Consider the following 72,089-nt stretch of genomic DNA (forward strand, 5'->3'; position numbering starts at 1 on the left):
GGCGTTCATTTCATGAAGACGATCTGATAATATTACATTTATAATGGTGACCGCATGTCCTGTTCCACGCTAAAACATCAGTAGTTATAGTAATTTATTTCATATTGACTTACACGACAAAGTAAAATGGTAGTGTGGCAGATCTTTTTACTTGAAACATTTTTGGCGGAAAAAATAGAAAGAAAAAAGGACTAATATGTTTTGCTTTTATATATATTTAAAGAAGAAATGCAAAAATTCCTGATTCGTTTGTTGAAAAACAAAAACATATGCATTTTAATAAGCTTAAACATTTGCAATACCAGTCGTTGTCATTGTAGTATTCTTAATTAACATCATGTATGCTTTTCATATAAAGTACAAGGTATTTAGGTTGTGACCGCTTAGTGGCCTGGTTTTGAGGTCTTCTGATTTTGCAAACAAATACGTTTTTTTTAGAGTATGTTTGACCATTGTAAACGATGCTGTGATAACCACGTGTATTGTATATTGTAATGCCATGTATTTTCAATTTCAGATCTTGAAAGTACCGATGCCTGTTTTGTTATGTTTTTTAGAAGGCACAGTCTCTTTGTTTGTTTAATATATTTTATAAGATATTCGAAGGATTTTCCCTTCACCTTTTTATTTACAAACGATGCGGCATTTATAGCCATGTTTACATAGTACGGTTTTTCGTTATCGTGTGTTAATTGTCTTATACATACCTTTTACATGAAATGCATGATTACATTTAATTTACGATTAAATATGTTTACAAAGATTCCGTTTTCATTTTCCTTTTACATGCTTATACTGAAGCTGGTCACTAGTGTAGAAGAAATTCACTGCTAGTTCGGTCCGTATAATACCGTCTTTTCCTTTTTCGTTTTTTGCATTTGACATATAGAAAAACAAGAATCAACGTATATTAGTTTATATTCCGATTTTCTTATAACCGGAAAAAAAGGCAAAATTAAGTTCCTTCGTTTTTCGGTGAACTTTCAACAAAACAAAACACAAAACTTATTTCCCTCTTCATAGATCTATTGTGTTTCAATTTTAATAATACAAAAATCAATAAATGAAAATGGAAGCACAGTGCCTGCTTTCAATTACCGTTCTTGAATTGAAAACGGAAAACGAGGGGCGCTCCGCTGTTGTTTTGGGGAGATAAATCGTGATTGATCTATTGCGCAGTGTCCTCCTTTAGTTCTTATTATTTTTTTATTCATAAATAAAGAAAATTATAGGAGAATAATAGTTGAGTCTTGGGACAGCTATTGCTGAATGCTCTAATGGGAAAATGAATAGATTTAGTAACATTTAATTATGATAAAAATGTTTATGTCTGCTTTTGTTTGAAATCATTGGATTTTAGTACATGTATAATATGCATTTCGATAATCAAGGCACAATAATATATATTTTTTAAGCTTAGCTTTTCTCTTAAAGTAATTAAAACAAATGAATTATTTGCTACATTCCTTTCATATCTGTTTAACAAATGGAAAAGCCCCACATTATTGCTAAATAAATCTCGTCTTGTTCGTCGTTATTTATGGCGGCTCCCAAGAATCTTGATGGTCCAATGCTGTTGTCTGACACTCAATTCGTATTTAACACGTTCATTTCTATTGCACCACTATAAATTGTGTAAAGCCGTGTAACGTACACGTATTTCGTTGTGTATTAAATTGATTTGTCGCGCTCTGGTAAAACGAGGTTTAATGCATGTGCGTAAAGTATCATCCCAGATTAGCCTGTGCAGTCCACACAGGCTAATCGATGAAGAAACTTTCCGCTTTTATGGTATTTTTCTTTTCTTAACGAAAATGTAGTTCAGACGGAAAGTGTCGTCCCGGATAAGCCTGTAAGATGACACTTTATGCACATGCATTAAGCCGCGTTTAATAACCTAACATCGTCAATCAAAGGGAAACAAACGCTCATAAACATAACAGGTTTTTAGTTCGAAGTTGTTCTCCATTCTTAACAAAGGACGGGTTGTTTTCCCGGAGAACTCGGTATATGTAATTATCTATGTTAAATTTTAACGCACTTGTAAAAATGTATAAGCACAGGCCATTCAGCATTTGAAGAACCATTACAATCACACGTATTGTGATTATCTTCGGTTTAAATTTGGAAAAAAAAATCACGAAATAAAAGTTAGTTGTCTTTGATTTATGGTTTGCATTCATATATAGAATATCGTGAATGGTGCTGTAAAAGTCATGAGTATTACGAATAATTTATAAAAAATTTGCTTTTAATTATATGGTTTCCAATATGTGCGATGCACGTTTTCATGAATATTATGGTTTAATATGGTTTCTATGTCTTGACATGTGCATTTAGATTGCTAAAATACTTATAACTTATGGTAACGAGTGTATTGAAGCAATTGGCACGTTTTTATATAAAATAGGTTATATCTTAAATATGTTTGATAATGTATAGATGTAAAAATAATGTGAATCGGTTTCCCCAAGTTCTATCTCTACATACGAAATTGCCAAATATATCATATAAATTTATGAATTGTTGTTTTATTTGAAAATTATTGTATTTCAATCTGGTAAAAACGGTTTTTCACTAAATTACAGTCATCAGGTATACATGTATAAATAAATTACTTATAAACAGATTTTCGTATTAAAAATATCTAACAATTGATTTTCTAACAAAACTGTGATATATGGAATATTTATGAATAATTTCATTAAGCATAAAAAAAGAAAAACAAAATAATGTGCTTGACTTGGGGATCGAACCTCGTACTTATGGAAGCAAACATTGACTTGCTACAATTACAGCACGATGCTTTTGAATCAAACCTTTAATTTAAACCATATGTCGGTTATACATCTTTTCGCTATATTATTTACGAAAAGCGTTACAAAAGCTGTGTAGGCTTCACGATTTTGATTGATAATTATCGATAAACGAACAAATATTTAGAACAATTTTCTTAGTCAGGGGTTTTATTTTGCTTGTTTAATTATAATTCATACAATCGTTTTCTGATTGACATTTTATTAAATAGTCATTTAGCCAAACTGTGGAGAAGTCCCTTTAACTTGATGCAACAAATCATTTTTATTCTGCCGCTATAACATGCGTTTACCTTTTAACAAATGTAACTGTGTACTAACTCAATGTACCACTAACGTGCGGGAAAAAAAAACAATTCATTGCGGGAGGTGTTTCTGTGCAATTGTTTTGATGTAAATAAATTAGGCTTAATAAATCTAAATTTAAGTATTTTTATACTGTAGGGCTTCCCAACCTCATGTGAAACATGGAAACGCGTTCATGTTAATTATGTCTGGACATAAATACCTTCCGATTCTGCTAATACAGAGGATTATACCAGTTTAAATTACACGCATTTAATTGTTAAGTAATCAACATTCTAAACCTATAAATGCGTGTGAAGTGGTACCCGCTATTTTCTAATTTAAGACACATATGAGATTTTGGAACAATTGTTATTAATGACCGCCACCGATTGTCGTCCAAATGGGGGTGGGGTAAATCACCGGGTGGGTCATGGGACCCGCAGTAATAACAATTTCACATACCTCCATTGTGTCCTGTCGACACTCATAGTTCGCAAGTGCTAAAGTGTTCAATGTATGTAGAATTTCAGTAATGGTGTCAGACCTCCTTGTAAATTGTTTTGATAAATATTTTATAATTCAATTTCTAAATAGGACATAAACACAGAGAAATTGAGCGATGTAAAGCTACATACACAAGGATCGTGAACTCGTTAATATCTAGGGGAAAACACATCAATCTTGGTAATGGTATCGAAATGTAGCGTTGATACATTAACATGTTTATTTGCCTTGGCGACACATTTTATTTTAACATAGTTTGAAGTTGAACACATACCTTAGTAGGATGGAAAATAGTTCAGTAACTGAACTTCAGTTAGTAAGCGGGTGTATTTCTTATACCTAAATGTACGGCATTTTTATTCATCAGGCATGAGTTAGAACCACTGATTGATATATGTATATGTTTTGCCTCCTACATATATCCTTTTTGTGTTATACTTTTTATTATTTTGTTTTTTTTTATCTTTGAATAATTTTCCTTCTCGTATTGATTATTTTGTAGTTGTATATCTAAACATATGATGAGATTGCGTTGCATTCCAAACACACCAAAATTCACCAGAACGAAATAAAAGTAATAAAAGTAATTAAATCATGCTCTTATGTCTGAAAAAACAACAACATGAGTTGTCCCGATATTTACCATTTTAATACAAATAGAAGTTTAGTACCGGAGAATAGCAGTATAATTTTATATCAAATAGTTTTGGTTAATAAAATATAATGGTGAAATTTATGTTTGTTAAAATGACTTTTAAACATAATTTGGGTTTTAAACGTTAACTGCTCACTACGCAAACGTTTGTGACGTACGTTTTCGTTTCCTGAAATTAATGGATATCATCACGAAACAGACACGCATCCCAATTACTTATCCGAAGACAAAACTACATAAACACTACAGGTTTTTCGTTTTAATACCGTAACTTATATAATATACGTGTGTGTACTGATCGACCGAAAACGAAGAATACATAGTGTTGACCTATGTGTATTTTGGTTTCTTGTCATTGGATCCCAAAGTGCATGAAATCCTATTTATATATAGATAATGAATTTCCTGTAAAAAATCGGATTGCATACGATTGCGGTGAAGTTTTAAAAGTCTCTTAAATAAAAACTTGACTATTTTCGTTTAGTACAATAACCATTTATACATCTGCCACACGAACATATTGAAAGCAAACGGTTCATTCATTCGATTTTTATATTAAATATTCAATATTCTTGGAATACAAATTCCAGTGTAATGTATGTATTGTTGAGGACTTAAGCATGTACTTTTACAGATAAATTTCAACTTTTAAATATTTTTTTTTCCATATATATTTATATACTTACAGTTAATAGTTGCTTCCTTTAATATTCACATGTAAGTTAGTGTTTTCCCATTTATGTATTTTATTGTTTCTAACAATAATTATAAATATTATGGTTAATTAGATCGAGAAATTAGGATATTATTATATAAATTTGCTATAATTGGTTTTTTCATGTTCCAAAGTACTAGTTAAAAGTTTGATTCTTAAAATACAATGACTTTAAGCGTGTGTGAAAATACCCACATCGGACAAAATAACCCCGGTTGTTAGCCCAGTAAATGGCATCATCAATCGCCTGGCGGAAGGGCAAAGGGTGCATCCCAAAGAGAGTATGCGCCATGAATCGCTACGTCTATGTACCAACCGTACTTACCCAACTAATGGGAAACCCTCATGTATAAAACTTGCCGAGGCTGGATTTTATTATGCCAGTCAAGGCGATGAAGTCATATGCTATTGCTGCGCCAAACGCATCAGTAACTGGAACGAAAAGGACGATCCTATGCGCGCACACAGACTGGTATCACCTAGCTGTCCTTTCTTGATACGAAATTCTGAGGTCAACGAACCAGTTACAAACGATAGCATCGATAGTTCTAATCCACGACTGAACCGGATACTGCACTCACTGAATGGTTAAGAGTGCGTAGAGAAATAGCGGTCGACTGGCAATTGAGGAAAATTCTCCTTCATTAACAACTAGTTTAAATTACAATTCAGCACAGTGCTAGGGAACACACTAGCAAATATACATCATGTCAATCGACGCAACAGTTATCTCTTATTACTAAACCGACCGCTGGTAAAACACCATACGCAAACTTCTTTCCTGTTAAAATACTCAGTTGTTCGATCCCGTAGGACAATTGTGAGGATAGCAGCTCGACCGATGAACCAGTTTTTGCATCAAATGCTTGGCGTAAAAAGGCTACACCTGTTAAGGGGACAGAATTACATCCACAAGATGCTAGCGGTAAGAGCTGTTTTTTTTTCTTTAATTTCCATAAACAATACTTGTTCACGTGTTTTTGTTTGGTAAAAAGCCATACACATTCATACTATAAAAAATACAAACATCTCAGGTATGCATATACCTTGTATATTTTTGTGTTTCGATCATAAGACGACCACAAACTTTGTCTCGAAAGCGGCTTGAACCTCCGAACCGGTACGTTACGGTACCGATACGGTAGCTTAACAGTAAAATGAACAAATGCCATTATTTCTCACTTCGGACATTTTCTACATATTCATATTAGAATTGAAATACACTTTTGTTTTTAATAAATACAGTAATTAATGTTCGTCTTTCTATGTAGGCATGCAAACAGTGTAAAAGAAAAGCTCCTCAGCAAAAACCGCGCCTTAAAAAATCAGTCAAAATGTCTGCGGTGCCGTATACATGACGTGAAATTTGATCGCGTGTGCCGTATAAATGACGTGGAATTTGATCGCGTGTGCTGTATATATATATATATATATATATATATATATATATATATATATATATATATATATATATATATATATATATATACAGCACACGCGATCAAATTTCAACGAAATCAACAGTTCGCACGGATCTGAAAACAAAGACAAAGCATCTTATCTTATTAACATTAATATGAAGCAAAGAACAATAACTTCATAAAAACAAATAATAATCATACGACCGGAAAGAAAGGTAATCCAAGCCCAGGCTTTTGCAGGAATATTGAACTATTCAAAGGAAGTTGGCAAAATTCTAATTAAATTCAAATATAAACAATCGAAGCAAAGCGAGGTAGGCAATATTTATCTCCACAAACATTGGTCCACAATATCGTTTTGTTATAAAATGTTATAAATGAAAGGTACGCATTATGAAGGACAAGAGTCTAAGGGAGACGACAAACATAATGTGTGCGCTTTAGAGAAATGTATAATGATCTCCCCGAAAGTAGTCACATGATTATAGGACCTACATGCTTAGTGCATGGTCATTGTGTGTTATATGTAAATGCTTAGCATTAACCGTTCCGATGTGGTACTTTGAATAGAGATAACTTAATAACACTACCCCAAAGTACGAACTTGAAGAATCACTTATCCTAGGGAGTCCATCTAGTTTTTTCAAGTCCATGTCGGTTATCTGACTGCGTCATTGGTTCCTGACGAATACCTAACAATAAATCTAGGAAGTCGCAATTATAATGCAGCGTATTTCTGATTCAACGAGGCGAATCAACTGACCTCTAAACAACGTGCCTGACCAGTAACTTGCATAATGCATTGATTCTGTGCGAGCCTCAAAATGAAATATCTAAGGACATATGTATTATTGTACTGACCAAATCGATCACAAACTAGAAATCAAAGAACCATTCAATCAACAATAGTTTATTAGAGACTACATTTTACTCACAATCTACACGTCGATAAGCGTTATACAATAAACGTTTTTGCATGGAATGAGTTTATTTCTATTTATTATTTTAACAGCCCATTAACACTAAAAAAAATCAACGAATATTTTGTAAATCATCGTAACGAATATTTTAGAATCGTCTCATTACACAAACACTAAAATAGCACGGCTGTAAAGATTGTGCAAACTGAAATCAGTGAGTTCACGCAAAACAATTATACTAGCTTAACAATAATGTGTTTAGCCATTCAGCAGTTACATTGTTTAAAATAGGTTTACATGAAAGAAAACAATAAAAGTACAAAATGTGTTCTTAAAGCAGCCTCCTTGATATTGACGCCATCTTTTGATTACACGTACAATAATTTATGACACATACAATCAGCAAATGCTTTTGAAAATGTAAGACCCTACATATTATTAAAAGAAATTGTGTATTATATTATAAATATTTTGGTATTAATTTTCGATTTCTCATGCACAATTGTCGATTAGCTGTCTCAAAATTAACCAAGTTACCATTACCAAAGACTCTTACGTTCCGATAAGAGTATATTTCTATTACTTGTTTAAATATAAATCCTCTTTGAATCGTACTTAATCACCCGAATTCAATAGACATGCAAAATATGTCTTTAAAAGCTTATGCAATCTATTGAAACGTATGTATGTAATGAGCTGGTTTAAGCTGCATTATTATGTTCCTGAATTAAGAAAATGTGCATTTATGATATAATTATCCCCACGCTTTTCGGAGAAAAAGTTGGGATATTGTGGTTATCTCCTCCGTCCGTCCGTCCGTCTGTCCGTCCGTCCTGTCCACTATCTCCTCATACAATATAAGCACCAGAACCTTGAAACTTACACACATGGTAGCTATGAGCATATGTGCGACCCTGCACTATTTGGAATTTTGATCTGACCACAGGGTCAAAAGTTATGGGGGTTGGGGTGGGGCCGGGTAAGAGATTTTCACTCATTTTTTTATTTTATGTACTTAAACATTGGCATTAACGTTTGCAATATTGAAGATAGCAACTTGATATTTGGCATGCATATTTATCTCATGGAGCTGCACATTTTGAGTGGTGAAAGGTCAAGGTCAAGGTCATCCTTCAAGGTCAAAGGTCAAATAAACAAATCCAAGGGAAGTAATAAGATTATCTGTTCACCCCCTACGTATACAGACTGGTAGATAGTGGAAACAATATTGCTAGACAAGAAATATATTGTCTTTGTTGTAATGCCACGGATATTGAGGACGAATTTTATTGTGTATGTATTTGTTCAACATTTGTTGATATAAGAAAGAAATACATTAAAAAATATATTACTATAATAATCCATCTGTTATTAAGTATTTTCAATTGCTTCAATCAACCAATAGGTCTGAAATAATAAAACTTTGTTTATTTGTAAAGGAATCGTTGAGTATTAGATTGAATTTGTTAAATCGTATAACGTAATTTTCAAATTGTTCATCCTCTGTACTTCTGTATATATGTGTTTTGTAAATATTCATGTTTGTTGATACTTGTTTTCTGCGCATATACATGTTGACGTATATCAATACCAACCACATGTGATGTTGACGATGTACATTGTGCAAGTCAAATAAAATGTCTGTCTGTCTGTCTGTCTGTCTGTCTGTCATCTGGGTCTACGCTGTTTGCCAATGTCTTTGTCTAGGCGCTAGGCATACATGGGGAGAAGTAGCCCGGGCAAGAATGGCACTATATGTACAGTTTATAGAAAATTTCAAAGGGCCATAACTCTGTGAAAAATCATCCGACCATAACCGGCTGAAAATATGCACATCTCCTGTTGGTAGTGAAGTTTCCCTTAAAGTTTCATTGAATTCCCATAATAAGTTGCTGAGATATAGCTCGGACAAGAATTGCACTATTTGTACAATGGAAAATTTCAAAGGGCCATAACACTGTGAAAAATCATCCGACGAGAACAGGCTGATAATATGCACATCTCCTCTTGGTAGTGAAGCTTCCCATAAAGTTCAATTGAATTCCCGTAATAAGTTGCTGAGAAATAGCTCGGACAAGAATTGCACTATATGTACAATGGGAAATTTCAAAGGGCCATAACTCTGTGAAAAATCATCCGACGAGAAACGGCTGATAATTTGCACATCTCTTGGTAGTGAAGCTTCCCATAAAGTTTCATTGAATTCCGGTCATTAGTTGCTGAGAAATAGCCCGGACAAGAATTGCACTATATGTATAATGGAAATTTTCAAAGGGCCATAACTCTGTGAAAAATCATCCGACCAGAACCCGCTGATAATATGCACATCTCCTTTTGGTAGTAAAGCTTCACATAAAGTTTCATTGAATTCCGGTCATTAGTTGCTGAGAAATAGCCCGGACAAAAATTGTGCACAGACGGACACACGGACGGACAGACTAAGCGGCGACTAAATGCTCCCCCCAAAAATATTTTGGGGAGCATAAAAAACAAATTGCATACATAAAAGCATCATTTAAATTAAATTAACTGCACATTTTGATTGTTTATCGATTTTTTTTTAAATGGACGCAGTTTAAAAATACAGTAAAATGATGTAAATACTATCAGTTACTGAAAAATTCATGGAAAACTGCTTGTTAAGCTTGTAGCTACTGTAAAAAACAAAAATAAATTCAGATCATGAAATGAATAGTTTTGCTTGAGAAAATCACAATAATGATGTCCATTACCAGTTTGATGTCTTATTCCAAATTCACATAATACAGTGTTTTGTTGACTTTTATTTTCTGAAATGACGTCACTTTTACGATATGACCCATTTCTACTTGGCACGGCTCATGATGAAACACCCTGTACATACAATTCTTATCAAAGTTGTAGGTACTTTGACTAGTTGATAGAAATAAATAATTTACCCATGCTTGAGCTGTGCTGTCTCTGTCAGTTTTTAATCACATGTAATGCACCAGGGATCACAATGAAAAAGTCCCGTCAGAAATGAGGAATAATTCACTAAATTATCCATATACTAATAATAACTTTGGCTATATGCAGTTTCTCACTATTTGGTGGTAACAATTTGGTGGCTGTGTTTGAAAATAAAAATTAATGTTCTATATAGCACTGGGTCGCATCACCAGTATCCAATCAGAACATAGCTAGATGCCAAGGAGTTTTCCAGCCTGACCCCCAGCGGAAGGTGAGAAATGAATGTCAGGTATTGTCAATTGTCCAATATACAGGTCTGGGGGAGAGGGGTGCTTCATGACACTTCCAGGGTGATATACATACATCCCTTGTGCCAATAGTACCAGATACAATTAGACATAGGTGTGAAAGAAGGTGGGATCTAGCAATTCACTGGGACAGGGTAATCGAATTACAATTAATTGGAATGTTGTCATGGCACTTTCAGAAGGTATACTAAACCAGCCAGCAACACCCTCCTGCCCCTTCACCTACCTCTAAAAATGGTCAAAGGGTTTAAAAAATCCTCACACTCCATAGAAAATTGTATTAGAAATAACCTGTTTTGAGATCATTTAAAATACTTATATCAGTGATTATTTTCTAACTTTGAAAAATGGGCTTCTTCTACCTAAACTTCATACTCAATGAGCTTTTCTTCGGAAAAAATAGCTAGGCTTTTTGAAAATTTTATGAGCTTTTTGTGGCCAAAATTTATCAAGCTTAAATGTGTTAAGTATATTTTATCAAATTTATTTAAGACACACTTTGTAAGAAAATAAAACACCACAAAATAATGATTTTTTATATAATGTAAAAATTTCATATTTTAGTTGAAGTTCTAATTCAATTATTAATTTTATAAAATGAAAACAATTTTCAGATGTTGTGAATAAGGGTTTTAAAAAGGGATCGGTGTTTGTACTATATACATTATATTAACATAAATAAAATGAAAGTTCTTGTTACTTAAGGCAATATCTTCCTTTGCTTATTTACTGAGAATGGTACTCTCAAATTTTGTCTACATGAACTTTAACACATTTGAAAGCACCAACAATAAAAATATTTCCAATGTGGATCTTTCAGAAATGCCCGTTTTGGGGCAAAACATCTATGTTTTGACAAATCAAGAATTTTTTAATCATATGCTGAAATCGGATAAGAGACATTAGCCCTCTAAGGTGTAAGGCCCTAGGACGTAAGCCACTAGGACCTTTGCCTCTAGGACATTAACCTGTTCAAAAAATTGCATGCTAGGACATTAGCTCCTTGTGATTTTAACAAGTTCATATCTCTTTTTAAAGTAAAGATTTTTGTTCCATGTTTCAATTTACATGTCAAAGCATACAACTTTTGTGCTTCATAATATAGGAAGATAAATTCTCCCTTTTCAAACACTTGTTGTTATAAATTGCATTTTTGTGATAAACTGCATTAAAGTATGTTAAACTGTAATATCTATTTTATTTATTATTGCAAATAAAAATGGTTTCTCACACTGTATATTTTTATTTATTTCTTCCATTCTTTAAGCCTTTCAGTAGTGGTAATTATAAATGGATTATCATCTCAATGGCTTTGAGTAATCAGGTGGTGATAATTGGACATGTGATTATCTGCTCAATCAAGTAATGTAATAGAACAATGGACAGTTCAGATTTATGTAAAATGCAAAATAACTGAAAATAGGAGGATTCTTATTTTTAGTTTTAAGTTTTTTTTATCATTACTAGTTATTACTTTCCTTTGCTTAAATCATCATTTTAAAAGAGAAAAAAAAACTAATTCCAAATAATGCGTCTCAGGAACCATTACTAAGTAATGATTTTCTTTAAACTATAATTTCTTATCTATAAGTCATTCATTTTGTTTGCTTATATTATGCTTATATCATCATTACATATAAATGAAAAATTAATAAATTAATATTTATTCCAAACTGAATTGTGTGACTGGAACCATTTATGTAGATCTAATGATAAATCTTTAAACTAAAAGTAAGATTCCTTCTATTTTCAATTTTAACACAAAATAGAAATCTCAATATCCATGGAAAAACAGAATTGTCAATTATAGAAATCTGAAAAACATGTCCACCCCCTTCCCCACACATATCCCCACCCCATATGACACAATACTGAAACAAATACAGAGCTATACTCATGGAAACAACATATGATATAAGCACTGGGGGGGAACACTGTCCACTTCTAAAATAAGCACTGGGGGCAAATGTCCAAATGCAAAATAGGCACTGGGTGGCTTATGTTCTCCCTGTCATTTCTACTGGAGGGCAATTGTCCTAATGTTCTTTTTTTTTTGGGGGGGGGGGGGGGGGGGGGGCTTGTGTGCTCGGGGGCTTATCCTATTTTTAATACTTGAGGTCTATTACAATTCTTTTCAATACATGTACATCGCTTGTACCAGGCTTTTAAATTGAACGTATTTTACTTCTTTTTTTTTTCTTTAATCATTAATTATTTTGCACTTTTACAACTTACACAATATATGGCCTTACAAGATATTTACAATGTGTAGACCCAGATCAAAACCATAACCCATTCTATGCAGAGAAATATCGGGGCCTGATCAGGAGCCAAACTTATTGCCTGGAGATACACCTAAGAATATATACAGCATAGAATGGGTTAACAGAGTTTCACTTTTAAAAGTCTCTATAATGCTCAAAATGAACGAAAATTTCGTTAAGTATTTCGTAAAATAAAGTTAACACCTTAACAATCAGTGTTCTTTATAGCAATAGCCAAAATTTCAACGCTAGATGTAGTATGATTACATAGATTTTTTGTAGATACAAAATGCTCGTTTTTATTTATTTGTGGACACAATTAATTCCCGCAAATATATCAATTCATACGACTCACGAACACCATTTTAGTGTTCATGTGTCGTATGAATAGATATGCAAAACAATAATAAAAACAAGCATTTTGTATTTACAAACATCTATTTAACCAGACCACATCTGACCTTGAAATTTCGGCAATTGCCATAAGGAACACTGATTTTTAATTGGTTAAGTTTATTTTACGAACAATTGTACGAAATTTTCGTTGATTTTGTATAGTAATGTTACTTAAAGTCTACACTGGTTACAGGAAAATATACATTTAATTTACAAATATTGATATTGCATATAAAAAGTTATTTTTCCATTTAATTTTTCATAACTTTACCAATTTTTGTCCTAAAGAGACATTTTTTATGTAATATTTATAGACTCATATAATATTTTAAACTTTTTACATCTTTTTCTTTGCCAAAAATGTGGGTTTTTTTGCTAAAAATGATAATTAATAACTATAAAAAAAGAATGTTTTAGATAACCATTTATCAAATGGAATTGTATTCTTAGGTATTTGCAATTGCATTTGAGCATATTTTAGCAGATTTAATGCATACTTTCTTGGCATTCTGAGAATTACTTTAAGTGATTTTTGAATATTGAGGTTAAAAATTATGCTATTAACAGAAGAAATATACATTTAAACTTAAAGGAATTAATCTGTGCTTTGACATTCTATACGCTAATAACAGAAATATGCTAGTTTCAGGTATGCTAATAAGTGAAATCCACTGTATTAAGTATTCATAATATACATACTAAATATAACAATAATACGACACATTTCAATTTAGATTTTTGTAGACTTTACAAGCTCAGGTATAGTCTTAACAAGAGATGTGATTGACAGAAACACAATGCCCCCTACTGCGCCGTTTTGAAGCCATGTATTTGACATTTGACATTAAAGGATTATCTTAACCTTTCACCACTCAAAATATGCAGCTCCATTTGATACACATAATGTGACATGCATGCCAAATATCAAAATGCTATCTTCAATATTTCAAAAGTTATGGCCGATGTTTTTAGACGGACGGACTGACTGACAGGCAGGCGGACTGCTATTTGCCACCCTACAGGGAGGGCATTAAAACATAAATATAGCTTTATACCATAACTTTAAGATTCACTTCAGTAAATATTACTTTTAAGATTCTAACATCTAGAAGCAATTTATTTAAATTATTTTCTTGCTTAGTTTGTTTTAGCGAAATAAATCCCATCCACGTTTCATAAAATAAGGAGTACGGTTGCATCGGGTTTTGCATGGGCATAAAATAAATCATTTTGTACAGATATTGCCGAAGAGTTATCAAAAATATGTTGGGTAACACAGAATCTGTGAAACAATTTGATTATTTCATCTCCTTTAATTTTTTACAAACATTCATATTGACACAGAGCTTTCAATCCTTAAGCGTTTAAACGCCACTTAAAACAGCTCTATTTTAAATTGTGTTGATCAAAAATATAAGTGGAAATGGTTTATGATAAGCATAAACCATAATTTTTCAGACCATGTATGTTCAAAATGTCATAGTTAAATTTAAATTTAATTAAAGCGAACACAATGTAACTTCCCCAGAAGCAGCCTAAAATAGGTGCCAAAAACAGCACTTTTTTCAGCCAGTGTATCAAACCATACCTTGTTCCTGGCGCTGTAACTCAACCTCTATATTAAACAGCAAATGCTATACTTTTTAGGAGTGTTTAGGCAAAAAGTCAAATTGTCAGAAAATATGAATACCAATTATAATATTTACATGTATTGCTGAAATTTATTGACCCTTGAATGACATTGCTTATTTGCATAACTACATGAAACAGCGCACCCGCCGGTAGGTGACTCAGGTAAACTGTAACGGTAAACTTATCACTGCTGCACGTGTTTCATAAGCTAACCAGGTGTATCTGTCCAGCTTGTAATTGCCGCACTTAACCTTAATCCCATATCTCTAAATGAACTCTCCCTTGTAGATATGAAAATTAGTTATATCATTCTACAGTCAATATAATTACGCTTTATCATTCTCAATTCAGACAAAACAATTGACCTAATGACCCAAATTTTTTCTGTCGTGTTCTCGGAAAACACTTTTTTATGTGTTTTTTGGTTTAATAAAACAGAAAAAAGGGCAACTCATTTAACTCAACAGACATAAAAGCTTACCAGACTCCTTGCAAGATCATTTCTCCTTGGTGCTCAAGAATATGGTGCATTATCCTTCACCTCACTATTGTACCACTCATTTTAATTGCAGCCAATGCATAGAATCAAAACTTGAAATAGTAATGTAGGGAGACAATCATATCTGTAAAAAAAAATTTTTTTTCCAAATCATTAATGAAGCATAAGAATAGCAGTAGAATGATAGATCAAGATGTACCTTTAAAGATGGCGCATTTTATTTTTGTGCATTATAATAGCTCTTTGTGGCGCCAGACCAATTTGTCTCCAAATTCAGACCAATAGGAGGTAATTTAAACCATTTAAGGCCTCTTATTTAATTTAGTTCAAGTCATAATTCAATGGATTTCAGATGGAAATATGCTTTTAATACCAATGCTTCCTATAAAAATTGTTTTATTGGATTATTTCAGGATAAAAAAAAAAGTTAAGTACATAATTTTTTGGAGTCTTTTAAAGATTTAATAATTAAATTGCGTAACCCAAAAACAAATTTTAAACCATTGGAATAATGTTTCTAATGAATAAGTAGGCATTTTAAAACCTAAACTAGATTATTTATGTCATTTAAATAGTACATGTATTTGAGAGATTGCGATTTCAAACTTGTACGGGTACTGGTGTATTCTAACAGAAATAGAGAGTGCTGGATCATGTTATGGGGTAGAGAATGTTTGGCATCATCAATCTGTTTTGTATAGTTTAAAGTACACAAACATGTATTCTAAAAGAAAAAGAGATCATTCTGTTGGATCATGTTACGGGGTTAAGAATCTTTTGCATCATCAATCTGGTTCACACATGTTTGTAATGTGCAAAAATTGAATAAACAATGACTTAGCTGTGTTATTTGAAAATGACAATTGGTTCTCACAAGTTCCAAAACCTAACCCCAACCCATTCAAATAGATGGCATTAAACAGCCTCAAAAGCGAATGGACACAAGTTCAGGCTTCCATTTGGAGTATCATTGTCAGTAAATTATTGTTTATAAAATAATATTAAGCTTTAAAATCATTAAATCATGTAGAAAGATGCAAATTTGGTTGATCAATTGCCCCAACATTACATGATTTATACCTTTGTGCAATCAGGCCTGTACAAGTTCTAAATATGTAAAAATATCAATAGTAGACAGAAAGGGGCAACATAGTCATCACAATTTTACTCCTGTTTCACCGCTACAAGTACACATACAAGTACAAGTTCGCAACCTACTTTCCAAAAAGTGTTTAACTTTTATCAATTTTCCCCATATATTTATATAGATAAACCCATTGATTTTGATGTTTTGGTCCAGGAAACTAATTGTCTCAATTTCAATAATGATCACCAATTTTTCAAAAATCCTTTGACATCTCTACTTGGAAGCTTGGTATGAAAACACAAGATAAAAAATTATGCTATTTATTTCACTTGACAGGCATTACAAAATGTGTCAGTTCCAAGACATTGTCTGACAGTTTTTGATTTGGTCTAGCAAATTTTCCATGACTGACAGTTTTCAACACATAAAGGGCACATTTAGTGTATTTTTCAAATTTCTTAATGATTTAAAGCAAATTTAGTAATAAAAACCTGACATGATAATAATAAAACAATCTGTATATGAAAAATGCCTATTTTAAAAGAATTTACCATAAAAGCAAAGCATATACATTTTTTTCGGTCTGACAGTTTATCCTTCAGTCTGACAGAATTTGCAAGCCTGTCAGACCAAACATCTGACAGATTATTTTACATTTCGCGGTGTCTGACTTGGCTTCTCACTTTTGAGTCCATGATGCTAAATTTTTTAGATTCAACACTAGTTTTCCTCAACCTCACCAGAGCTTCTGTGATGCAAATATACTTAAGTGGTATAAAGGGATATATTTTTCTCCTCCTTTTTTCCCTGCAAATTTCGTATAGTTCCTCACATCTGGTTAAAAACACAGTCACACCTCTTCCCCTCTATTGACTGTCAATTTAAACAGCAAACTCAGATATATTCCTGTTTGTATTCTTGTATGAAAATGTCCACAACATATGGGCGTAGTTATATGGGGACTGAATATTCAAATACATGTAGGTTAAGAAGTACAGTAAATAAATTGACACATGCTGTTAAGACATATCATCATCATCCTTAATTCTAAACCAGTTATATATGACATTATTCTTAATAGGGACATTTTAAAATAAAGATAAAAAGATACAAACTGTTTGCATTGGAAAAATTATTTCCTGCAAATATTTTTATCGAAATTATTGCCGACGAGACATGTTGTACAATCGCATGCCATGGTTAAAATGAGTCTGTAATACAATGCCTAAACTCTTTCTGCAACGTTTAGGGGAGTCTGCTTTAGGGACATTTGAATGAAACGACAGATATGAAAGGTAACTCTTTTTAGTGCCACCAGTGTAATAATTACGCATCTTTTTCGCAGTTCAGAGCTGAAAACAAGGGACAAAATTGTCACAAAACCAGGTTTTCATTGTGAAAAAAAATCTGATAAAGGGAGAAAACTCAAACTGAACTTTTGAAATGAACAAACAAAATTAACCCCCTTTGTAAGTTTGTTTAAAAAAAAAATCTATTTTTAGTCGTGGCGACCTTGATATTGGAGATATTGACGTGATTCTTTCGTGCGACACACCGTCCCATGATGGTGAACAAATGTGCCAAATGATTTTAAAATCTCACAATGAATGACATAGTTATGGCCAGGACAAGCTCATTTATGGCCATTTTTGACCTTTGAACTCAAAGTGTGACCTTGACCTTGGAGATATCGACGTAATTATTTCGCGCGACACACCGTCAAATGATGGTGAACAAATGTGCCAAATGATTTTAAAATCTGACAATGAACGACATAGTTATGGCCCGGACAAGCTTGTTCCGCCCGCCCGCCAGCCCGCCAGCCAGCCCGCCAGCCAGCCCAGCCCGCCAGCCCGCCCGCATTCGCCAATCTAATAACCAGTTTTCCTTCGGAAAACCTGGTTAATAACATCCCAGAACTTCATTATGCACTGCCAAGATATTCAATAAACGGTAAATTGTAAACATTTCAATTATGAAAAAAATGAAACAACTTGTAATTCAGACACAACTCACATTTTACCTGTTGTTTGCTTTGAACAAGCTGATTAACTCGGTGAAAAATAATTTACATTGAAATTGAGAAAAGTCCTTCAGAACTGGTAAACAGACATGATAATTTGGATAATTGTCAAAGTTAGGACCGCAGATATACATGTACGGAGAAAACGAGATTGGCAAACAATGGTAATCAGGATGGCACAATCACAGGCAATCGGCACCTGTGTCGGAAGCAATTATTAAGAATCATTAAGTAAGTAAATTGATAGAAACAGAGAACTTAAACTCCCATTGAGCCATTCTTATCAGTCATCGTCGTAATTTCCGCAAAAGTTTTAACAGCCGTTAGACATTTATGATCGATTTTCTTATTTAGCGAATGGCAACAATTTTTTGATTGACTAGTTTGCAGCCAAAATATAAAGCACTTACCGCGTGTCAATGTTAAACTTTAAACAGATCGTCACATAAACTTGCAGAAGATGTGAAAAAGGCACCATCACGGCGGCAGCCATGTTTTCCAAACAAACCGGTTTAAATGCTGCTCGAGCAGCATTTTTTCCTGCTCGAGCAGAAGTTAAAGTTTCGACCCCTTTGGTATCCCATAACAATATTCTTGGTTCTGAGCATAACTATCTCCCATTACTGCGATCATTGCACACGACCTGAAGATGGTCGATTCAAAGTATTATTGTTTTTTTATATTTTAGATTGTTAACTGTTCACCATATATACATATTTTATTTGTGTTCACAAAAACAGGTTTTAGCATTCATTAATAAAAAGTAAAAACCTGGAAAAACTTACAGGTAAACGTGTATTTATTGACCTATTTAATGCTATAATTTCTCCCCAAAATCATCTTTATTTACTAGAAGACATGATTTCCATAACGGACAGTTGCTATTATATGAGCCTTGATCTGATAAAACTGGGCATAATTCATGTGCGTAAAGTGTCGTTCCAGATTAACATGTGCAGTCCGCACAGGCTAATCAGGGACGAAACTTTCCGCTTTTATGGTATGTTTAGTTTCAAGGAAGTCCCTCCTTACCGAAAATCAAGTTTAGGCGGAAAGTGTCGTCCCTTATTAGCCTGTGCGGACTGCACAGGCTAATCTGGGACGACACTTTACGCACATGCATTAAGAGCCCAGTTTTCTCAGAACAAGGCTCATATTTAAAACATGTGTGCGGGGAAAGCAATTGAGTTAAATTGTGTAACATAACGCACACAAAACGCACATTTTGGGTATTGTTGGATTATTATGATAGTCGAAATTTGTACATGATTTCATGCGGTCTTGAATGGGCGGCCAACTGGGTCCGGTTTAATGAAACACTACAAAACCCGACTGTAGTCTGTTGACTGTGTGGTCGACCGACGCTCGTCGGCTGCCAACTGACCACTTGCCGCGTTCAAGGAGCAAGTTGCCGCGACTGTGGTCGCACGACGGTGTGGTCAGTCGACTGCGGTCGTGGAAGTCGCTATTTTTAGGAAAATTACCACTTCCGCCATCAACATCCGACGGCGTAATTACTCGCAAAAAATGGAAGACGAAGACAGCAATGTTTTGAGTCAGTGCCATTTGTGGTCCAAAAAAGAGATATATATCATTGTAGAGCTTGTTATCGAGACCAAGAACCTGCTGGAGGAAAACCACGGGCCATTGATGACCGAGGAAAATTAGCGGAAAAAGTGGCAGGAGACTGTGGCAGCCATCAACGCGTGTTGATGGCGTTGAGGACAGCAGACACATGTAAAAACAGCTACGGGAAATAAAGAGGAATGCATTAGACTGACCACTGATTGCCTTCAAGGTACCAGCAGGAGACTCCCAGACAGTCTGAGACGGTGTCAATAACGCATTGACACATGCAGGAGACTCCCATACAGTCTGCGACGGTGCCAGACAGTCTCCCAGACAGGCGGGGCACATACAGGAGACTCCCAGACAGTCTGCGACGGTGCCTAGACAGTCCCCCAGACCGGCTAGGCACCTACAAGAGACTGCTAGACAGTCTGCGACGGTGCCAAGTCTATCTGGGCTCCTGCAGGAGACCCCGACACAGTCTTCGACGGTGCAAGGACCATCTGGGCAGCTGCATGAGACTCCCAGACGGTGCCAGAAGTCTCCAAGACCATCAAGGCACCTTCGGGAGAATCCCTGACAGTCTGCGACGGTGCGAAGACAGTCTGGGCACCAGATGGATACTTAAAGATGATTTGCGACGGTGCCAATACCGTCTCGGCACCTGCAGGAGACTTTCAGTCTTTGGCGGTGCCAGACAGTCTCTCAGACACGTGGGGAACTTTAAGCAGATACCAAGACAGTCTTCGACGTTGCCAGAAGTCTCTCAGACCGGAGGGGCACCTGCAGGAGACTTCCAGAGAGTTTGCGACGGTGTCAAGACAATCATAACACAAACAGGAGACTTCCAGACTGTCTGCGATGGTGCCAGACAGTCTCCCAGACCGGCGGGGCACATGCAAGAGAATCACATACATTCTGCGACGTTCCAAGACTGTCTGGGCAACTTCTGGAGACTCCCAGACAGTCTGTAACAGTGCCCGACAGTCTCTCACTCCGTCGACTGTTTGGGAATCTCCTGCAGGTGCCCAGACGGTCTTTGCACCGTCGACGACTGTCTGGGAGTCTCCTGCAGGTGCCTCGACGGTCTGAGAAACTGTCTTACACCGTCTGTAAGTCTCCTGCAGGTGCCCAGACGGTCTTGGCACCGTCGCAGACTGTCTGAGATTCTCCTGCTTGTGCCCCGACGGTCTTCTATATTGTCTGGCACCGTGTGCGAGTCTTCTGCCGGCGCCCAGATGGTCTTTCTAACGTCATAGACTGTCTGGGAGTCTCCTGCCGGTGACCCGACGGTCTGGACGACCGTCTGACACCGTCTGTGAGTCTTCTGCAGGTACCAAAACGGTCTTGGCATCTTGGCCGACTTCTTAGAGTCTCTTGCAGATGCCCCGGAGGTCTGGGAGACTGTCTGGCACAGTCTGTGATTCTCTTGCAGGTGCCCAGACGGTCTTGGCCCCATCGAATATTGTCTGGGTGTGTCCTGCAGGTGCGCCGCCGTTCTTGGAGACTGGCACCGTCGCACACTGTCTGGAAGTCTCCTGCAGGTGCCTCGTCGGTCCTTAAGACTCTCTGTCACCGTCGCAGACTGTCTGGTTGTCTTCTGCAGGTGCGATGATCTTGGTACCGTCGCAGTCTGTCTTGAAATCTCCTGCAGGTGCCCAGTTGGTCAGGGAGACCTTCTGAAACCGTCGAAAACTGTCTGGGATTGTTCTACAGGTGCCCAGACGATCTTAGTAACGTCGCAAATTTTCTGGTAGTGTCCTGGCACGTGTTTTAGATGCCGACAAAGCGTCACGCGACGAGCAGTCGTGGTGTGAGGGGTGGACTGCGGTCGCTCGACAGTATGTCGAACAACGCGCGGTCGACTGACGATATTCGCTCTCTATTAAACCCGGTTATCGTCACACGACGATTATTCGCTGGTACAACCATAATCGCCCGACCATGGTCGCTCTCATTAAACCGGACCCTGGATCAATATTTCAGTAGTTCAGTAGCCTCGGGTTAGCAAACATCAATAATTACCGAATAGTTGCTTACCTCTTGTGTCAATCTTCGGTCGATTCCGTATGTATTCGGTATATGACCGTTGCATATGTCATATTAATGTGCAGACACATGACTTTACATGACCAATCAGAATTGTATACGTAACAATTATGAATGCTTTCGTTGTTTATATCTATATTAATAAGACAGCCTTACTTGGGAAGTCGAAGATAGCAGACGTATTATTGCTTGCTGTCGCGGGCGTGGCCCGTTACGGGCTTAGTATGTATCTTGTGTTTGACAAACATTTTAAAAACGTTGTGTTGTGTTAATAAGCTGAAACAAAACGTAAAGAAAACAGAATTGGACTTTGTCAACGTTTATTGTCAACGTTTATTGTTCACGTTTATCGTGTATTGTGTCTCGACGAACTATGCGTCAAGTTTTACTAATTGAGGCTACTGAGGTACACTTGCGCGAAGTCGTGATACAGTCTACAATTAAAATGTCGCAGGAAGTCGTGATACAGTCTACAATTAAAATGTCGCAGGAAGTCGTGATACAGTCTACAATTAAAATGTCGCAGGAAGTCGTGATACAGTCTACAATTAAAATGTCGCAGGAAGTCGTGATACAGTCTACAATTAAAATGTCGCAGGAAGTCGTGATACAGTCTACAATTAAAATGTCGCAGGAAGTCGTGATACAGTCTACAATTAAAATGTCGCAGGAAGTCGTGATACAGTCTACAATTAAAATGTCGCAGGAAAAAACAATGGTAAAATAATTTATCTGCGCGTCGAGTTCGTTCACACGTATAAATTTGCTAACCTTTTTAAAAAAGAAAAGAAATCAGCTTAAATAGCTCAGTTAGAAATGGTATGATTTCGGGAACCAAAAATGTTGGCTTTATGTTTTTACCAAAATTAAATGAGTAACATTTAATTATATAAGGAATTGAAATGTCAATTGTAAATCTGGAAGAACTTTACGTGTTAATGCAGTGCCTACCCTGACAGTACAGAACAATACTGCGGAAGTTAGTAGATGGGCTTGACTACGAATTCGATTGAATGAAATGTTGTTTTTCTTTTTGACAATATTTTTGACACTGAATAACATTGGAATTTTGGATGTTGAAAGCAAGGAAAGATAAATCTGCTGGGATAATGATATTTACGTTAATATTTATGGGAGTTTTAAAAACATAACACATACCGTCCGTTGCTTCTAAAACGGTGAAGAGCAAATTATTTACACAGAAATAAAAGAAATCGTCATATCTGTATTTGGCAAAACCAAAAACTTCATCCCAATTGAAAAAAATGTATTTATTTCAATGAAGTTTTTTTGCGTTATAATCTGTTTAGGGGTTTCTGCGTAAAACGCAAGCGAATGTTTGGAACTTTTTCACATACAATGAAAGAACCGAACCTTAAACACGTATGATTTAAAAATAATATCTCAAGCAAGGAAACCACGAATGACCGTTGGCTTATCGTGTAATGACTTTATCTTACAAGTATTTACCTCATCATCGGTCGTTGGGCCTCATTCAATGAGTAAAGACTACTTGAATTTTTGGCAATACTTCAGTTTGTATTTATACCTACAACTAAACATATTGTAATTAAAATGTTATGTCCATGTAGTCGTATATTCATTATATTCTTCCATATTGTTATTCAATGCGATTACATATTGAAATAATGTTTTTTACAAACACACACACAGGTGCATTTTATGTAAAGTTAAAGGCGCATATTACCTTTATCAGCGTATATTAGCGTATGTTCGGTTCGTACAGATTGTTTTTCAAAGCTGACTTAAAAAATAATAATTTCTAACATCACTGCAATAAATCTCGGTAAAAAAGATATTAAAACGTAAACTGGTCAACGACTTTAATTTGACATATTAGCGTCAAATTTACCATATTCTTGTTTGAATAGAAAATATTTAAATTTTCATTTTCTTATTTGACCGTATTCTCACAAGATATGCATGCCCGACGTGTTTTATTGGACAGCAGAGAAAAAGCAGTAATGCTCCTTTTTGGTTGAAATAATGAAAACAGGCCTGACCCAGAATAAAGTTTTTTTAGCTTAGCATATATGAATACCCATATTGAATTTACCGTTAATAATATTTAGGTGAATGCACAAACATTCATTCGGTTTTCATATATTATTATACAAAGATTCATTGTTATATACACATTTTAACTGCTAATTAATAGCAATCAAGTTAATTTCAAATCATATCATAATTACTGGACATATGTAAGTTTTTCGTTTTATCCTATATTTATTCTATATAAAACGCCAGATTTATTATATATTTTTGCTTTCGTAGTTGAATAATTTACAGTCATGGAATTGTTCATATGCAAAGTTTTGCAATCAGAAATCCAATTAAAAGCTAATTATAGACAACTCTTCACTCAAGTTAACTGGTTTCAAATAATAATAAGAAATGTGAACATTAGTCAATAATAGTCATTTATCTGAATACTTCAGTACGGATTGTCAGAAGTCTTTATTCAATTATTGTCCTCATGTTTTTAAACAAAGAATGCATCATATGGACTGACAAAATCAATATATTTATGGCTAATGTATATGCCATGGCATTGAATACAACGCTACCTTTATACAAAAAATGCTATATGCGCCAATTTTAAATGACCAAGGCTTCAAGACAAGTGTTGGGCGTTGGATGAATGGTCGGTTAGCAGAACATTTGACAAACACAATAATTTACGAATTGTTGACATCGATTGAGTATAACTTTATGTATATAACATCAGTTAAGTAATGCCTTATTATCAAAATGTATAATCGTATGAACACGGCCAATCTATATTGTAGCAAAACAAATAGAACCAGCCATTACGCGTTAACACGGTCAAATTAAAGTTCACTTATGTTTAATTATATATTTTTTTATGGCTACCACTTTATTTGAAAATATATTTTCTTGCAAATACATCCAAATTTAAGAAATACACATAAAATAAGTTATAAGCTTTTTATATTTTCACATTACCATTTGCGTATCAGACAATATTATATAATATATATTTTATGTTTCTTTAAATGGTTTTTATAACACGTGTCACATTAATGACGTGCAACATTTGTACGAATATACATGTTTTAAAACGATATATTACAACTCCAAAGGTGTTTCTTTACAAAGATGAGCCTTTTCGAGCCACGTAGTACTATCAGCACACACGTAGTTTTATGATTATACACAATTTAATAAGAACAATCAAATTATACGACTTTAAAAATGCGTAGTTACTGTAAGAACCCCTTCACAGAATCGAAATCATGCACATGGAATGTTTTTATTGATACATTATTAGTATATCAGTATATTAGAGCACACCCTACAATCAACAAAAGCCACTGCATATAAACGGGGGCATCAGTCACAATTACGTAAGATGTATAAATTACTTATTTTGGGGATAGGCTTATACCCTATCGTGAATCCCGGACCATGTTTATCACAACCATGCAATATAAACCAGTTTATATTACCCGCTACTGATATATAAGCAGTTTTTACGGAATACCGTTAGTGCCATCGTGGTTACAAATTAAAATCCAGAGGGTGACAATGCGATGGTGCGATAGTACGATGGCGACAATGCGATAGTACGATGGCGACAATGCGATAGTACGATGGCGACAACGCGACAACGCGACAACGCGATAGTACGATGGCGACAATGCGAAAGTACGATGGCGACAATGCGACAACGCGACAGTATGATGGCGTCAATGCGATAGTTATATCGTACTGTGTTCTACGTATTATCGCATTGTCGTCATCGTACTATCGCACTGTCGCCATCGCATTGTCGCACTGTCGTCATCGTATTATCGCACTATCGCATTGTCGCATTGTCGCATTGTCGCCATCGTACTATCGCACTGTCGCCATCGTATTGTCGCACTGTCACCATCGTATTGTAGCACTGTCGTCATCGTATTATCGCAATATCACATTGTCGCACTGTCGCCATTTTATTGTTTCAATGTCGCCATCGTACTATCGCATTGTCGCCATCGTACTATCGCATTCTCACCATCGTACACTCGCATTGTCGCCATCGTACTATCACACTATCGCATTGTCGCCCTCTGGATTTTAATGTGTAACCACGATGGCACTAACGGTATTCCGTAGTTTTTACATGAACATAATATATAACTTTACAAAATGCCTAAAACATGACAAGTAGGACCGTAACCGTTTTTTTACTTCATTAATGAACTCCCATAAAAGTAATGCGTGGGATCCCATTCATGCGTCACCGGTATTTTTAACTAAACTAGATCAAGGTGTAGCATGAATTATATATTTCGAAATGAATGTCATGCTATTGAGATCATATTTCAATACAGTATATCAGATCGATAATGAGTACAAATACCAATTAAATATCGTGGGAAGTTTTATCATATAAGTATAATGGTTCATGTTGTCTATTCATATTCTACAAGTGTAAAACAACGTAATCGTATCTGCAGGTAAATAAGCAAATAGACGAACCGATGATTGGTTTACACTACCTGAGGATTAACGTGAATAAAGCCTACGGAAGAGAAGTAAGTTTTGATACTTATTGTTATTTTCTTGAAACCATCTTAGTAAATCTCCTGAGAAAACAAAATAACACAATTCCAATATAATATAGATGTTTATTGTTATACACGCGATGATCATCAGAGAGATAGTATACAAATACGAACATTTAAACAAAAAACAAATAAACATGTCGATTTTTTTTATATAACAAAGCTAATCTATAGCTTTGCTATGGAGGGAATTTCCTGTCAAAAATGCATCACGCTTGATCAAATCCTAACTGTCAGAGTTCACATTCGTTTGTTTCAGCACTCTCCATTTCAGAAGCACATTACATATTCCATTCTATTTGCCTTTTGTTGAAATGTAAATGCCCTTTCATCTTTTACAAAACGTCTTTCTGTACATTGAAACAAAATAAGTGTTAACACTTGCATATTTTTACTACCTGCTTTATTATAAATATGTATGTTATTGTAAGTTTTATACTACCCGGCCATGTGCATTGCTTACAAATGACTTAGTAGACATGATAAAGTGAAGGAATTTCACGTGATCAATGGTTGGCTTGTTTCGTTTTTTTTCCAAGCAGTCTAAATTTTTCTCGTAAAATTTATATTATTAGCACACAATGTAAGTCACTGTGCACTATATGTGATCTATAGAAAATCATTTCTACAAAGTGCCGTTTGTTTTTAATGAAATAAGCAAAATTATTCTAGTTGTATGGCTTTAACAACGAGTTATTAAATACTCCACTCCAAAGATGCGACCATGATAGATATTTCAATTGTTACACGTATAAATATGAGCACAAAAACATCAGTGAAATATCTTGAAACTTCTTCAATCACAAATTATTAGCTTATTTTCTGAACCGTCAATGGGGAAACGTAAAAAAAGTAGTAACAACTTCAGTAGTATCAGAACAATGGACAGAAAAAAGCTGCAATAAACAAGTGTAGTGTGTCTGTCTGTCTGTCTGTCTGTCTGTCTGTCTGTCTGTCTGTCTGTCTGTCTGTCTGTCTGTCTGTCTGTCTGTCTGTCTGTCTGTCTGTCTGTCTGTCTGTCTGTCTATCTATCTGTCTGTCTGTCTGTCTGTATGTCTGTTTGCCTGTATGTCTGTCTGTCTATCAACAATTATTGGCCAGTGCTAGTACACTTATATTGATAATAAGTGAATTTATAGTAATACCTCTGCTAATACAGCACTCTGATAGAGGATACAGTAATACCCTGAAAGTATTATATACTAAGTTATGTACAAATCAAAATGGAATGTAAATTTCATGTTTGAAATCAATACATCAACATTAAGCAAGTTATATATGAACTATTCCGTTTGCATTTCCTGTTACACAATAAAAAAGGACGTAACTAATCTCATCAGTCAAAATTACATATAATACGTGCGAGCATTCCATCCTCACACGTTAATACACAGTTGATGAGCAGTGAACATATGCATTCCGTTACTGTTTTTTTATAATTATTTTTGTTGTTGCTTTCAGAGGTTTGCAACATTTATATTTGGATTAATAATCTTACACGACTCTTGTGATCCACACGTGACGATCGCCTGGATAGCAAGTTATACATATTCACAAGATGATTTTGAACGCGAAGAAGTAAGAACGATTTTGTATTAAGATTACAAAAATGTTAATTTCACAGAGCGATTGTACGATTTTGTAAGTCTATAATAATGTAAGACAATATTCTTATATTGTCAGAATATATCATTATATTGTCATAATATTAATTGTAAACGTAAGGTATGTTCAAACATATTATTCACGTTTCATGTATATCCATGAACCGCTTTGCAATATATACTGTTTTATGCAATCAGTGTAATTGTAATAACTAAATCAGAATAATTATGATTTTATATTACACAGGTCATAAGTGTGTCATAAAAAAATGACCTGTATTTCAAAACTGAATGGTAAACATTGTAATTAAAACCATACATTTTAATTTCTATTTATTGTTAGTTTCAGAAAACTACCTACGATGCCTCGAGTACGGAACATGTTTCTCAGAAACATTTACCGAGAATACCTGATGATATGTTTGATAGCCACCGGAGTTTTGTCGATTTTGCATTACATAACGTAACAAAATTGCCATCGCGTTCAATAGATCTTGTCAGCTTTATTCAACAAGCAAATGAAACAAGAAGCAAAAACCAATCCACAGTCTTCGCAGATACAGTCTTATGCATGTCTGCATGTCTTCAACGGACATACAAGTCTTTAATTGATTCAAGAGCTAACAGCTACAAAAAGCTATTGCAAGTTATACACGGATATGTATCACCCATATGTATTGTATCCGTCCCTTTTAAAAGCCTTTCTTGTGAGGATTGTGCTATTTATGTGCTCATGACAAACGTCATGACTACAGAACGGAACCCAGTAGAAATCTACGTTTCCATATGACGATTCTTTTTTCAAATGTAACCCATGTTATAACGACATTATCGTGCGTTACAAGTGAGTGGAGAACTATGTTCATGCAAAAACTGCATGAATATACAGTGCGAAACGCCAGTCGAGCACTTACATCAACACTTTGTCATAGAGATAAAGTAAAAGTGTTTAACCGAACAAAAACATCACACAGACATTTAAAGACAAACAATGCAATATGTTCACATACTTTTTATAATTCCTTGACTCGAATGTTGCAGTGTGCTTGTTGCGCTTACGATCGTCACGCCGTGCCAGACCTAACAGCTGATGATATTGATATTTATCATATACCTTTTAGCATACTTGTGTATGTAATATATCTACGTTGTATGGGTTTATGTGTACAGATTTTAGCTTTGTTACAATTAATTATCCACCGAGTGTCACAACCTAAGCAAACAAAGAATGCAATTACTGTTTGCATAGGCGATGCGGACATCCCAATTAAGATTGAGTCTTCTAGTCCGACTAAAATTCAACAATTGTATGCATGGAACAAACAAGGCTCCTTAATCAAAGCAACTTCATTTAAAACATTCTCCTTAAAAGATGACAATAAAGATTCCTGCAAAGAAGATGTTGATTTTTGCTTTGAAGGAAGTTATGGACATACTGAACACGATTTTCTCGCAACTAGGTTACGTAGAAATACCTGGCTACTAAGCAATGAAATCATGTATGGATTGCCAACCCCAATCTGGGTATTTCCAGTGATAAGCCCAGTGATAACGATCATCAACCGACTTGCTGAGGAAAGAAGCGTGCATCCCAAGGAGAGTATGCGTCATGAACTTTTGCTCCTGTGTACATTTAGAACTTACCCAACGCACGGGAAACCATCGTGTTTAAGGCTTGCCAAGGCCGGTTTCTATTACGTTAGTCAAGGCGATGAGGTCATCTGCTATTGCTGCGCCAAACGCATAAGTAACTGGAACGAAAGGGACGACCCTTTGCACGCTCACAGACTTGTGTCCCCGAGCTGCCCTTTCTTGTTACGCAACTCTGAAGTAAACGAACCAGTCACAGACGACAGCAGCGAGTGTTCAAACCCTCGTCTCAATCGGATTTTGCAATCACTGGATGATTCAGATGAGCCAACCGACAGACGGGAAACAGAGAATGTTTCTGCAGCAAGACCGGACGTTTCATCTTTATCTGCTACAACAAGTTCTCGCACTACAGAGCCTGCTACTAATATACAGAATGGTGTAAGAGGATACTCGGGCGAATGTACATCAGGTCCTTTCACACATGCGTTGACTGCCACTACTAATCGGACTGTTGGTGAATCTCAATTAACAAGTGCACCTGTCCTTCCAGCCAGAAGTTCCATCCCTGCGGGAAGTTTTGCATGTAGCAGTATGGCAGAGGCACCTATCGCTACGCCGAACGCTAGACGTGGAATGGCGATGACTATGAAAGCAGAAGAGCGACAACTACAGGGAGCGTCAAGTAAGTGCTTTAATAAATGATTTACTTAAATTGAATGGACTTTCTTTCGAAATAATGTGTATAAGTAGTTGATAAATAACGTATCTTAAAATGATGTGCTTTTAAAATATATGTTACAAAGAACAAATGTGTTACTGCATATTAAAGCAAATTGCATACATTGGTTGGTACAGCGAAGCAAACCTACACGAATTTCCATTTCACAATATGGTTATATATCGCGGTACATATAAAAAAAATGCGATGTATCGGTATGTGAATAAGTGAAATTGTTACTCTCGCAATAGTCTTCATGTAAGTCGATTGTTGTATAAAGCATAGTTACGTGTTATTAAAAATATATTAATTGTTTAAACAACTCCTTAATCTATGATTTTACGCTAAAATCTGGTACGTTTACGGCTTGTTACTAGTATAAAAAATAGGACACGTATAAAGTATTTCCCAATTCTCTATTTCAGTTGTAATGATATTTTAATATGTATACATGTAGAACTTACAACATATTACACCACACGACATTATAGATAAGAAATAAGCACATGTAAATTGGTGTGTGTGCTACTACTACTTCATTCATATTGAATGATCGGGACACGTAAGCAAAGATCTAATTATTGACCTCAATGTGTGTATGTCATTGTTAGTTGAAATAACTATATTGCTTCTTATACATAAATGATGTCGCTTAGGAAGAAAACTGTTTAAAACAAATGTCAGTATGTTGTGTAATATTCAGTTTTATAGAATATAAAAATACTCTATTTCTTGAATGATATCATTAATTTTCCTCTTTTTGGTAATATAGTTGTTGGTTTAAAAAAATGTGTTTGTATTATTTGTAAATTATGAAAAATATTTGACGTCATGAACTGCAAAGAAAAGATAATGATATTATTTTAATGGTGTATAAGTGGCTTATAACGTACGATTAAGTAAAAGAACAGAATCGAGATTAAATATTGTCCACTTTTACCCTATAACTACTCAGATACGTGCTTGTTTTTCCTTAGAAAATCAAATCCAAGACCTTTCTTGCTAGGTATACGTTTTAAAGCATTTATTTAAAACCCTAAGTACTGATGAGCAGCAAAGGACATAAAACCTAACCAGACTGCTATTAACACGCAGGCTATTGTGGTTGTTGGCTCATTGCATATAGCCATTTTCATTTGGCTTCTGAGCGAGAAGGTTGAAAATAGAAGTATTAGTATAGATTGTATGTAGAAAGATGTAAGAATATTTTCCCTTATATCACAATCTTTTTCTTTTCTATTATGTAGACAATCGTTCGTTTGAAACACGCGAGAAACTCCTCAATGAAAACCGAGCACTTAAAGCGCAGTCGAAATGTCTTCGCTGCCGTAGGAACGACGTATGTGTCGCATTCCTGCCGTTGCGGACACCTGGTTTCCTGTGAGGCGTGCAGCACCGACCCCAGTGCCCGGAAGTGCTTCTCGTGCGACGCAGTGGTGAAAGCCAGGATCAAGGCGTTCATTGCTTGATTTGTTCACATATTTTAATATCAAGACAAGAGGTAGACAAATCTCACGCGATACCATTCACCATTTAAGATAAAGTATTAAACAGTATATTTTGATATCTATGTTAGTAAAAAATTCAATTTCCGAACGTCTGATAAACCTCAAACGCTTACTTATTAATCTCTGTCTTAAACGTAATCCAAAACAATGTCATTAGCTATTTTAATTCACATGATCTATTTCGCTTTCCAAATATATAATAAGTTTTGACATGTGTAATATACATGCGTAAACCCGTTGGTCCAAATATTCCGAACAAGATACCCTAATCTTAAATCAGAACTGAACTTAATACACAAAGTGTGCTTGCTTTAATACTTTTGTTTGTTTTTTACAGCTTAAACATTCAGGCACTAATATCTGTCAGATAGCACATTGTACAAGTACATTTCAATTAACTCTGCGGGAAAATACATAACAGTTTGGTATTTCAAAAATAAAACGTATTCTTATTTTTCAGAATCTATGATTGAATAAATAGTATAGAGATAAAAGTATGTACAGTTGAACTTTCTTTCGAAATAATGTGTATAAGTAGTTGATAAATAACGTATCTTAAAACGATGTGCTTTTAAAATCTATGTTACAAAGACCAAATGTTTTACTGCAAATTTAAAGCAAATGGCATACATTTGTTGGTACAGCGAAGCAAACCTTACACGAATTACCATTTGACAGTATGGATATATATCGCGGTACATATAAAAACTGTTGCGATGTATCGGTATGCGAATCAGTGAAATTGTTACTCTCGAAATAGTCTTCATTTAAGTCGAGTGTTGTATAAAGCACAGTTGCGTGTTATTATAAATAAATGACTAGTATTAACTACTCCTCAATCTATGTGTGTACGCTAAAATTGTGTACGGTCACGGCTCGTAACTTATGACACGTATAAAGTATTTCAAAATTCTCTATCTCGGTTGTAATGATATTTAATTAGGTATACATGTAGGACTTAAAAACCAGTACAGCGCGTGATATTATTTGATAAGAAATAAACACATATAATCGGTGCGTATGATTCTACTACTTCATTCATAATTACTGATTGGGACACGTAACCAAAGATCTAAGTATTGATTTTAAATGTTCGTATGTCATTGTTAGCTTCAATAAATTCATTGCTTCTAATACATAAATACTGTCGCTTGGGATGAAAACTGGTTCAAACAAATGTCAGTAGGTTGTGATATATTCAGTTGATTTATATATTATGAAAATACTGTGTATCTTTAAAGGCATCATCAATGTCATACTAGCGTGTTCAATGCAAGGTCATCAGGGCCTTGCAGCAAAGCAGGTCTTCTTTTCTAATTGGAATCAACTGTTGACGAAAATACAAATCTAGAAAAAACGTTCGATTTGTTGTTATCACAAATGTTTTATATTACAGCCTAATTATTTTACTTATGGACTTCTTGTTTTGATTGCTGTATCGAATTTTTTTTTGCTGATTCTTTATAAAATCGTGTCTTAAAATCGTTTGGTAACTCATTCGTATGCGAATATTGTTCTAATGTTTTGCAATACATGAGTCCTTCATTTTTGAAGGTTTACTAAAATGGTTGTATGTTACATCAATTGCTTTATACGTTTAAATATTGTTTATGCACTTTACTATTTTCTTGTATTATTGGGTTGTTGTAATTTATTAAAGAAATATAATTGCAATACGATGTTATTTATACACAGTTCCTTTTTTTACTTTTATGACATAGAATATGATATGTACACATAATCTTATAAGTTTGACGATGTTAAAATTACATCGAAAAGTGCGCCAGTTTCAGCAATATGCGTTTATTAATATATACTTATGAAAATATTTAAAATCAAGAGGTCATCATAAGTACAACATATTAAAATGGGTGATTACTATTCCCATATTTCTCATTCAGTTGTGGCGATGATGACTATTAACATCCGCAGGGCGACTATTTGACTTTTGTCTTGTACTGGACGCATCTGGGTTGGATTGTTGCATCCAGTATGACATGCAAACGCTTGTTTTTCCAATCACTTTGGATATAGATAGGTTATGGACAAGAGTTAATATCATTTATATCTTTGATTTATAATATTTGACTTTGTCCTTGAATTGTGACTGTGCACTTTGGAAATACTATTATATGTTAACTTTAATTTTTAGATCCGTATCAATATCTGAAAATCACTTTTTTGTTAAAGCTCCAGTTAATGAGAAAATTGGCAAATAAAGAATTATAAATAAAATTCGTTGAAATGACGATTACACATGATTTCAGACGGTAAGGCTTCACAATGAGAATGTATTGGACACGGTTTATAAATACATGTATGTGTCCTTCAAGTTACACTGTTAATAAACAGGGGTTAGGTTTAAATACAAGTATGGTGATCTTCACAAAAAACATTCTTTCCATGAAAAGTTGAACTTATCACGGTCGTAGGCTGGATGTCATTTGAGTATCGTATATCAAACAAAAAGTTCACCATTTAAATTTAGAAATAAATCATTTGTTCAACAATTTACAAGCTAAGCCAAGCCTTAACAATTTTTATTCAGACGTTGTTTTTAGACATGCCACAAATTTGAATCGTTTAATGGACCATAAAGACGGAAGAACATCAAATAATTCCTTCAGATTTTTTAAAATATCAACAAACAGGTTGAAAAGGCGTGAATGATCAAGGTTAGTTTGGTTGAATAATCAAACCAGGTACTGTGGCAAAAGTTGAGCAATACAAACAGCGGCAATCAGTGGGTATTCATGTTATACTAAAGAATAATTTATTGAATCATACTCGCAAATCAGATATAAAACAGTATGATGTATGTATCTACCATTAAATAATTGATTATCATTAGGTGTTGTCTCTGATGTTGTGTTTTGAAAAAAAAATTAATCACTTTAAACGTGGAATAAAAAACAACCAAGTTGGGTTAAAGCATCAAACTAGGAAATATTTAATTACGAAAAAGAATCAGAGAGGACCAGTGTACTATTGTCCATACTGTCTGCATTGCATTTGCAAGAAACATCCCAACAAGTGCATCAGCGGTATTGTTCTTGACATGGGGCTCGACAGATGAACCTGTCAGAACCTGGTCAAACAGACATGCTTTAAAATAACGATTACGAGAACAATTTAAATTCACATTGTGTCATTTGTGCCAATTAGAAATCCAGCAACTTGAAGATGGCCACACGCGTGTAAATTAGCTCAGACGAGTTGGCTCAGCGTTGACAATGCTCGAAATATGCGGTTTTGAGTAAAAAGTCGTTTGCGAAGATGATCGTTAAACGAAACGTGGTGTGATATATAAAGGCGATGACTGGTTTAAAACTGAATTGATTGTTCGTAAGAAGCACGGGCAGATATTAAAGACAAATAATGCCGAGAGCCACAATGGTATGTGCAATCGAAATAAGTGATCTACAGATTACAAACTGCCGTAAATTGCTTTTTTTACAAATTATGATATTTTATTTTGACACAAGTAGAAATTTAGCAGTTTTAATGCCAACTTGCATGTTGCGTTATTGCAAATAAAATCAAAATCATGTCGGTCCCCCGCTTGTTTGATTTCAATTTTTACCTAGTATATGTCATATACATTTTCAAATTCATTTTAATTAAGAAAAAACATCACCCAAACTGCCGTAACTTCTTCCTTAAATCTAAGCACTGTCCGAACACGGTACTACTTGCATCGGGCATTCTACCATAGCCATCAAAAAGTCAATTATTCCGTGACCATCGTTAATGAATGCGCATCAATGTTTGCCAGGGTTTATCCGAGTGTCCGTATCGGCGATTCATCGTCAACATCTCGTCCTTTTCCTCGTTATTCACGGCGGCGTCCTAGACTGTAAAATGATTTCGCCTGTGACACCTTATTCGCTTTCATTTCAATGCATCCATTATAGCATGTAATGTACGTATTGTTAATTGTTTAATAAATTAATGGGTCGCGCACTGGGAAAACGAGGCTAAATGCATGTGCTTAAAGTATCGTTCCCGATTAGCCTTTGCAGTTTGCACAGGTTTATCCGGGAGGCAACTTTCCGCTTTCATTGAATTTTTCGTTTAAAGAAAGACTGTTCTAAACGAAAATCCATTCTAGGCAGAAAGTGTCGTACCAAACTAGCCCGTGTGTAATCATACCCGTAGCCAGGGGTAGGGGTGGTTGCGTTGGGTGCGTTCGCACCCAATTTGTTTTGACGAGTAAAAAGTTGTACAATAAGTTGCAGTGTTTGTTGTACAATACACTATTAGCACGTTTAGAGCAATGCTTAGCCTCTGGTACTATCCATAGTAGCAGACAAACAATTATTTTGAAACAAAAGTCAAATATTTTTATTTAATTTGCTCGATGTATGAATGGTAGAATGTTGGAATGGTTAAACAAACCAATTTTATCAAGATTCCAAGATTCCAATCAATAATGATATTGTATTACGTTTTTTTTTTGTTGATTTTACATTCTATTAATTTGATGTTGCATATGTTAACAAATTGTGTGCGCGCATACTAGTGTCGGGTTTAACACCGTATAAAATTATGTATTTCCGTGACTGATCGAAAAAGGTGGTTATTGAAAAACCTGGTGTGTTATATCATATTAATGTCGATCAGTCACTGAGTATGGTCAATGAAAGTGAAATTTCATATCAATATGCTCTATAACTTCAATCTCTAAATACTGTAAAATAGTGGCCAGAATGCAGGAGGTTACGTTTCATTTTCAAAATTTTCTAGGGGGAGGACATCCAAAGCCCCCGATCGCAGGAGTGGGACATCCCCTCCCGCACATACCCCCTTCGCCACTTCGTTGCTTAAAAACAATCGTCGATGGCAGAAATTCGCACCCCTCTTTTCAAAACCCTGGCTACGGGTCTGGTAATGGACAGGCTATTTCTGAACGATACTTTACGCACATGCATTAAGTCCAGTTTCATTTAGTGCGGCCAAGATGTATGTAATTGCCTCCTTAATCAACGGTGGAAACCTACCTCCCGCAATCAAAGCGAAGCAAACGCTCGTTCAGATTGCGATAGTATGTTCGAAGTTGATATCCATTTGTAACATACGAACGAGTTAAGACAAGCACAAAGATGCCTTATTTCCTTCAGCAAGCTCGCTTAAATGTATTTTTCTAAGTCTGATTGTAACAAAAGAGTTAAAATAAATTCCGCTTCTTTGGAATGAAATTATCGCAATGACGTTGTAAAAGCACCACGTTTTTCTTGCGCTAAGTGGATGTGCACGTCATTCTGCTTTTAGAAACCGGTACAATCACACATATAGGAATAATTTTCCGTTAAATTATTAAAAAAGGTTATTTTTATGTGATTTATGGTGTGTATTACTGTATAGAATATCATGAATTTAATGAATAAATTCCTGAATGTTATGGTGTAATGTGGTTTCTGTACTATGTTTCTTTTTGGTTTTTGTTATAAACTTGGAACAGTGTTGACTAATTTTATTAACAATGAAAAAGAATAATGTTATTAACAAGGAAAAGGAAAGACAAATAATGATCCTGCAAAGGGGATCTCACCCTGGACTCCTTGAAGCAAGAGATAACTCGCTACCATTACACCAAGCAGACTTTTGAATCATATGCGCCGTTTACAACTTATGTCGTTGAAACACGTATTCGCTTAGATCTGCTGAAAAGATCAACAAACGATATATCATTTTACGATTTCGATTGATTATTATCAATAAATAGAGGGTATTTTTGTTTTATATATTTGTTAGTCAAGAGTGTTGATTGGATTGTTGGCACATAACGCATACATTCTTTTGGAATCAATGATATTTTAATATTGTCATTTCGTCAAATGGTAAAGTCCCTTTATATTCATACAATAAATCATTCATATTCTGCCATTACAGCATGCAGAGCCTGTTACCAGTTTAAATATGTAGTTACCCAATGTTCCACTAACCTGTGCGTTCAGAGGGCAAGAGCAGCTCATCTCGGGGTTTTGTGTGTGTGATAATGTTAAGATGTAATTGAACATGACCTAAAATTTAGTCTTTTTTTGCAGCGCGATACTGTAAGGCTTTCAACATCATGAGAAACAAATGAACGCAATCTTTTTAATTATTTCTAGACAAAAACAAATTGTGCTTGTACAGAATGTATACCAGTTTAAAGTACACTTATTTAAGTTTTGTAGTGAACCAACATTCTAAAACCTATATATAAGTGTGAATTGGTTTCTCGCGAGTTTCAACTTTTAGATAATAATTGTTTATTTGGAAAAAATGATCATCGTTTTTGGAAAACTGGGCTTTATGCATGATCGTAGAGTTTCCTTCCACATGTGCAAGCTAATCAAAGACGACACTTTCTGCTTGTCCGCTTTGCTTTATCTGCTATTTGTTGGCTTGCTTATATCCGGAAATTATTAAAACATAACTACAGTACCATTACTTCAACCAGACTACCTATATGTGGCTGAGATCAACATGACTGGAAATACATATCCATTAGCGTTGTTGGACTTGAGAAAGGTGCAACGACACTATTACCATCAACGTGTTAACATATAAGGACAAAACTATTATACCAGGGCGTATAACTGAACAGACTCTTCGCTTACATCATGTCATTTTGATGTCATGGACAGACGGACAATTGTCTTATTATTATTAGCGAGGCTGTTTTCGGAGAAAACCCGAGCTATTGTCATAGCCAGCTCGTCCGCCGTCCGACGTCCGCCGTCCGCCGTAGGCGTCGTGCTTAAACCTTAACACTGGCTCTAAAATCAAAGTGCTTCCACCTACAACTTTGAAACTTCATATGTCGATGCACCTTGATGAGTTCTACACGCCACATCCATTTTTGGGTCACTTGGTTAAAGGTCAAGGTCACTGTGACCTCATATATCAAACTTTAACATTGGCTCTAAAATCATAGTGCTTCCACTTACAACTTTGAAACTTCATATGTAGTTGCACCTTGATGAGTTCTACATGCCACACCCATTTTTGGGTCACTAGGTCAAAGGTCAAGGTCACTGTGACCTCTAATATAAAACTTTAACAAAAACCTTAACATTGCCTCTAAAATCAAAGTGCTTCCACCTACAACTTTGAAACTTCATATGTAGATGCACCTTGATGAGTTCTACACGCCACACCCATTTTGGGTCACTATGTCAAAGGTCAAGGTCACTCTGAACTCTAAAAAATAAATAAATAAATAAATAAATTGTCTGACAAGCTTTCGCAGCCGAGCGTGGCACCCGTTATGCGGTGCTCTTGTTTAATTACGTACTTAAATATATTGTTATTGCGAAAAACAATCCGAGAGCACAATTGAAGTATTGTCAATACTGTCTGTATTAAATTTGCAAGAAACATCCTAACAAGTGCATCAGCGGTATTGTTCTTGATATAGGGCTCGACGGATGAACGTTTCAGAACCTGGTCAAACCCTACATGCTTTACAAGAACGATTACGAGAACAAGTTGAATGTACAGTGTGTCATGTGTGCCGATTACAAATCCATCTACTCGTAGGTAGCCACATGCATGTCTAACTTATACCAGTTCGGCGTCGATAAAGCTTGAAGATTTCAGGTTTGGTAACAAGGTCGTTTGCGAAAATTACCATTAAATAAAACCTGGTGTGGTATATAGAGGCAATGACTCTGGTTTAAAAACAAATTGATTGTTCGTTAGAAGAACATGAGGATATTTAAGAAGTATTGTCTCAAATAAAAACATGAATAATGCCGAGGGCCACAATGATTAGTTGAATCTGAATAGTGAACTCATTCTAACAACCTACCGTAAATTGTTTAATTATTTATTTTTACAAATTATCATATTTTGTTTTGACACAAGTATTAATCAAGCAGTTTTAATTCCAACCTGTAAATTGTATAATTGCAAATAAAATCAAAATTATGTTGTCGATGCATCCTTTTAATATCATTTTTCAACAAGTTTATATTAATATCATTAGTATATACATTCTCAAAAATAAAAATCTTCTAAACGAAAATCCATTCTAGACAGAAAGTGTCGTCTCAAATCGGTCTGTGTGGAATAGACAGGCTATTTCTGAACGATATTTTACGCAGTTTCCCTAAGCGTGGCCCAGATGTATTTAATTGCCACCTTAATCAGTGGTCGAAACCTGCCTTCTGGGATCAAAGGGAAGTAAACGCTCGTTCGGATTGATATAGTTTGTTCGAAGTTGTTATCCATTTGTAACATACGCACGAGTTAAAACAACCACAAAGATGCATAATTTCCCAGCGAGCTCGCTTGAATGTAATTTTCTATATTTGAGTGTAACCGAAAACGAATTAGCAGAAATTAATATCGCTTGTTTGGAATGAAATTATCGCAATCGCGTTGTAAAAGCACCACGTTATTCGTGCGCATGTCATTCTGCTTTTGGAAACCTGTACAATCACAAGTATAGGGGTTATTTTCCGGAAATTTTTTGAAAGAAAATCAGGACACATAGTTTTTTGTATAAGATGTATGGTGTGCATTACTGTATAGAATATCATGAATTTAATGTACAAATTCATGTATTGTATGGATAAAGGGGGTTTCTGTACAATGTTCCTTTTTGGTTTTTGTTATAAACTTGAATAGTTTTGAATAATTGTATTAACAAGGAAAAAAGAGAAATAATGTGCCTGTAATAGGGATCTCACCCTGGACTCATAGAAGCAAAAGATAACTCGCTACCATTACACCAAGCAGACTTATGAATCATATGCATCGTTAACACTGTCGCATAATTGGTGTTTATTTGATAATAATGCATGCTCTGGTTTACGTCAGTATGGCCGAAACTCATTAATTTGTTGACAGTAGACGCACGGGTTCAGTCCGTTTTAAGTGTAGATCATGACAGGATTACTAGGTTAATATATGTTTGTTTCCGTATCGTGCATTTCGACAAATTGGTTTGAACCAATAAGTTGACATGTTTATGTAACGATACATGTATATAAGCAATGCATTTTGGACAGTAAAAAAGGATAAGAATTTAACACATAGCAGGTAATCTAGAGGTTTATCTTCAGAACCCAACCCCAGGTGGGGTGGGGTCCTGTCTGGATGGATTTGGACGGATTTTGTCATGTCTTTGAAACGTTGTTTGTAACTAAGAGAATTACATGGATTTGGAAGTAATGCATTAACATCTAATTTAAAGAATTATATGGACTTGGAAATATTATGTTAACAATTGAATAAAGAGCAAAGAACAATCCATCGAGTTTATTTATATATGTGTCGCTATTATGGCACAACACCATATGTCGCTCACTCACGTTTTCGCTGTGTTCTGATGAAAAGATACAGACTACAAACGATGATTAATTTTTACGATTTCGATTGATGATGGTCAATAAACGACCATATCTTTTCTTACACATTTCTTAGTCAAGAGTGTGTTAATTGGATGCCACTACAGCATACAAGACTTGTTACCAGTTTAAATAGGTAGTAACCCAATGATCCACTAACCTTTGATTTCAGGCATGCACAGCTCATCCCGGGGTTTTGTGTGTGTAAAAATGTTGTGATGTAAATAAACATGACCTTAAATTTAGTTTTTTACAGCGCGATACTGTAAGGCTTCCAAACACAATGAGAAACAAATGAGCGCTATCTGTTTAATTATTACTAGAAAAAAAACACAGTGTGCTTGTAAAGAGTGCAAACCAGTTTAAGGTACATGTAGTAAACCAACATTCTAAAACCTATATATAAGTGTGAATAGGTTTCCCGCGAGTTTCAACTTTTAGATAATAGTTGTTTATTTGGATAAACCGAGCCTCGTTTTTGGAAAATTGGGCTTAATGCATGATCGTAGAGTTTCCTTCTACATTAATGTGCAAGCTAATCTGGGACGACACTTTCCGCTTTTTGGGGATATTTTTCGAGTGAAGGTACGCTCTTCTTTGCGAAAGTCTCATTTATGCGGAAAGTGTCGTCTCTGATTAACCTGAACGAAGCCATACGGTACATATGAATGTTCTTATAAAAATTTTCTTAATCGTATTCCTCATTTCATTTTCATTAAATATGTACACCGATAATTAACCGGTATACATCGTGATGCATATTTCTCTTTAGCCATTCGTTTATAGATAGATAAATTCAGCGATGTAAAGATACTAACAGAAGTAAAATGAAATTGTTTATATCTGTAAAATGCTAGTATTCACTCTTGACAATGGTATTGAACGGTACCATTAATATATTCATGTGGTTAACTACCGTGAAAAAAATCAGTGTGATAAAGTAGTAATACCACAACACGTATGTTTTATACTTAATTGTTCGGTATGTTCATTCGTTGGGCATGAGATCGAATGCCACAATAATATATGTATATTTATGTTTTCCCTCCATACATATAAAAAAGTAAAACTTTTTACAGTTGTGTTGTTTTCGAACTCTTAACCAGGCCTGTAGCCAAGGTTTTGAAAAGGGAGGTGCGAATTTTTGCCGGCGAAGGGGGAGGGGGTGCTGGAGGGGATGTCCCCCTCCTGCAATCGGGGGCTTTGGAGGTCCTCCCCCTAGAAAATGTTGATCATGAAACGTAAACTCCTGCATTATGGTAACTTTTTACTGTATTTAGAAACTGAAGTTATAGAGTATTTTTATATGAAATTTCACTTTCATTGACCATACTCAGTGACTGATTGACATGAATATGATATAACATACATGTTTTCCCCACAAGGTTTTTCAATAACCACCTTTTTTGATTAATCACGGATATAAATAATTTTATATGGTGTTTTACCCGACACTAGTATGCGCGCACACACTTTGATTACATATGCAACAACAAATTTATAGAATGTTAATTCAACAATAAGAATGGTATAAAATATCGTTATTTATTGGAATCATGGGACCTACGATAAAATTGGTGTGTTTTACCATTCCAACATTCTACCATTCATAAATCGAGCAAAGTAAATGGAAATATTTGACTTTTTTGTGAAAACAATTGTTTGTTACTACTATGGAAAGTACCAGAGGTATAGCATTACTCTAAACGTGCTTATATTGTATTGTACAACAAACACTGATTAACAAAACTGGGTCTTCTCTAATCTGCATCAATACTTAAAAGAGATCAAAATTGTACAACTTGTTACTTTAATAAGAAAATTTAAATTATTTTTAACAAATTAGTTATCTTTTTTTTCTAAACGAATTTCAGAAACATATAACCACAAACCGCTGGTCCTATGGTCTCAAAGTCCTTAACAATGTATACCAGGACGTTGAAGAAAAAAGATGTACTTATTTGCCCATTATATGCTCAAGATCCGTAACAGTTGATGAACATTAAACGTTGACGTCCACCTGTTCATATGTTATAACGTTTAAAATTCATTATAACAACTGTTTAAGAGTAGGACATGCCTAGTGTCAAGTTTGACATAATTAAAATATTGTGGACAGTTATGTATGTTGAGCAGAACATAGTAAGTGTTGGTTAACTTCAATATTCGCCATTAAGTGTTGGTTAACTTAAAAAAAGCTACATTGCTTTTTAGAAATGATTTGTTTTGTTGTCATTCAATAAACGAATTATACTGTCTTGACCATAGCTGATATTTTTGTTTCCGGAAAACCCTCTAGGGTGCCCGAAAATGGTTGTACGGGGATATAACAAAAAGACAACGCAGTCTGTCGGAAATGCTGTGCACAATGCGTAATTGTTATAAATCGTGGTATGATGCAAAGTTATTAACCAGTGACTCATTAGTCTTCGGCAACCAGTCGAAGGGTGTCCTTTGATTTCAGTCATTTTCGGAAGCTGACATGACATACCGTTTATAATCATCTTAAATGTATTTTCATTTTTATAAGATTATTTATTCAAGTAAATCAAATTTTTGTTCAAGCCATTTAGATAATTGTCGAAAAAGGTTATTGGACTGGGATTTCAACCCACAATAAGTAGGCTTCATCATTTTGTTTTGATATCTATTAAAGTTATAGCTTTGACAGACATTAATAACGAAGACAAAAGTTACAAAACAATCATTCAGGATCAAATATCCATAAATATGTATCGATTTCTACGGATTAGGGTGCCAGGTTGATAATTTTTCAGAAAACAAATATCCATTTATAACAAAGATTCAAATTCCATATTGCGCGGACCGACTTCTTAGATCTTCTCAAATTTTGCTGCCAAAACTTCTGTTGATTTCAACAATTCTTCTACGGTTAAAAATTGTAAATAAAAATCATGCGCTATCTTGGAAATGACTTAATCGAGATATGAGATATATGGTGACCTGTCGGTTGCATATTGAATGCATTATTTTAACGCTTAAATACGAAGATTCACTGGGTTCCTGGAAAAAATAAAAAAACTGTTTTTGCGTCTAATATAAAGTTGGGTGCAACTTACAGTACATTTTTTTTTACTTTGTCAAAAAAGATAGGGTGCGAACGCACCCAACGCACCCCCCCCCCTGGCTACGGGTATGTTAACATTTTTTGTCTCGTCCTTTTGGTTTTTATTATAATAATTTTATATAAATACATACGATGATGTTGCGATCAATTCCAAACAACAAACTGGAACGGAATAAAATTATTTAAATCATTCTCTTAAGTTTCCCCCCCCCCAAAAAAAAAAACCATTACTGTTTACTTAATGATTAATTATATTACTACCAATTCAAGAGTATTATTCGAAATAAGAAGTATAATTATTATATCAAATTGTTCGTTTGGGTTTATGACATAAATTGGTGAAATGTATGATTGTTTAAATGACTTTTAAGCAGAATTTCGTTTTTCACTATGCGCGACGCAAACTTTTTTTTTCATTGTTCGCTTCCTGAACTGCGAAAAAGCCATCCCAATAAGTTATTAAAGACAAAATTAAGTAATTCCGGTTTTCGTTTCAAGACCGAAACTGATTGTAGGCAATTGCAACCAATAGAAACCAATAAAAGTTAAAAGAGCGTCAGCCTATGTGTGTTTGGATTTCTTGTCATGGGATCCAATGAATATTACTATTTATTGGCCAAGTCGTTGACCAATAATCCTGCTTATTTATGTATAATCTAGATGATTCAGAAATATGTGTTTCCTGGAAAGGAAAATACCCACTAATCTGCTGATACATCTTAAACTGACCCATTTATAATCTTATCAAATCACACACAGTATCAACAGTTATTATTTGAAGTTTGTACCAAGGGATGTTTTGTCTAACTCGTGCAAATTCATGGATTAGTCTATTTATATGGGGCAAAATATAATCTCTTATAATAATAAATTGCGCATTAAAACTGTTTGTCGTTTGTCGTTGAATAATCGTAATCGGATAAGGTACATATTCTTAAAATCTAGTATTTTAAATGAAAACTTGAGTTAGTTTTGTTTAGTTCAACATCATTTTATTTAGTTGCTACACGTACGAAAGTATTTGTTAATATTGAATATTCTAGTAATTAAATCCAAGTATAAAGAATGTAAACATATCGTAGACGATTTCTGCATGTATGATAATTTTTTAATTATGTTATGTATTCTCCATGTATATTTGCAAAATTGTATGAATAACAGTATTTAAAATAATAATCGTGTGTTAACATTACTTAAACGTAAATTAAAATATATATGTATATGTATTTGTATCGTTACAGTCTATAGTTGCTTCCTATTTTATTGTTAGGTAAATACGTATTTTTTAATATTCATGTATTGTACTGTTTCTACAACAAGGTTCATTATTATAGTAAAGTAGATCGACGATAGTATTTATATTAGGATTTCAGTTACTGACCTTAAAGGGACCAACAACCACAAACGACGAAAAAAGAAAAGTTCTAAAATACCGTATTTTTTACAATTATGATACGTTGCGGGCTGGAATGCAATACATGAAAGTGAGGCAACAATATCACTACTGGGACGACGGCTTGTTTATAGCTTCGTACATTTACATGTTTAACGGTCGATTTGGAAAACAATTTAAACTATTTTCGTCAAAGAGTATATATACGATTGCACAGAATACAATATCGAAGTAGTCACTAAATATTAGAACACGGCCTTTAAATAAAAACGCTATGGCGCTGACAATCTCCTAAATGTTAAGGGACACACACAAACTGTATTGATGTCGAAAGTTGAGTGTGAAACTACATTAGATATACAATTATTTCATGCTGCACACGCAGTTAGCAGTAACGCACTGTAGTATCTCTTTTCATACCATATTTTTCCCAAAAATAGAAAGTCGATTAAATAACATAATAATATTAATGTGAAAACTGTTTGAAGATTGCACGTTTTCTACTTCAAAATGTTTCAGGCCAACTTGCGGTATATTTGATATTCAAATTGATTGGTCGCTTACAAAGGTCAGCTTAGGTAAAAAGCTGGGTTAAACAGCTACGCAGAAAAACATCGGCCGCGATGACCCCAGTTATCAGCCCAGTAAATGCCACCTCGGACACTTTTCTGCTATTTCATATTAGAATTGCAACGTACAAACGTTTCTGTTTAATTAATCAAGTTATGTTCATCTTTCTAGCCAAGCGTGCAAGCGAAGTCCGAGAAAAGCTCCTCATCGAAAACCGCGCTTTAAAGGCGAAGTCAAAATGTCTGTGATGTCGTAGAAACGACGTGTGTATCGCGTTTCTGCCGTGCGGTCACCTGGTTTCCTGTGAATGATGCAGCACCGACCCCAGTGACAGGAAGTGCTTCTCATGAGACGCAGTGGTGAAAGCCAGGATCAAGGCGTTCATGTCATGAAGACCATCTGATAATGTTATATTTATAACTGTGACCGTATGTCCTGTTCCACGCTAAAACAACATCAGTTTGTATAGGTATTTATTTCATATTCAAACACACGACAAAGTAAAATGGTGGTGTGGCAGATCGTTTACTTGTTACCTTTTTGGCGGAAAAAAATGAAAGAACAAAGGACTTATATGTTTTGCTTTTATATATATTTATAGAAGAAATGCCAAAATTCCTAATTCGTTTGTTAAAACAAAATCAAATGCATTTTAATAAGCTTAAACATTTGCAAAACCGGTCTTTTACACTGTAATATTCTTAATAAGCATCATGTTTGATTTTCATATAAAGACCAAGGTATTTAGGTTGTGACCGCTTAGTGGCCTGGTTTTGAGGTCTCCTGATTTTGCAAACCGAGACGGGTTTTTTGCTAGTATGTTTTGCCATTGTAATCGATGCTGTGATAAACACGTGGTCATATTGTATATTTTAATGCCATGTATTTTCAATTTTTTTTTATCAGATCTTGAAAGTACCGATGCCTCTTTTGTTTTGTTTCTTATAAGGCACAGTCTCTTTGTTTGTGTAATATATTTTATAAGATATTCACTGCTATTTAAATGAAATGAATGATTTCTATGGTTTTTTTTAAATTTACATTTAATTTACGATAACATATGTTTACAAAGATTCCTTTTTCAGTTTCCTTTTACTTGTTTATACTGAAGCTGGCCCCTAGTGTAGAAGAAATTCACTGCTATTTCGGTCCGTATATATACCGTCTTTTCCTCGATTTTTGTATTCGACTTAACGAAAAACAAGAATCAACGTATATAAGTTCATATTCCGATTTTTTTATAACCGAAACAAACAAAAACAAACAAAATTGATTTCCTTTGTTTTTTGGTGTACTAATAACAAAACAAAACACAAAAGTTATTCCCCTCTTCATAGATCTATTTCGTTTCAATTTTATAATACAAAAATCAATATTAGAAATGGAAACACAGTGCCTGCTTCATTTCGAGTTTGGCACGATACCGAGCAAACGTGTCTATTAAACGTTGAAATCTAATTCTTGCGGCTATTTGCATTTTTTTTTCAGAAAATTAACTGGATCTAATGCTAAAATTGTGTTATTCAAAAATGCAGCAGTAGCATTTTCCCATTGTTTATATAGACACCGGAAGTAGGTATACCATCCCGCACGAACAACTCTGTCAAGACGGAATTACGAAAATCCGGAATTTACTTTCAATTGTCTACAATTGTTATATTCTGAAGAAAACGTCAAGGAGGAAATGACATTGATTTACTATCGCCAATACTTTAATGCAGGATTCACACAAACTCCATTCATGATAACAAAGATTAAAAAAGATTTTTCAACGTATATCTCAGTTGGCGCTAAGGAAAAATCTGTGAGTCTAAGAAAGAATGAACCACAACATAATTCTAATAATAAATATATTGGTATCAAAGTGAATTGTATTAAATTCTCAATCAAACGAAATTATTACAATTTTTATATTTTTTGCCTGAAATTAAATTCTTAATTTAATGTATTTTCATTTCATTTGTATTCATTTTTATTGACTGGCATTAACGTGTAACTCCTTTACTCTCCCACCCGTCACGTCAGTAGTGTTTCTATAGTTTCAATGGGTCAATACTTTCACACCGTGTGTATTTATTCCGATTTTTTTATCATAAAACACTTAATGTACTGAATTTCACGTCTATATTTAGTTGCAGCACCTGGTCTGTTGGAACACGCACTCTTTTCATGCGAGGAACTTGACAGACGATAGCAACAATTTCGCACTCTTATAAAAACACGTTTTTCGAATTTTCGATGCGCACGAAGGGGCTTTAATCAGCAATTATATACACATGGCTATAGAAAAGTGAAATACATGTACCGAAATTAAAATGCTACCCCGTTGATTCTTTTAAAGTTATTGTTTTCACAACTTAGTCGCCATAAGGATTCAATTGCTCACCATTTGCTTTTAACTTTTCATAAGTAGCTATTGTTCACAATTAAAAGGTGTGAGGATGATGTCCGACATTGTCTTTAATGTACCGTATTAATAACCGTTTTATATTACATAAATGGTTAAACTGTAATTATTTGTTAAACAATATGCGGTTAGCGCTTACTTAATTGATCGACGCCAATCAAATATTAGTCGAAAGTTAACCCCGCCCTCATAAGCATTTTCTGTAATATGGCTTGAATTTCGATTAGTTCGTCATGCTTACTCCTATCAGTGGATTATCTATTACCCCATGAGGCGTTTATGGCGATTACGCGTTGAAGAAGGTACATAGTGCTCCTTTAAAGTGTGTGTTTAATTCAGACGTTTATTTGCAGGTAATCGCCGAGTCTTCACGACTATATTATGTGCAGACTTGCCTCTGTGACCGTCCAGATTAAAATATTTAATTTTGAGCCAAAGTAGGTCACATTAACCTCCGCTACCCGGCTGTTCGCCAACGAAATACTTTTAACCAAAAAGACCAGTGCACGGTGACCAATGAGACCTGAATGTGCACTGGTAGACAATGCAAAGACAACTCATGTCTGGTTGCCCTAAAAAGGACCAGGTTACTCCGCCATGGAGGTGCAGATAATTACAAAAGACCTTCTTCCCGCTCATCGCTCGCTGCGCCGCATTTATGACTGCTCTAGCGCAACAACCTTCGACCCGAACCCCATAATAGTTTCCCCAGCTCTGTTAAACTATGGAATACTATTACATTTAGTGAGTGACCTTGATTTTTTTTACAATCGCCCTTATCTATTTCTTTTTCAACTTTAATCGCCAGCTTACAGATTCAATCGCCATTGGTGATTTTGTCGATCGGAAACGCTAAAGTATAATATTCTGAGTTTGAAATAAAGTTAAAAAAAACAAGTTTTAAATAATTAAATTAAACAAAATAGTTTAAACTGTTGTCTTTTGTCACTTGTTAGTTGCATATTCACTGCATACTATGTGTGTTATTAATTGCACGTGTATTCAAACCACACGTAAATGTTCGTAAATAACAATTATACTACGGCAGATCACATCATTTATGTCCTCATATGGCTTATTTTGAGTGTTTTTTTTTCCCATCCAAATATATGGTATTCTAATATTTGATGAACCATTGCTGGACCATAGCTGCGATAGCTGCATATGGTATAAGGCATTACACCGGTCTATAAAATATCTTTATTTGTAATATATGGGACATCTTAGCACAACACTGTTAGATAGAAAAGTGTAGTCAAACTGTGTTATTTATAGCAAACTTGTAAATTTTGGGACCGGGGACTTCCGGCGCGGCGGCAATATGGCGGCTTTTTTAAAACATCCCTTAATCGGTAGTACATTTTGAGCTTATGTATGGTAAATTGACGGGTTACATGCGTAAATTGTGGAACACAGTGAGTAAATATAGTTCTTTGAGCAATATATGCTAAAACAAGACGTTAAAGTGCTCAGAGGATCACGAAAATGTCATCAAACGACAAGAACAAAAAGACAAGAAGCGCCAACGGAGGAGGTGGGAAATCAAAATCTGGACAGCAAAAACACAAGTGAGTGCTCAGCTTCTGCACATATTAACCACTATCCCGATGCACATTATATGTTTTATCAGCATCCAGGCGTACCTCCGACATGAAAACAAACGCTTCCGCCACCCTTTCCAACGTACCCAGCCTACGACATGAGTATCTAATTCTATGAGCTAATTCAAGAAATGGACGTTCGTCTTAAAGCTATTGAAACCAACGTCTCCAAAATTACCCCAATAAAAGATTTGACTTACTTGAGAGCACAAGTGTCCGAAATCCGTGAAGAAAGTAATTCCACATCCAAACGAATACATCACATTGAAACATTCTGTTCAACATTCAGCGATATAACCGACGATATCATAAACTCCAGAAAACACATAGAAGATGAATTATCGTCTGTTAAGAAGCATAATTCTTGGTTGGAAAACCAAATGCACATTTTGAGTAAACAAAACAATTCTCTTTACATGCAATGTTTAGATAACCAGACAAGACAAATGGAGAAAAATCTGATCGTGTTTGGAATTGAAGAGGCCCGTAATAGAAACCTTAGGGACAATACTGAACAGACATTAAGTGCAGCATTGACAGAACATCTACAGGAAAACAGAAATATAAACACTAACAATGTAATTGACATTAGGGCGCTGACCTTCAGCAGAGTATATCGTGTAGGAAACTCAGCAAAAGCAGACCGAGACACAATCAGATAAGCAGGTATTTCACTCAATAAGACAAGAGGATCAGTCAAATTTCACGAACTCTACCCGAAAGAAATAGAACAAGAACGCAAAAAGCTATACCCAGTTATAACGATACTCAACGGAAGAAAAAAAAACAGTGTTAGTGAAAGACAGGTTGTATTTGAATGCCAGACTATTCGACCCATGTACTGGCATCTACCACGACCGCAATGGAATGAAGCGCACAATCAATACAAACCACCAAATTCAACCACTGAACTTTGAAAATCATGAACGCCAACAATTACACAGAGCCTCTACTTACCAAGGTTCTACAGTGAATGAACAACCTCCACATGCTCGCTATAATTCGACGTTTTCAAATGAAACGACGCAGCGAAAGGAGCGGTCTGAGAACAGTATCTCATTCGAAACGCCTTACAAGTTCATCCTACCCAGTAACGCGGAAGAACAGGGCCGAACCACCTAATGGAAACGAAAAAAACGGTCACCACTTGACAGCGAGACTATACCGAAGCGCCTTCTTCCAAGCTTCTGACCAAACGAACCAACGCCCACGACCATAGAAGATACTACGCAAATATCAAGCTTAACCCGATGCGAGGACATGGAGACCCCTACCGAACCTCCACCAAACAACCCCGACAGCGATGACAGTGCGACATCCAATAGATAGGAAAATCAGGGAGAGACACGTGCGTTCCGTGCAGACTTAAGTTCCAAGTCTAGTACGCGAGGTACATTTGACTGCTCGGATGCCGACACCTCGTGCGCGAAACAGACGGCGTGTATTAGTATTACAAAAGGACAAACAAATAGTATTTACAATGATGTTTGTTTTGATTGCAAATCCAATTTGTATGACACTGTTTATAAGAATGATGTTAAATGCACTCATAGCCCCCTTTGTAAAAGAAGCTTTGAAGCCAAGCAGTATTTCCCATCCATATTTAAAAATAGCCGTAATACTGATGATTTCCAAACGGCAAATACACACCTTAATAACCATGTCCCAAGTAGAAGCTAATGCCCTACACTCGACATCATAAACACAAAAGCAAGCTTTTCCGTGAAAATATCAGAAGAAAGAAAGACTTTTAATATCCACCGGCAACCACATCAAAATCCCATTATTTTTGATAATGTGTGCAATGCTACACCAGATAATTCAGCCTTACCAAACTTTGACATAAACAAAGCACCAATATATGTTAACAATAATTTTATTAAACTAAATACACAATGTATGACACATTCAACAAAACAGAACCATCTTAACATATTATCACTTAATGTTTGCGGCCGCAAATACAAAAATGTATACACCAGAATTTGCAACATTAATTAATCAAAACAGCATAATTGGCCTGCAAGAAACTAAATTAGATGACTTAGATCACGTCAGCATAGACAATTATAAATGTATACTAAAAAACAGAAAAAATATCTAAACGCAAGTCTGCCGGACTAGCTTTTCTCGTCAGAAACAACATTGAAGACTTCATTTCAGAAATTGAATAAAAAAGCACATTAGATTTATGGTTCACCATTAAAACAATGCAACCTAGAGAGTAAACTATTATGTGGACTAATATACATACCACCTGAGTACTCAAACTACTCCGTTGAAGACCCCTTTCTCTAATTACAATCTGAACTTGATCATTTTAAACACAAATATAATCACATCTGTTTATTTGGCGACTTCAGCTCAAGCACAAAAAACCTAGAAGATTATATTGTCACTGACAAAGACTATTTTGACAGACAAGGCCTGGAAGAATTTTACTCAGAATTTGATTATGAAATGTCCATGTTCGAGCAATCTCAAAATATTGAAAAGACCAGGTAAAGTGGAGATAACTCTGCAAATATGGATACCAGTTCCTAGACTTCTAAAAATTAAACAATCTATATATTCTCAACGGTAGAACAAGGGAAGACATTCTTGTGAAGGTCACATGTACAAATTCTAGCGTGGTTGACTATTTTGTATGTACCTCAAATGTCTTTTATCACATTAAAACCATGAATGTACTTGAATTCTGCAATATACTATCCGATGCTCATACTCAAATTTTATAAGCCTTATCTAAGAACCAGACAGATCACAGTCCCTCCAACAATAATTCAAATGAACCACACATCAAACTTTGGGACAGATCAAAAAGCAAAAAGTTTTCAGAAAATATTGACCAATCAATTGACATCTTAAATGCAGAATTAAATGATCTAGCACTAAATAACAACTTCAGTCAAACCCAGGCAAATAAGTTATCAACTGATATTGCGAGCATTTATCTTAACACAGCTGAAAGTACGTTGGGCTTATACACTCAACCTGACCCGAATAAAATATAGAAAACCAATCAAAAATGGTTAAGAATACAATGTAACAAGCAAGAAAAAAAATCAATTTTGCAAAACTACAATACAAACTGCACAAAACAGACGAAAATAAATTGACTCTGAAGAAAAATAGTAAAACATACAGGCAAATAATGAAAAAACATTTTAACAAATCTAAACAAGAACATGTACAAAAATTACGGTCACTAAAACAACTGATCCAAGCAAATACTGGAAATTGATAAATGAAAAGAAAATCACACAAATAAAGCATAAATATCACAATTCTATGAGTTTTTCAGGCAAGTAAATTTTAACAACAACCAACATATAAAAAACAATTCATAGCATGATTTCATAGATAAGATATTAATAGTCGCCTAACTAGTTGCAGGGGATAACTTATACAACTGGAGTTTCCTGATGCCTTCAACGCAGTTGGACACCGCCAGCCTAGTGTCATCCTTAGACACACATATGCTGTTTGGGAACCGCATATCCACCGGGTATGTTCCGATTATTTCACCGTTAACACTCATGTGCACAATGGAGTGCTTATTCGCACTGCAAACCAGCACCGTGTCACCCGGCCCTACACATGCACCAATAGGTTTCTGTATGTCCTCATTAGTGACTGCTTTAGACGTGCCCATCACGGTGTCGTACATGTACACTGTGTGAGCTTTCTTGTCAGTCAGTATTAACGTGTTCTTAGACTGGACATACGTGCACTTACTCTCATGCGCTTTGTAAGTCTTCTTAGCAAACACCAACTTATCAAAGTTAGACTCTACACCGTCCACTGATAGCATTCTAACGTGGCGAGGATCATCCCGCATACTCACGACCATGTGATACGGTGACATGCAGCATATAGAGTCAAACTCGGATGACGTTTTGATTTTCCTCGTCAATTTGATGACATTATCTGTGCTCACAGACAGGAGCAATACTACTTTTTTAGAACCAAACGTTACACAAAGTGCACCATGAGACACACACAATACGCTAAGTGGTTTAATCTTGAACTTGTACGGCTTTCCTAGTCTCTGAAGTTGATCATTCAGTACGATGCATTTATCGTTGTGGTTATCAACGGCTACCAGTCTCCCGTCCGGCAGAAAGTCCAGTCCACTGAGGCAAGGTTCATACTCATCATCTCCAGTCTTTGGTAGAGCCGCAGACAAGAGCAGCTCCATAGTGCATTGCCTTGGTTGCGATGGTAAACTGATGCGACTGGTTTCCACTGTTAAGAATACATGTATTTTCATTAAATCGATGAAAAGCGTTACAAACGCATGCTTATTTTTCTATAAATCATAAACATGATCATAATTGTCATGATCACAATTGTCATTATCATAATCGTCATGATCATCATAGTCATGATCATCATCGTCATGATCATCATCATCATGATCATCATCATAATCACCATCATGATCATCATCATGATCATCATGATCATCATGATCATGATCATCATGATCATCATCATCATCATCATCATCATCATCATCATCATCATCATCATCATCATCATCATAATCATCATCATCATCATCATCATCATCATAATCATAATCATAATCATCATCACCACCACCACCATCGTCGTCATCGTCATCATCATCATCATCATCATCATCATCATCATCATCATCATCATCATCATCATCATCATCATCATCATCATCATCATCATCATCATCATCATCATCATCATCATCATAATCCACGTCTAATTTGAACCAAATCACGCGTATATGACGTTTGTACGTAAATTGTATGATAATTTTATGATGATGTTTATGGGTAACAGAAGAAATAAAAGTATAACGTTCGATCAGAAAAAAACAAATATATTGCACAAAATAGAGTCGTCCATACTTTTTTAATAACAAACTGTAACGGATCTTTTTTACAGTACAACATTTTTCTCCACTTAATTCTGGTAGTTCAATGACATAAATCTTCCACGAATCTATTTATTATTCTTTCTTTTTGTGTCAAAGTTAATATAGCGAATGTGATCGAGCTTTTAAAAAATTATCGAAAATTGAACTTGTCCCAACAAGTTGAGGGTCGGCAGAGAAAAAATAGGGTTGGTCGGGTTAGTGGACTCACACAACTGTTGGTAAGCTTAAGACGTCGCGCTCATTACTGGCGTAAAGTAGGAAAAAGCGGGGAGGGTTATTATAAAATCTCCCACAGTAAGCACATTTTTTTAAACAAATCCATAATTTATACATCGATGAAAAGAGTAAAAACAAACCTAATTGTTAATGTTATTATAAAATGCGAAAAAGAAATTGTCGGGTTAGTAATGAGATGTTTTATTCGAAATGACGCAGAAAAAAAATGCGTGTAATGCGTAACAAATATCTACAACGAAATGATTTCAAAACGAAACGGCGTCCGTCTGTATACCGTTTTTACCCAGGGAAATAGACGCTACTGACGTTTCGTCATTTCCCTTTAGCGTGATATAAAAAACAACGGTAACGTAGAAAGAATTTTTTGAGGAAGGTGCATGTTTCAAATAAAAAAAAAGGTAAGAGTTTTTGTTTTATATTTTATTGATATATTAGAAGTATGTTTTAGCGAATAAGTTATTTGCTGATTAATCATATGTCATATGTTTTAAAAGTTATTGAGCAGCTGAATCCGATAATATGGTCCCTTTGTAAATTGAACGTACGTAAATTATGTTATAAGGGGTAAGGTCTAGTCGTCATGTAATGGGCGTTCAAAACCTGAAAACTTGTTCCGGGTACAAAATTCAAGCATATATATCCATTTGAAAGGAATGAATGAATGATTCTAAATTAATAAGCAGTGGTGAAAAATTGTTTGTTCAATGGAAATATCTATATATGATGTATAAGGTAATTAATTTAGTATTTGCTGATATTTGACCGCCGAAAATGTCTAGCCACCGTGTAATGCTTGCATTTTTGACGTTTGAGACCCTAACGTTAAAAATGAATTAAGTGTTGTTTTTTTCAATACAAAACCCTTTTAAAGTCAATGCGTTAGAATAAAGAAATTCTGTTTCATAAGATGTAAAAGTACACGAAAAACTGAAATAAAAGTATTGGTGTATCATTTAATATGTAAAAGTACCATCTTTCCGATAAAAGATGACAAAATGAAATGCTTATTTTGCGACGTGCATTATACAGACATCGATATGTAAAATTGTGTGAACACTTTACTATATTTTTTGTTTGTTTGTAGTTTCCTTTATGAAGTTACTGAGCAATATTTTTAAATACTCACATTTGAATAACCTTAATCTCCCTTTAATCTTCCGAGCCATTAGTGTTCTACAAAATTTGAAATGAATTGCGCGAATCTGTCGGGTATTGAACCCGCGTCCCCCGTGCCCGAGGCAAACTTTATACAACTGAACCATCGCGGTCGATTACTAAAAAAAGATTATATGCATGCATTTTGTATGTTTAAGATGCAGATTAAATCAAACGCAAAAAAGCCGAGTACTATACAAAAAAAAAAGAAAAAGAGAAAAAGAAAGAGAAAGGAAATTGAAACATTACCGAAACAATAGTGACAAAATTAACTCGTCAAAGCAGGAAAACAGATTAGGCATCCCTATTCCTGAAACAAGAGCTCGTTCAGAATGGATGAGATGGAAAACACTGCAGACCTCATAACAGAAGGAGACACTGTGGCCGTCGTTGCGGAGGATGAAAATGATGATTACTTCTTGTTAAAGGTATTTCCGTATTCGCAAGATTAAATTGAAATAAAACAGATGGTGATCGAAAAAAAGTATACACTGAGTATAAGATAAGGCCATTTTTGATAATAGATATAAACAATTAACTGATGAAAATTTAGGAACATGACACAAGATAATGCATCATCACTTTACTGAAAGGCGTAATGAACCTTTAATGACTATTGAAGCTCTCATGTGCTGCATAAATACACATGTATCATTTTATATAATCTGGATTGTTTTACCAGGTAACTCGTACTCCATACACATTGCGAGCAGAGGGTACAGATGACTGGGGTTATACTTTCCCGAAAGGAGCATTTGTTGTATGAGGGTATTACTACAAATTAACGGAGCCCTCCTTTAAGATCGTTAAGAGGAAAAAAGCCCTTGTGTATTCGGTGGCGGTTTGTTACATTTTGGACGAGAAAGACCAAAACGGAAGGAAGTAATAGCGTAAATGAGAACCTCCACCAAGACATTCTGAGCAGTTTGAACATTTTAGATGTTTGATGATAACAATAATTTTAAGACAGAACAAAACAGAAAGTTGATTCATTAATGATAAGTATTTACGAGTTGTTCGTCATCGCATCCAAAGCCATTGGAAACTTATACCATACTTTTTAACTACACTTATAACTACTAAAACTTGTAATTAATAAATAACTTGATCTGAACCCAACACTGTCACCTTCGATTGACAATGTATACTTTTTTGTAGCGGGAGTTATTATTATACATGCGTGTTGAGTTGATATATATCTGCTCTTTCTAGTGTTTATATGTTAACATGTGAAATTTCAAATTATGTAACTGTCTAGAACTTTGTCGGTCCGTGTAATGTACATGTATTATTAAGTTGGGTGCATTATGTATATTATGATATGTCATTTCTTTCTTATAATTATGTTGATGTTAATAAGAAACTAAATGCTGTACCAGTATGTAGCCTCGTGTAGTTCTTCACAGAACAGACATTCTTTTCATAACACATATGATACTTTTATGTGCAAATTGTGATATTAACTTTGTAAATTTGCACAAGACTGAAATAAATGGATACGTTGATGTATTGTATTGCGTCCAGACCACCGTTACTAATCAAGACAGTGCAGATAATCAAGATAATTAGGTTGTGTCGTGTTCTGAGAAAACTGGGCATAATGGCATGCATGTGCGTAAAGTGTCGTCCCAGATGCGCCTGTGCAGTCCGCACATGCTAATCCGGGACGACACTTTCCGCCTTAACCTGATTTTCGGTAAGAAGGGACTTCCTTGAAACTAAAAATACCATAATAGTGGAAAGTGTCGTCCCAGATAAGCCTGTGCGTACTGCACAGGCAAATCGCACGTGCATTAAGCCCAGTTTTCTCAGAACGCGGCTCACATGATCTCACCACATAGTGTTTGCCTCGCATAGTTGTTACAAACATTACACATTCATTTATAAAATCCCTTTTATCACTAAATAGAATAAGATAAAATAGTCAATTAAACAGTAATTGTAAATAGATAAAGGATGTTTCAGTTTAATAAGAAATCTAGTTGTCCTGCGACATGTCTCCAAAACAATATTTATCTCTTTTGAGTCAATAAATTCCATAACTCAGAGCAATATTTGCTTACTCGGATATTTCGACTATATCACATAGTCTTCATCAGCGATGTGCTGGTCAGTTGAGCGAGTCAAGTGACGTAGGATGGTCACGTGACCCGAGGGGAGAATTGTACACAGGCGGAAGTTCCAGCCCCTCGTCCCGGTTAAGCGACGGTCTTCGTTGTTTGATGTTAATGGCCTCTTTGACCCGCCGTTTTATGTGCGAGTCCTCAGATGCTAGTATTTTGGTGTTGTTTGGATCAATCTTATGTCCTGTGTGGGAGCAATGTTCATATATGGCCGAGTTGGATCTGGCTACATGTTCTTTCAGTCTTATGTCCAATGATCTTCCTGTTTTACCTATGTAATCGTTTTTGCATTGTTCACACTGTATGTAATAAACCACCCCACACTTTTTTAATTTGTCTGTCTTATCTTTAACGTGAGTTAATTGTTGTCTGATAGAGTTATATGGTCGATGGTACATGTTGACTTCATATTTCTGGAATGTTCTGTGCAGAGCTTCTGACGTGCCCCGGATGTATGGCATACCTATATCAATATTTTGGTTTTTGTTGGAGGATTTATCAGATGGTGTTTTGTCTTTCTTCTTGGGGATCGTAAACATCCACTCTGGATAACCGTTGGCCCTTAGTGCAGTTTTGCAGTGTTTAATTTCTGACTTTTGGTCATGTTTTTCACTGACTATTTTCTCTGCTCTGTGGAATAATGACCTAACTACCGACCGTTTGTGGTCTAAGTGGTGGTTGAAATTGAAGTTTAGGTACTGGTCGGTGTTTTGGTTTTCGGTAAACAGTAACCTTGGTGGAACCGTCGTCGTTCACGTGAACACAAGTGTCCAAAAAGGGTATCTTACCATCTTCCTCTTGTTCTGATGTAAACTTGATGTGTTCATCTATGGAGTTCAAGTGCGAGGAGAACGACTCAATATCATACTCATGAAGGTTGGTCATTGTGTCATCCACGTACCTGAACAATAGGGAAGGTGGGTTCTTGGCGGTGTCTAAGGCCTCCTTTTCAAAGTGCTCCATGTATAAATTTGCAATGATTGGCGAGTCATCAAACAACGAAGACCGTCGCTTAACCGGGACGAGGGACTGGAACTTCCGCCTGTGTACAATTCTCTCCTCGTGTCACGTGACCATCATACGTCACGTGACTCGCTCAACTGACCAGCACATCGCTGATGAAGACTATGTGATATAGTCGAAATATCCGAGTAAGCAAATATTGCTCTGAGTTATGGAGTTTATTGACTCAAATAATGAACCTTCATAGTTGTAATATTTATCTCGTCGAAAAGATATATCAATTGTGCGTGTTTTGATATAAAAGCTTTACAATTCGGATGAATAACTGCCACATAACAACAAAAAGAATCAAGAGTCAACGGCTAAAAATACACCTTAACGTCAGTTTTTATTTGCCGCATTTTTGACGTTACGTAACTTTACGCCAGTACTGAGCGCGACGTCTTAAGTATTGGTGAATGTTAGTTGTATATTGCAGTCTTCCGGGTATGGAACGATACTTTTTATACAACGAAGCCTTAAAACTTAACAGAATAGATTTGCTATTTTAGCCTAATTAGATCATTTGATCCACGTGGTAAATCCTATTTAAAATCGCTTACCGTACTGTGAAGAATTAGGTATACATCACCTCGTTTTTATGTCTTAATGACAAACGAAAATCAAGTGAGTAACATAGGGTTGAACGTTAGATCGAAACTGCTGCCAATGAGTGTTGACGCAACAGTGTTACCAATACACCATAGTTAACGTAAATGTGACTTTAGTCACTTTAATTATAATTATTTGAACTTCATACCGGTCCATATTCTCTCTGATCTACATCGATAAATACAGTTATTTAAATTTGACCGAAAGTAAAGTAATTGTTCAAATGCTTACCTGTCTTGTTGCCATCGTAATTCAGTTGTATGATATTGCTTCCAACCTCAAGGAAGGAAGTCAGCTCTTTTGAAAAAGACACTATAACTGTTGGTGCGACTTTAATCTTTCTTTGGTCATGTATGTTTGATTCCATTGTGTTACGTTTCTCCTCCATAAGTTTCGAATAAATATATTGTTGACTCGGCGTTCCGCGTTCTAAAACGATACAACACATCGACAAGACTGTGCTTATTTCGTCCTTAACTTTGGACGAGGTTTCACGTCTATTTCCAATGAGTTTAGATTCTGCAGTTCTAAATTCGTTTGCCTCAGTAATAAATTTCTTCTTTGCGACTTCAAACAGTTTTATCATACGATATCTCATTGTATCCACTTCTGAAGACATCTTTTCGATGGACTCATTTAAAACAGTTTCCGACTGCTTACACTCCGCTATAATATCGTCAGCCTCGGATAGCAATTTAATCAATGATTGTTTTAATGCTTGAAGCTCGGGTCGTGTTTGTCTTGATACTTTGGCTATTTCATCGACTTGGCCACATTTCCTGTGAATGAGAACGCATGAACTGCAACACAGCTTAGAATGATCCTGGCAGAAAAACTCTATATCTCGTCCATGCTCATTACACTTGTTTATTCCTTTCATATCGATCATTACCGGCGCAGATTTATTGTCCAGAAAGTTGACTAATGTATGCTGGTCAGTTTTATAGGTTGTATGCGGATTTTTGCACGTATCACACATATATTCATCGCAATCTTTGCAGAAAACCGTAGCAGTTTTTGATGTGTTGGTTTTCATACAAGGCTCACATGATTGTGTCACAGTACTTTCTCCAATAAAGTCGCCTGCATTGTCTCCGTTTGAATCCCGAAATATTATAGAAGCCATTGTTAAATTGAGTTTAAAACGGTTTCTTCTTTTAATTGGAAAATCACTGTTAGCGCGTAAATAAATTCGTCCAATATCTTTTACGTAAAAAATGAAATTATCGAATAATTTTTTTGTGTGTGCTGAATTATTGTGCCAAATTGTATAGATGACCACCAACTTGTATTCAAATAAAACAATTAAACGTTATTACCGTCCTGTTTCCTTTTAAATCCAATAAATAGCTATTTTTGTATCTAACGTACTTAGGAAGATATGAAACTTTGTCAACAATCTGCGAAATAATCATCGTCTTATTTCCGGGAAAAGAGATGTACAATACTGAGCTACGTAAATTTCCAAGATCGCCTTAAAAGCACTCTAAACAGTATCCCGTAAGTTTCGGACATTCAATAAGACGATGTTTACGATAGTTAAGTGATTTGCATTGTTATCGCAAGTACTAAAAAATAACGATAACTATACGCACTTAATTCTTCAACCGATATACCAGATTTCGTCGATTACGTCCTTTCGAAAGTGGTATTCATCATGCGACTAATTCCGCGTACTTGATTACGAGTGTTCTTAACATAGCAATTAAAGTTATTTCGTATGCTCAACCTTTTATTATGATATGGTAAACAAGAAATGTAAATATACAATATATTGTTTAAGAAGTCCATATCCGTACGATACAAGGTGTTGACACAATTCACACTGCAGCTCAGATTTCCTGTCGAATTATCGTTAATGTGGTCTGGTCCTCGTCCCAAGCTGACTGTGTTGGGTTCAAGACCAAAGATCACAGCGGTGGAGTCTAGACAGCGTTAATCTATGGTTCCCAACAGCGAATCTTTCATAAAACCGTCGGTAATAAGCCGACAAAGATTTCCTGCATCAGTTTTGTTTCACAAAACAATGATTTTCGATCATATGACTCACGTATAATTAAATTGCAAGTTTTCGCAAGCAGTTCATACACATGTTTCAAAACTATAACAAAAAGGTCGACTGTTGATTATATTCTCCAATCGCATGAGAACAGCATCATTACTTGTTTTTAATAAAACAAAAGCTTTTCAAAAATTGCGGCAAACAAAGTCACATTATATAGCGTTTTCATATCTTCAAAATTTGATATCGCTTTGCATTTTAATGTGTTCATTTTTTATTTTATTACATAAGTGTTTGTGATTCATATATTCTGTGTACCGCTGTCTATTTTACCGCAACGCCGTACTTGTATCAGGGAGTGATATTACACCGCGCTAGGTCTTATTTAGACAATGCATTACACATATAAGTAAACTTCATGAGTAAAATGCAAGTTTTGACGATCTGAGCATGCGCACACAAGAATCACGCGCTTAGTGAATATTTACATCAGTCACGTCTATTGATGTCATGTGGTTTGCATTGTAGTATTATGTGATTAACTTTTATATGATTGAACCGAATATTGTTTCACTTATAACAATTTATTATTTTCCGTATATAAACGACATTCATCTTCGATGCAATCTATGTTGATGGTGTTTCGTTTGATAGCGCTTCAAGTGTTATACAAAATAATCGTCATTGTTTTAAGTAGAAGTATTATGTTTTTTATTCGCATATTCTCAGTTTCCAAGATACCTCGTATTGTCTATCAATTATTCGCGTGAAAACCACTTAAGAATATCCTCTTTCAACACATTTATACGCGAATATTTTCAGAAAGTATGATTCAGTACTTAGATGTTGTATGGAGATAAGTGATAGGATGGAATATTAGAGGAGTTCAAACCTTTGGTTCAACTGCACCGCCAAAACTATATTATTATACCGTCATGAATTTACATAAGCGCAGACGGTTGCCGCATGAGGGTAAAATCAGTGTCGGAAAGAATATATTTCCATTTAACAAAAACCACAAACATTAAAGCGTACCGGTTAAAAACCTACCAACACAATGCACCGGAAGTTTGGTAACAAATAGTTACGATTCAGTACGTGATAGCCAAGTAAGGTAGCTACTTGTTTTGCAGATTTATTAGAATATGACTTCGTGGAACCGTCGATTGATGTCTGTGACATGGAAATGTTTATAGAAAAAGACGGGGCTTCTTTAAAATAACTGAATACTTGTTCTTCTTACATTTTGTTGCTCAACGAAGATAGTCACAACTCCATTTCGCCAGAGTGCTGTTCGTATGTAAACAAGCGGTTTTCGATTTCCATTTACAAAAGATCATGTAATTACAATATAATAATCCAGCAGCAAACGCAACCAACAATGAAGAAATGCAGTTTATTCTGCTGTGAAGTGTAAATTAAAATATACAACTGTAAATCAAATTGATCTTACAGTTTTTATTAAAGGTTGCACTTGAAAAATGTCTTTTCATTAAAAACAAATGCTTTTATAAATAGTTTTAATTTTTGTCTATGGACTTAAGCTTTATATAACAAAACAAAAGCTAACGTTCAACATGAGTAAATATATATGAGCCGTGCTCTGTCAAAAAGGGGTTTAATGCATGTGCGTAAAGTGTCGCCCCAGATTAGCCTGTGCAGTCTGCACAGGCTAATTAGGGGCGACATTTTTTCGCCTAAACTTGATTTTTTGATGAGTAGAGACTTTCTTGAAACAACAAAATATCATTAAACGCGGAAAGTGTTGTCCCTGATTAGCATGTGCGGACCACACAGGCTAATCTGGGACGACACTTAACGCACATGAATTAAACCCCTTTTTCACAGAGCAAGATCCATATTTATGGTAACTGTAGCTTTTTTGATAACAATCTAATTTAAGGAATCATCTTCTTTTCTTTCGATCCTCTTAAGACATCCCCTCAAGTCCGACATTGTTGTGACAGCTGAAGTGGTATCTGACACAGAAAACGCATGAATCATAGTATTATATACGGACTGAAATATTAAAGGTGCTTATATTGTATAGTCCATTTAAGTATCAGCATGCATAAATATGGAAATTATAATGTGTGTTATTGGGTATTGTAGTGATGTTTTTATTTTGATAAACACACTGAGAGAAAAAAAGAAAACATATGCAGTTGCAACAATCATGTTTTGACATATGATACTTAAAAGTGGATTTTGCAGTTTGCATATATGCATATCAATTCATAAACAAGTGGTAATCAGTTAGAAACACTCATTTTTCCAAATTATAACGTACACGAATAATTTCGATTCTAACACGTTTTTACTAAAGATTTATACAATGCATCTTATTTTTCTTCTGTACTATTTTATGTGAAGTGCTCTCATAAATAAGAACATAGTTTGTTGTCGAATAACCCACGGCCGGAAGTTCTTCTTTGTTTATATGAAATTTGGCACGTGGCGTGTAAGAATTAAGAAATAATTCATGTACGTAATAGCTTGTTGTCGAATAACCCACGGCAGGAAGTTTAGCTGCATAGGGATTAAATCACGAGTGCGAAGCACGAATTATTTCGATTCTAACACGGTTTTTACTAATGATTTATACACTGTATCTTATTTTTCTTGCGTACTATTTTATGTGAAGTACAGCCCATAAAATAACTTTAGGCTGTTCTGTCGATCAGATCTCCGCCCTCAATGACTTTCATTCATAAAATACCGGATTATTACGCTGGTGGAGAATGTATCGGCATTTTGTGTTTAGATACAGCGCCTGCATTCAGTGTATAAGCTCCGCCCATAATTATTGCAGAAAAAAACCATAGACGATTTTCGTCTTTGTTTATTTGAAATTTGGCACGTGCCGTCTTAGAATATGTGTTTTATTCTCTGGCATGTACCTTTCCATGATGATTCGTTATTACTTGCAAACATGTGTTAGCGTTTAACATTTTTGAAATATTAACAAACGGTGTAAAAGTATTAAACTAACAGGACATTTCCTGCTTACGGTGGATTATCATTTTCTTCCAGTCATGATCTAGAAAAATAAATATTCTAACACCTGACTGTGCCACTAGCGAAAATATTATTATCCCTGATTTTATCCTGGAGCAGTTCTCTACATCCATTTTTATGTATTCATTCACTATCATCTTACTTTGTGAAACCCCGTTCTTCTAGAACATTATTTAATACACAACCTACACAATAATCAAACAAGTGACAAACTAGTTTTGGGTTTATGTCAAAGTCAATGCCCTAAAATAAGAATGTATTAATGATCTGAAAGGCTTTATTAACCAAATGTTTCTGGTGTAGTAATACATTTACTGTTAAATTTCCAATTTAAAGTTATAATCCGCCTCAATGCCATTACCATTCAATGCCAACCTTTCGTTTTCTTGTAATCCGCCCTCTTCCGAAATAAACACTATGTTTGTTTTTCCGTTAACGTTTAGCCCCTCTGGAATGCAATTTAAATATAACTTATCTTAACCCTTTACCACTTAGATACGTATTTTCACGCCTTTGTAGTCGATCAGAAAGTTATATTTAATTTAAGACTTTTCTTACTAGATTAAAGTTTTAAAGGCTTAATTTCCAACCCTCAGATACAGAAGAGCAGCAAACAGCTGTTCTGGTGTTATGCTGTTTGCAAAAGCCATGTTCCCTTTGCTTCTTATAGAGGGTGATCGTGATTGAATTATCTGACAATGTTGCCTTCATAAAAGCGTAAACGGGAAAATTACATGTTGCCGTAGCACAGTGGTTCAAACAGTATTTTAATTTGTAGTATATATTATAGAAACTTCATTGAGACTGCTTTCTTTGTTGTCATCGGGACATGGTGGACATCATTTATCAGAACTGGATATTATGTTCTCAGCGTTTCACGTTATATATAAGCGAGGTCTGGTCTGTTCTGTTGCTCGGCATAGTCTGTTTGTCATATATTTCAACAATTGTCATAATACATATAAATTAAACGTTAGGAGCTTATCAGTGTCATTCCGCACTATCACAACATCCAAATTGGGAAAGTAAGGCAGATTATAAAAAAGTCACGAGCTAAGAGAACATATGAATGGATTTGAGTCTAGACATGGAATAATACTAGAAGTTTGAGTTTGTTGTTCATTAATTTACTGTGTTATGACTAATGAAGTTAGGAACGTTCTCCCTGATAATTATAACAGAAGGCACATCTACATTACCCTAGTGACATGAAAGCGCGAGCATAAAGTTCTCAGTATACATGACAATTGGATAATTTTAGTTGATACCATATGATTACGCATATTAACTAAATCAGGTACATAATCACATGAAATAATAAACGAATCATTATTTGTATGGTAAATTGTTTCAACCATTCCACCTTTTTGCTAATGTTAGAACATTAGACATCATTACCAGTATTGACCACAGACCTTATTGTTAATAAGTCTCGTTTTGGGAAATCGGGGCATAATGCATGTGCTTAAAGGATGCCTGAGATGAGACAGTGCAATTCGCGCATTCTAATCGGGAATACACTTTCGGCTCTTATGGTATTTTTTGTTTAAAGAAAGTTACTTATTTGCGCAGTTTAGAAGGATAGTAACGTCCAAGATTAGCGTGTGCGATGCAATGTTAAGATTTATTTATATTTGAAATCCCCAAACATTGACTCAGCATTATATTAGCTATTGAGAAGGGTTAAAACTTTTGTTTAACAGCTATGCCGAAATGATTTCTGTTTAAGAAAACACCACATTAAATTGTATGCAAGGTTCATGTGATTTGTTTTTGAGCAGTGGTATTGCATGCAACACACGCGCTTTGAAATATTACTCAACGAGTATACGAACTTCGATTACATTTTAGAAAGCATAGTAAATTAAATGTGTCATTATGTTTTGTACAATCGATAGGTATTTATGGTCGATTGCCGTGGTAAAGATCGATCCAGTCAAATGATCGCGTTTGAACCTTCCGAATAGCGAGTGATGCTGTTAACCTTCGATAGATTACTTGTGTTTATTAGCTTTTAAATATAATGAACGCCTTAAATAGTTTCATCCGAAGTAGTTGTAGTTAGCCCTGAACGATGTGATTTGTTTAAATGATAAATGAACGTAGGCTATTTATATGCGAATGTTCCAGCAAATGGAAACGTGAATTCATTTAAGAGTGCATACAGACGAGCATGTACATGCTGTTAGTGTTATCCTATACAGTGTTTATGCTTGTTTTAAACAGACGAGAGTAACCGTAGAGCATCCGTGTTTCGGTATAATTAGAAACCGTTTCATTACGGACGTGCGGATGATTTGAATGTTTATATAAAGCATCTGGCTTGTGTCGTAAGTCGTATTATACTTGTTTGACAGGTGAGATAAACTTCAAGGCAGAGATCTTGATCTTTCTCTTTTAAAAGAATACGTGTATCGAAAAGACTGCGATGTTGGCATCTTGTAATCGATAGGAAAATAAATGTGAATAAAAGGACATTTCGTGTGTTTAAATGACAATAAAAATGGAGTTTATGAAAATGACGCGTTTCGTTTGCTGTTCTGTATTACTTTTATTGTTGGCGATACCAGTTATACAATCGCAGGACAGCGCGGAACAAGTGTCCGTCGAGACGCCATTGGGTATTTTTAATGGACTTTCCGATATAATAACTTTAAATAAATCTCGCAAATTTTACACTGCATTCAAGGGAGTACCATATGCAAAGCCACCCGTGAATGACCTGAGGTTTCGCCGACCCTTACCAATGGAGTTTAAGAACGACCATATTCACAATGCGACATTTCACCGTCTCCAGTGCGTACAACCGCCTGGCGCATTGAGGAATATAACGTTGGAACAAAGCGAGGATTGCTTGTATTTAAATATTTATTGCCCGGGACGAGGTGTCAACGCGAGCGGCATTTACCCGGTAATGATTTACATTCACGGAGGAAGCTTCAGCGTCGGAGGGGCTAATATTTTTTCGGGTGATGTCCTTTGTGCGTTCAACGACGTGATTTTGGTCACTCTAAACTACCGTCTTGATGTTCTTGGATTTTTATCTTCCGGTCAGACCGGTGAAGGAAACTACGGCCTATGGGACATGCACCTTGCTATCAAATGGGTCAACCAATATATAGGATACTTTGGTGGCGATAAAACTAGAGTCACTTTGTTTGGAAATTCTGCAGGAGGAGCAGCCGTCCACTACCAGGCTATGTTTCTCGGTAATAGGGGACTTATTCACAGAGTAATTGCCCAGAGCGGTGTAGCAACAGCGGGTTGGTCTGTACAGAATGCGCCATCAAAGCAATTTGACGAAGTCGTGAACAACACGGGATGCAATTTGGGTAAGGATTACAGTGTTATCATGGAATGTCTCCGCAAGGTAAACAGTGCTTATCTCACAATGCAAGGTTGGCGGTTTGCCCCTTCTATCGACAATGAATTTATTTTTGAACATCCAAAATTGATGTCACATGGTTTGTCTCAGACAATTTCTGATCAGCTCGATTTCTTTTCTGAAATCGACTTCATGAGTGGGATTACTAGCCAAGATGGATTTTACGACATTATGGAACCTGAATACCTAGACAAAATTGATTTAAAAGATAAAATTGTAGCTTACGTCGATCCAACTCATGAAAAAAAAGTGTCAGAATATCGTTTAGACGAGTTAGTCCATCAGTATACAAATGTACCTAAACACACATCAACAGAATGGGATACTACTGAAGTGGCTAGGTACGCTTATTTAGAATTTCGCACCGACATTATTTTTGCGATACCAACGATATTAGCATGTGACAAACATAGCGAGCTTGCAAAACGGAGAATGGAGAAAGCTGGCAAAACTTATTTCTATTTCTACGACCAACAGCCTTCTTTTGCGCGTCAAGTCAAATGGATTCCAGGCGTGCCGCATACATACGAGTTACCCGTCCTGTATGGATTTACAGAGGACCTCAATGTCAAATACACGAGCCCTTATTTTGAAGAATATCCGCGTTATCCGACGCCCGAAGATATTGAGATGTCGAAAATATTGATGCAATTGTGGACCAACTTTGCGAAATATGGGTTTGTATTTCAAATTTTATTTATTAGCGTTATGTTATGAAAACCTATGCAACATCAGTAGGAAATATATCGTATTATAACGTACTAGTATAGTTTATGTTTGTAATATCTCAATGAATGCGTATTCCGTAATGAAATATGTAAATGATTCGTTGTTAATTATTAAATACATATCGAGTTAGTTTTTGAATGAACAAATAACTTTAAGACTTGTGATATAAATTATCTTTAATTTTATTACGTTGTCAATTTCAAGGAGTCCTAACAACAGGAACGCTTCCAATGAGCTCACTGTCCCCTCATGGCCGCAATACCAAACAGACACTGGCTATTATCTAGAGCTGAAACTGAACTTAACGGACACTTCCATAAAGCAGCATTACAAATCAGAACGATTGGCGCTTTTGAGCAGTCTTCAACATCGAGTTACTAACAGCGGACAGTTCACAGTGAAACCTGCTGTTGGTGTTGCATGGACAATGCTGATGATGCTACACATGCAATAAGTTACTAACAGCGGACAGTTCACAGTGAAACCTGTTGTTGGTGTTGTATGGACAATGCTGATGATGCTACACATGAAATGAGTTAGACGGTACTTGACATTGGGTTACTAACAGCGGACAGTTCACAGTGAAACCTGTTGTTGGTGTTGTATGGACAATACTGATGCTGCTACACATGCAATGAGTTACTAGCAGCGGACAGTTCACAGTGAAACCTGTTGTTGATGTTGCATGGACAATGCTGATGCTGCTACACATGCCATGAGTTACTTACATTGGACAGTTCACAGCGAAACCTGTTGTTGGAGTTGTATGGACCATGCTGATGATGCTACACATGAAATGAGTAACTTAACATATAAGAAGTAGAAACATAGGGTGGTTTTATAGTATGTAAAATGTAGCCTGCCTTTGATTCTTTTCTAAGTATAATGCATTCAAATGGTGTCATATTGTATTACCTGCTTGTTGCAAACACATACTATTCCGATATAAATATAACATACCATAAAAACACAATACGCAATGGCAATGAGTTTTGTTGCGAGTACGAACAATTGTAAATTCTGCATAGATGTTTATGTGTACCGGCTTAATTACGATGTCTGTCGTTTTTGTTATGTTTTTGGCATTAATACCATCTTTCGAAATCGGAAATATAAAAAGGCATTTTGTTAGCTTTACATCGATAATTTATAATTAAAAAAGGCAATATCATATACCCGATATCTTTACTGAAACAAAACGTGGTTAAGAATGCTGATATATCCATAATTGTTTCATCATTATACACAAAACATAATTTTTTTTAACGCAAATTTACCTTGAAATCAGCAATGATTTATGACATTAAAATAACTTGGTACAATTTCAGATTAATGATATATTTACAAATGTTGTTCAGAAACTTCAATAATTTACATCAAAATGGCATCTCCACCTTCTGGCGATTAATTGTTTCTTTTTACTTTTTAAAAATCTTCTACAAATATAAAATTTAGTGCGATTTGTTTAACCTGGCCTGGCTGTTTATTTCGCATAAATCAGTAGCTGATTCCAAATATGTATAATTCTTGCCAAACACCGTTTATACAAATATTTGAAAACATGTCCTGTAATGCATAAAACGGTCGCATTTCGACCTTGACCGATATTCTTGTGAAAATATTCCAAAGCAAAGACATTGTTGGTTTTAAGTTTAAGGTACAGATGTGTATTTTGTTTTAAAATATTTATATATAATCCACATTTATTGAAATATAAGTTGTACATATTTTATATATTAATGTGCGTAACAATCCGCAGGGACACTTTGCGACAAAGGTAAACGTTATTTACCGATGCAACATTACATATTGATAATATTAGTACATGCGAATGTTTGTGAGGATTCCTAAGCATCTCAGCGAGGAACTTCAGGTGCTTACAACCGCACAACATAATGTCGGCCCCAGTAATAGACTGCTCACTCACACGGGCACAACCGCACAACATAATGTCGGCCCCAGTAACAGCTTGCTCACTCACACGGGCACAACCGCACAACATAATGTCGGCCCCAGTAACAGCTTTCTCGCTCACACGGGCACAACCGCACAACATAATGTCGGCCCCAGTAACAGCTTGCTCACTCACACGGGTACAACCGCACAACATAATGTCGGCCCCAGTAAAAGATTGCTCACTCACACGGGTACAACCGCACAACATAATGTCGCCCCAGTAAAAGATTGCCCACTCACACGGGGAACGTTTCTGCTGGCAAGAAATGGTTAAAGAAATAGGTATTCAACGGTCATAAAACCTAAATTCCAATATAACTCATACATATCGGAACGTGTTTTATTTTAAAGAAAATCAAAATTAAACAATGCAGTACTCTCCTATTACATAATTGTTCTAAATCCAGCAATAGTCATGTGATTTATGAAGTAAGCACCAATCAATGCTATGTTG

The 72,089-nt window shown here is 35.3% G+C and overlaps 3 protein-coding genes across 4 annotated transcripts in view; all 3 read left to right on the top strand.

Moving 5' to 3' along the window:
* Positions 1-20,127, top strand: part of LOC127835754 (baculoviral IAP repeat-containing protein 2-like) — a 21,387-nt gene extending 1,260 nt beyond the window's left edge. Inside the window, exon 2 of the mRNA XM_052362193.1 lies at positions 20,060-20,127. Coding sequence (XP_052218153.1) covers positions 20,060-20,127 — 68 coding nt within the window. The remainder of the gene's footprint in view (positions 1-20,059) is intronic.
* Positions 20,128-26,388: 6,261 nt separating this feature from the next.
* Positions 26,389-33,728, top strand: LOC127834812 (uncharacterized). The gene is made up of 4 exons (XM_052360869.1): positions 26,389-26,642; positions 28,134-28,250; positions 28,620-30,551; positions 31,835-33,728. The coding sequence occupies exons 3-4, from the start codon at positions 29,063-29,065 to the stop codon at positions 31,969-31,971; spliced, it is 1,626 nt and encodes a 541-aa protein (XP_052216829.1). The 5' UTR covers positions 26,389-26,642; positions 28,134-28,250; positions 28,620-29,062; the 3' UTR covers positions 31,972-33,728.
* A 34,259-nt stretch (positions 33,729-67,987) lies between these two features.
* LOC127836542 (acetylcholinesterase-like) lies at positions 67,988-70,718 on the top strand. Of its 2 annotated transcripts, XM_052363195.1 has the most exons (3): positions 67,988-69,627; positions 69,884-70,083; positions 70,165-70,220. In XM_052363195.1, the coding sequence occupies exons 1-3, from the start codon at positions 68,057-68,059 to the stop codon at positions 70,212-70,214; spliced, it is 1,821 nt and encodes a 606-aa protein (XP_052219155.1). In that variant the 5' UTR covers positions 67,988-68,056; the 3' UTR covers positions 70,215-70,220. The 2 variants fall into 2 exon arrangements, with proteins under 2 accessions (XP_052219155.1, XP_052219156.1); XM_052363196.1 differs by having other exon boundaries at positions 69,884-70,718.
* The last annotated feature ends 1,371 nt before the right edge of the window (positions 70,719-72,089 follow it).

This window comes from Dreissena polymorpha, chromosome 6 (genome assembly GCF_020536995.1).
Source record: "Dreissena polymorpha isolate Duluth1 chromosome 6, UMN_Dpol_1.0, whole genome shotgun sequence".
Lineage (NCBI taxonomy): Eukaryota > Metazoa > Mollusca > Bivalvia > Myida > Dreissenidae > Dreissena > Dreissena polymorpha.

Coding starts and splice junctions, on each gene's coding strand:
- LOC127834812 (XM_052360869.1), top strand. CDS start 29,063: ATGACGATTCTTTTTTCAAATGTAACCCATGTTATAACGACATTATCG. Junction 30,552..31,834: donor ACAACTACAGGGAGCGTCAA/GTAAGTGCTTTA, acceptor TCTATTATGTAG/ACAATCGTTCGTTTGAAACA.
- LOC127836542 (XM_052363196.1), top strand. CDS start 68,057: ATGACAATAAAAATGGAGTTTATGAAAATGACGCGTTTCGTTTGCTGT. Junction 69,628..69,883: donor ACCAACTTTGCGAAATATGG/GTTTGTATTTCA, acceptor GTCAATTTCAAG/GAGTCCTAACAACAGGAACG.